Raw genomic sequence first — 72,089 nt, 5'->3', positions numbered from 1 at the left:
TTTTAGAAACAAGAAAGATGAATCGGGTAATATAGTGAGGAACAAGGCAAGACTTGTAGCTCAAGGTTATAATCAAGAAGAAGGCATTGATTATGAAGAAACCTTCTCTCCCTGATCGGTTGGTCAATTAAACATCAACCTTCGCAATAGCACGAATCATTGTAAAATAGGGTTATTGGTTGGGTAAGTCGAACCACTGGGACTGCGCTAGTCTAAGGCAACCTAAGTGTCTAGAGTCATTCTTAGGATGATGAAGGGGTGTTCATAGAGGTTTTGTTTGTTGTCACTTAAATTAGGAATTCAAAGTGCATAAAACACTAATTTGCAAGGAATTTAGGATGAAAAAAATTAAGAAGAGGAGACTAGGGAAGTGAATCCGCCTCCATCCCTATACATATGCTAGATTAGACCTAAATTGGGGGAAAAACAACATATGATGGTCAAGACTTACATAGCAACACATGGTTGCCATGTAAGTAATCAAGAGGTACATTAGGTCTCAAACAAGTATAATCCATCAAAAGATAAACATGCTTAGACTACCTAACTAAGGTGTAGCTTATACATATTTACTTAAATGAGAGACTATCAAGTTCTTGACAAAATGATAAAGCACATGGAGTTAGAGATTAAGCATACACCATCAAAGGATTTCCTAAGCAATGGTCTATCAAAGTCACCTATCAACATGCCATGAAACCATTTCATAACCTTGCTTCCACTCTCACCATGAAAACTCAAGCAACATGATTACTCTAAGACATCATCTAAAACAAGATAATCAACTTAAAAAAAATCATCCATACATGTATCAACATTCATTACAACAAATGAGGTGCTCTTGGTTATGAAAAGACCATAAAATATACATGGCAAATCCCCAAAATAGACTATCCTAGGACATGCTTACAAGGGAGGGACTTTATCACCTCCCTAGAGAAAGAGTTAGTTACCCATTGCTAAGCTAGAAGAAGGAAGAAGCTCCATCCAAGACTCCATTTTCGTGCACCTACTGTAGCACTCAAGAACACCCTCTTCCTTGCTCTCTTCTCTCTCCTCTATCTTGCTAGAATATAGGATAATGATTTTGTGTGGTCCTCCCTCTCTCTTATCAAGCTCAAGTCAAGGCTCTCTCTCCTCCAAGGAACACCTCCAACCACTTCATAAAGAAGGAAGATGGCATTGAGGAAACCAATGTGCAAGTGGCTGAAATTGAGCCATTTCCGAGTGCAATCTGCCTGAATTTCGAGCACTCGAAGGGTGGTCTCGAGCACTCTAAATTAGTGTAATGAGCAACATGCAATTCTTGCCCATCTCTGACCCACTGTGGAAGAATAAACATAAATTTGTGCTCCAAACTCCGAATGATGATCTGTTTGAAGATTTGAAGAGCTGATTCAGAGCTTTAAAAACTTCATTTTTTGATGAAGACCCAATTCTCAAGTCTGGTTGGTCGAAAATGGGGAGAAAGGCAGTACTTCAGTGCTGCCAGGCAGTTCTGCGTACCTCTGGTAACAAGGCCATAACTCTCTGCTCCGAGCTTCGAATGATGAACCGTTTGAAGATTTAGAAAGCTAATTCAGAGCACTAAATATTTCATGTTATGATGGAAGTCCAGTTCTTGAGTTTTCTAGGTCTAAAATGGCGACAAAAGTTAGGTTCTACTGCTGCCAGAATTTCAGAATTGGCACCCTTTTTGTTCAAAATTCCACAAGGCATCATTTTTGCTTCCTTTTTGCACTTTAACCTAAAAATGTACAAAAACATACAAATGGAGTTAATCTACATAAATTAACATACAACGGACTTTACTAATGCAATTTAGGGCGCTTGAATATACAATATTCGGCGCTTATCACTCCCATAATTAGGCTTGAAGCTATTAGAATGCTCCTTACATTTGCATCCTATAAGAACTTTAAGTTATTTCAAATGGATGTAAAAAGTGCATTCTTGAATGGCTTCATTGATGAAGAAGTGTTTGTCGAACAACCACCTGGATTTGAAAGCTTTGAGTGGCCTAATCATGTGTTTAAATTATCCAAAGCTCTCTATGGTTTGAAGCAAGCTCCAAGAGCTTGGTACGATAGACTTAGTGGTTTTTTACTTCAAAATGGTTTTGTTAGAGGTAAAATTGATAATACTCTTTTCACTAAAACCATTAAAAATAACTTGTTAATTGTTCAAATTTATGTTGATGATTTAATCTTTGGTTCATCTAATAGCTTGCTATGTGAAGAATTTGCGTCTATCATGTAAAATGAGTTTGAAATGAGCATAATGGGAGAACTTAACTTTTTCTTAGGGTTGCAAATCAAACAAACACTTGATGGCATTTTTATTTGTCAATCTAAGTACGTTAAAGATTTGCTAAAGAAATTTGGCTTAGGGGATGCCAAACATGCCAAAACTCCTATGAGTCCCTCCTTGAAAATTGATAAGGATGAGAAAGGCATAGAAGTGGATATCAAAAAGTATAGAGGAATGATTGGTAGCCTCTTATACTTAACGGCAAGTAGGCCGGACAATATGTTTTGTGTATGCTTGTGTGCTAGATTTCAATCATGTCCTAAGGAGTCTTATTTAAGTGCTGTAAAGCGCATTTTTAAATATCTATGTGGCACTATCAATCTTGGTTTATGGTATCCGAGACACACCTCATTTGAACTAGTAGGCTACTCCAATGCGGACTTTGCCAGGTGCAAAATTGATAGGAAAAACACCCGTGGAACTTGTCATCTTCTTAGTCAATCTCTTGTCTCTTGGTCATGTAAAAAGCAAAACTCAGTAGCTCTATCAACGGCAGAAACTGAATACGTGGCTGCGGGAAGCTGTTGTGCTCAAACCCTCTATATCAAGCAACAACTTAAGGATTTTGGGCTAATATATGATCATGTTCCCATCAAATGTGACAACACAAGTGCCATATGCATATCCAAAAATCCCATTCCGCACTCAAAGACCAAGCATATTGAAATTCGATACCATTTCCTTAGAGATCATGTATCTAAAGGCGATATCGAACTTGAATTCATTCCCACCGACAAACAAATCGCAGATATATTCACTAAACCTCTCCATGAAGATAGGTTTTGCACCCTTAGGAGAGAAATTGGGCTAACAAGTGAGGCTGCAGTGATCAAAACCCTTCCTTCTCAAAATTCAGTGCCTCAGTCCAACTCAGCCAACTTAGTTATTAACTAAGTTAACTCGATTCTAAACTAAGCCGACTCAGTTTAAAACTGAGCCGACTAAGTTTGTTTTTCACAAAAACCTGTCTCGATCTAACTCAGCCGACTGAGTTTTAAATTCAGCCGACTCGATTACTTCTTGAGCCGACTCAGTTGGTCACTGAGCCGACTCTGTTTAAAGGGTTAAAGCCTTTTGTTTAAGGTTTATTCCCCCCTCCTCATCATTCCTCTTCACCTTCTAAAGAAGATGCAACATAGGCGATTCTATTCCTCTTCTCTCCTTCGAATCAAGTAAGCTCTTTACACCTCTCTCGATTAATTCTTCCATTCTATTGCTCTATATATATATATATATATCTCGTCCCTACACCCCTCCCCTCACTTCATCCCATCTCCACATCCCAAACCCTAACTCACCATGCCTACCAACACTCTACCTCACTGAAACCCTAAGAGAACTAGGCACGCTCATGATGCTGAATCAGGCCCTAGCAATCCAATCCCTCCACAACCCATCGAAGCTCAAGCATGCGGTATGCCTATTCCTTACAGCCGTCTCTTTAGAGGGCCAAACTATAAGACCTCATTCGAAATAAATTTTGGAAAAAGGAAGGTTGCCAAGGGTAAATGTCTTACTAAGGAGATCTGTGATGAATTTCATCTCACTACCTTCAACCTCTTCAAAGAGATAGGTTTGGAACAGTCTGTGTAATTGGATATTCCCAATTACCCTCGCATTGTCAAAGTATTCTATACTCACCTTGAGCAAGCAGGTCGAACCCGTGATGTTCGCACCTTCCTTGGGTTTGCCACCCACACATTTGGGGTAGAAGAACTTGGGGCTGCTTTGCAAATTTTATGCGGAGGTATACAACATTATTCATCTCACAAATGGTATGAGGGGCCTTACTTTGACAAGCATGAGACTGTGCGTCAAATTAGGTATAACAAGACTCTCACCAACATCTCCTGCATCAAAGCCAACTAGCTCACTCTTGAAGCACGAGTTCTTCACAACATCATTACATACAACTTTCTCCCTAAGTCCGGGAGTCACTCGACTGTCTCTCGAATGGAGGTGTTTCTCATGTGGTGTGTCCTAAACGGCAAGGTGTTCGACTTTGCCTATGTTATGCTCCATCACATGCTCAAGTGCAAGGATAAACAATCTGGATTTCTCCATTATGCTATGCCGTTAACTCTTTTATTCTCAAAATGGAATTATCCTCTCGAATTTGAAGAATTCGAATCGCTTAGGCCCAAAGATAAATTTAGTCCCACTCAAATGAGACTTGTGGGGCTTGAACAAGATGAGCAGGGTACCTAGTTCTACCCTAGGCAGAAAAGGTGGGAAGACGCCATTGCCAGGGGAGAAGAACTAATTGATAAGGATAGTGACGCTGACGAGCCTCGAGGATCTGATGATGAGGATGATCTTGCACTTGCTACTGCTGTCGTCCCATCCGATGTGCCCTCCACACGAGATATCTTACTGGAGCAGCTCGCTATCTCACGTCGGATGGAATCAAAGATGGATGCTCTCACTAATCGTGTTGACACATTGGTTCTTCACTATAATGATTTGCAGGCAAATCTCGCTAAGATTCATGGCGCTTTGGACCTCTCTCCTTTTTTATGATGCCAAAGGGGGAGAAATGCGTGGTTGATGTGTTTAAGTCTTGTTTCAGGTCTAGCTTAGGATATCTTGATATTTTATGGATCTATCATTCTATTCTTCTTAAATGCTAGCTATTTTGTTTAAATGTCAATTATACACTGATTTCTACATTAAATGAATTGACATATTTTTGGAGATATAGGATTCTATGTGTTTCATTTCAATGTAGTCTATGTCTGCAAAATGACAGGGGGAGATTGAAAATCTCTTTAAATTTCAGCTTAATGATTATAATTCACAGTTTACCTTTGAAAGCATTTGTTGAACAATGAATTTAAATTAATGCATACTGATAAGGGGAGCACCTTTTTAATGTTTATAAAGAACACATCAATGTTTTGTCATCATCAAAAAGGGGGAGATTGTTGACCTTACGCATTTCTCCTAAGGGCAATCTGGTACTTTTGATGATAACAAACCATTAATGATGTTCAATGTACTAATGTTTACATTGAAGTTCAATTCTAGATCAAAAGCAACATTGTGAGGAAAGGAAGGAAGTTTCCAATTCATTGAAGCTGAAATCAAATTGGAACTTATCATCAAGGTAAAATACAACCAGCATAAGGAAGTCCATGCAACTTAAAATATCAGCAATTTAACTATGGGGTAGATAGGTTAGTGAGTGGCTTAGGATCAAAGTGTAAAGAATCTGTGAGATTATTTGAAGCTCACTCTAAGGTCATACATCATTTACACACTTCAAACCAAAGCATACACATTCTGAGGCATCACAAACTAACAAGAAAATAGGCTAAGACAACTCAGCCGACTCAATTTGAAATCCAGCTAACTAAGTTAGGCCGAGGCTCATCAAAATCAAAATTCAACTCAGCCGACTCATTTGATGATCCAGCCGACTCAATTTATAATTGAGCCGACTCCTTTCTCAACCTAGTCGACTCCTTTCTCAACCCAGCCGACTAAGTCAGACCGAGGCTCTTTTCTTTCAGAATCTTGAAGGTACTCAACTCAGCTAATTCACTTTTGAACCAAGCCGACTTCTTCTTGAACTGAGCCGACTCAGTTCTCAACTAAGTCGACTTCTTTGATTGGTCAAACAGATCTGATACATAAATCCTTCATCTTTCAACCCGTGACTCAGTTTATAACTCTGCAGTTTGATTCACATGTGTATACTGACATGTTGACTGTCTTCTAGTAGTGTTAATGTCCTTGTCTTGATGTCAACAGCTATAGTATCCATAAAAGAGCCATACACTGATTCCAAATCTGATATCTGCCCTATGCACTGAACACCTCCGTCAAACAAGGTATCTATCAAAAGAAGCTTCTCTGCCAAATGTTGCTATGAAATGTCTTAATCAAGAGAAGGGTTCTCAACGGCTAAGAGAAAGGGGTTACAATGGGTATTGATCATGGAAGAGCACTATATATAGATGTGTTAAGTTTGCTGTTGGGTGTGCATGAGCCTTAATTTACTACGAGTTATTCATACCATCTTACTAAGTAAAAAGTTTGGCTATTCTCCATTCACTGATTCTCTAAGCTAAATTTCAGATATTTCTTCTCTCTAATACACTTACATCATTTAGAGATAGTGAGCTTCATTTTTATCATTTGATTCTCTAGAAAGTGTGAACTGTAATCTCAAGTTGTGAGAGTTAGATCTTTGTAATACACTATCATATTTCATTGTAAGACTAAGAGAAGAGATTCTCTTAGCCAGGTTATTGAAAGGGCTGGTTTGGCCCTAAGTAAAGACTAAAAAAGGCTGTCTCTTAGCTAGGAGAAGGAAGGAATTGCTTCTTGTCAAGGTTTGCTCTCCACTCTTAAAGAGGAGCCATATTAGATTGGGAAGTCTCAAGAGGGGTCTTGAGCCGAGGAGTAGGAGCTTCCGAACCTCGCTAAAATTGAACTTCTAACACAATTGTATGGAGATATTCAGGTTCTCATTAAATCATGTAATAATTCATACCATAATGAGACTTCTTTTTTTTTTTTTTGTTGAAATGTATTTTTTGGTTACATATATTTATACCTAAAATAATTTATTTTTTTATTCTAAAAATGTAAAGAATTTTTTAAATTTCTAAACATTTTTCATATTTGTTAAATAAAATAATTTTGTTAAATGTATCTTTTTGGTTATATATCTATACCTAAAATAATATATTTTTTATTCTAAAAGTGTAAAGAATTTTTTGAATTTCTAAAATCTTTTCATATTTTTTAAAATTGAAAAAAAAAAAAAAAAAGGTTTTTGATTTGATTCAAAGTGTACCAAATATTTTTTAATACAATTTATTATTTGATTAAATATAGTTTTTAGTCATAATAATTGCAATTCAATTGCTCTTAATTATGATTTAACATTTGTGCCTTTTGAGATTTTTTTTTCATTGTTTTAACCGAAAAATGGTAATATACCATTTTCATTTCTCGCTTCATTTCCTGCACTGAACAAAAGAAGTTGTAAATAGTCTACTAGCTTGAATTGCACAAAATTGTTTCTGAATTTGAGAGATTCTCTGGAGTTGCATTAATAGAGAATTATCTATATCTTTTGATTGGCCGAAAAGGAAAGCAAAGCTTCTCTCTTTGATATTTTATTTGCTTCCCTCTTTGATGTTTTATAGTTATGGTGTTTTTATCTAATTGTTCATTACCAATTCTTTATTGTTGTGAGACTTGCATACCAATTCTTTATTGTTGTGTGTGACGACCCTGGTTTTTAGGCCAGCGTGTCCTATGATGAACCGAAGATTGACCCGATAACGGATTCGATATGCAGAAGCGAAAACAGAAAATATGACTCTAAGAAGTCAAAGTGACCTTCCATGAGGTCGTGAAACTCAACAAGAACTGATGCGGAAGCAAAAGATCGAAAATATAACAAATAAGCCCCCAGGGGCAAAATAGTCATTTCTGAAAACTGTAGATTCGGGTGCCACCTAGCACGCCGCTGGAAGGACAACGAAAAAATAATCAAGTTAGACTCAAGAATAACATGATTCGGAGTCCGGACGAAGGAGAAACGGCATGACGACGAATAACGGACACTTAAAGCTTTAAGGGCAAACTGGTAATTATCCAGAAATATCCGGGTGTAACCAAGCACACCGTTGGATCGGAGTCCATACGAAGGAGAAAAGTCCAAAAGAAGAATTGAGGTTGCGGCGGCCCGACGAGGGGCCATGATAGCCCCATGCGCACGCCCATGCGCGCGCCCATGCACGTCGCGCACCCGCTGGGTGCACCATGGCTGGAAGCAGCCCATAAAGCTGCTGTGTGGTTTTTTTTTCAGAAAATTCCATAACAGAGGCTGAATTTGGAGGCCTAGATGAATTTTTTTGCAAAAACACAAAAAATAAACCCCCCTCAAAATTGATTTTTCTACGTGACTCATGAGAGAATTCAAAAAAAAATCACTGCAAAATGGCCAAAATGCCCTCCCAAGAAATCTGGTCAAAAGAGCTAAAAAGCTACTAAAATGAAACTGGAAGCTGAAACTTTATGAGGGATTTCTGTTACCAAGACGATGTTTTCTGGAAAAACACAAAGAAGAAACCCCCCCTAAAATCATGTTTTCTAAGCGACCATGTCAAAAGAAGAAGATAAAACTGATGTACAAAGTCTATAATGCCCCTAGAATAGATTATGCAACAAAATTAAAAAATGGTTCCATAGGAGGCTCAAATCACAAAGGAAAGGGTTTTTCCCAGAAACGATCATGCACGTAGATGTAAATGGTGATTTTGAGTGCACGGGAATGCTCCACAGCTCCCAGAAATGGCCAAGTCAAAATCCGACCCCCTAACAGCCAAAAAAGCGAAAATGAACTCGAAATTGAAAATATGGAAACCAAAATTGACAAATGATTTCAAATTACCGTTTGGCCCTTGGCCACACTTCAAACATGATTAATAAGACCCTACGAAAGAATAAAAATGAAATTCCCACACCCGATGCAAAAGTTATGACACAATGTCTAAGCATTTTTCAACATTTTCATATTAAGCCTTGAAAACGAAAGTGCATAGAAAGCAAGATACATGTCATTGGCTTCCTGCCTCATCTCATACATGCCAAATATATTGTAAAGAGTGTACTTATTTACACATTACAAAAATATAATCAAATTTACACATTTTGACATATAACACTATAAATGGCATTTCAAGCCAACATTTACAAGAAATGAGAACTTCAAGTCTACAAATCATCCAAGCATGATGTGAATCCCAAATCTTGATCCCGGTACCTGAAAAATGTCCCCACTACATGGGCGAGTAACATAAAGCTACTCGTAGGAGATGAACATGCATCGACCTAGCATTTTACAATTCTATCACCTTACAAGTTGGTTTCATGCTTGATACAACTATGTGAATTAATCTTTCACAAAAAATAAATATTAAATAAGTTTTGCAATTCTTACTCAAATGCTCCAAATTTAATATATGTTACACAACTCACCAAGGCCTAATTTACTAGCGTGCCACAATTTAATTCTAAACTATATATCATTATTAGAATTAAATCCTAAACAAAGAAAATAAATAAATTAAATTCTAAAAACATGAACAAGGCATGCTCACAAGTTGTATATGCTTATAAAACAATCAATACAACAATAATATAAACCTAAGACATCCCCTACCTCAATTTGAGATGAAGATCTCAAAAGCCCACCGAAAAAAAAATGCTCTGAATCCGACGATAACGAAGGGTTTTGTCGGGGACAACTCGATCTACATGCACCTACAAGAAGCCCCATCAAAATCACAACTTGACTTCAAACCCGAACTCAAAATTTGGCAAAAAATGGGTTCTAATAAGGGTGAAAGAAGCGCGTAGTCAACACGAACACAAAACACAAAGGCCCTACTATGTTCTGACAAAGAAATGAAGTTCAAATGAGGAGAGAGAAGGTGGCAGCCTCCCTTGGGCTGCCATGGAAGCTTCAGGTCATGCAAGAGAGTGGGGAAGATGAAAAAATAAAATATCTCATCCCCCTTTTATAGAAATATCAAAAAGTGCCCCGAACAGGCACCGCCGGGTCCGGAAAAGTAAAATTTGAGCAGACGCACTCAAATGATGAAACTCTATGAACAAAAAAGATTCAAAATGATAAAATAAGAATAACGGAAGAAACGGCGTTAAAAACCGAGTCCCGAGCAGAAAGTTATGCCCCAAACAAGTTTGGCGCAAACCGGGGCCAGAAACCCTGAAACTAGAAAACATCGACCAGAAGAGACTTTTAAGAGTTTACGACTCGACGAAAAGTGAAAATGAATCTGTACGAGGATCCAGGCTCAAAACAAGATAATTTGCAACAACTTTCATTAATTATACAATGGCACCCACAAAAAGGGTTAACTACAAAACTGCCCCAGAATGAAAATATCTTATCTTCAAAAGATATTTACAAAAAACACCCCAAGAGAAGAAATTAATTTTAAAGAATTATGCATCCAATCCCCTATGGACACCGGGAGCAGCCAGAGTACTTTTCTGCAAAAGTAAAGATACGTATTTCGTGGAAACCACTCACGATAAAGATACGTGAAGTCAAAAACCAACTCCGAGCACAAGAAGTGAGGTTTTGCCAACAAAGTGACAAACGGGGAAAAGACGAGATAGGGAAAAGGACGAAATAGGAATAAGGACAAAAAAATAAATAGTGTCGAAAAATGAAAATTGTGGAAATGACTCGGTCCTTAAAGGAAGTTGTCAATCCAAAGGAAAGAGTCTCAGAAACCATTTTCGAGCACTCGAGATGACACTAAGCGACGAGAAACCAAACTTAGAAAAGGAATTTCAACGAAAAAAATTCATCCGTAAAATTCTAAGGAAAAAGGAAAGGAAGGAAATGACCGGGTCATTACAACCTACCCTCCTTAAAGAGATTTCATCCCCGAAATCAGGAACATTCTCAGAAGAACCGAAGAAGGACCGTACACAAGGTCACACCAAGGAATAGATCATAAAGTACCCAAGGACAACTCCAAAGGTCTCGAGATTAACGAAGAGATACGAAACCGTGAATAGTGAGACACATCTCCAACGAATTGACATACTAACCCAATGTCAACCACCCAAAGGAGATCAAGGAAACTACACATCGAAACAAGGAACACAATCAGAAGTAACATGGCAGCACGAATACTGACTAAAACCCGCCCACAACGTACCCAAGGTGTGGTAGCATCCACAGTGTCAAGTGCCTGCCCACACTCATATTACTAGCTAGGTAATGCAGGGTTGCATCGACGGTAACTAGTGCTCACCCACACATAACTTGTACGGTAACATGACAGTATAAAGCCCTAATTTGTCACCTGCCCCCAACAAGCTCACCCGTGAAACCAATCGATACAAATGACGTCAATGTCAAACAATCATTACTAAAAGCACCACGAAAACTAGGCATTCTGTGAGAGTTGCGATATGGTCCAAAATGTCCGGCCTGACCATTCTGGCCAATCCAAAACCCTGACAACAATGTCATATGCACCGCTACGCTTAAGGCCTTAAATCCCTAATACTGGAAAAACTGACAACCCCAAGTCTCAAAACACCGCTGTCAACAACACCAGTCACAAATCCAAAGCCTGACAAGTCTGTGCCCTCAAGCCAATTGATCGGACTTTACAAATCAAACAACATCATCATCGCCCTAGCCACAATGACTTCCAACCAGACAATGCACCCAAAATCCTCTACGTCATCCTAACACTGACCTACTACAAGGCTACGCCTAGGAATCAAGATCACACACACAATCCCGACAACCAAGGTCACACAACCCCAAGCAAAGTGCGGAATGATAAAGGAAATGAACTAATAAAGCATTTAGTCATGCAACATACATGTATATATACACAAGTATACATTCACAAGTATACTAAATAGTACTAAATCCATGGTGAACAAGTATACAGGCTCAAGTATACTAAATCAAAGTGAAATGAAATAAACAACGCGTAAGTATGCTAGGTACAAGTATACTAAACGTAAATGAAATTCTACGAATAATTTCACAAAAACAATATCGCACCATACAACTAAACACATAGTGTACAAAGGTAATCAAATATGCTACGTATCACATAAGGGTCAAGCATCAAAGACATACTACACATCACATATGATGCTAGCATGACAGACAAATATAGTAAATGGAAAACATACCATCTATACCAGCACATAGCCATTAAATAGTCACATCCCCTAACATGTTTCTAAGGCATGCTTAAAATGACAAGGCATATAAACATGTAAGAATGACTATGCAAATAACAATCCCACAAAATCAAAAGCAACAAGGGATGAAATGCCTCTCAGAAGGACAAACTCACTGAAAGTGAATCCCAAAAACCCGGATGAGTCTGATCTCTCTCCGTGAGGAAAGGAATCATCTCTTAGAATGAACACTAAGGTTCCCGAAACAAAGAGTCTACAAGTCTTTCCCAAGACTGGCCCAAACATAAGGTGGAATCCTAACGCCACACAAAACAAACAATGGTGTAATGGTTAGTCCCAATACTAACCATTACGAGACACCAACGAGAGAACTCAACTCAAGATGCCAATGAGTTCGATGAGAACTCTACAGGATCCTATCCATACAAAATCCCAAATCTCCAAGGACGAGGGAGAATAATTAATTGCACCAATGCAATTAATTACGCGTACCCACTCACACCCCAACCTTAGCTCATAAGAGCTGTCCAAGGCAAGATAAGAAGAATCCTAGGTCAACGCACCTATCAAATCTCCAACCATCACTCTAAGAAGAAGAAACGCGAGGACCTCGCCATTGAGGCTCACGAAAATGAATCTCCCAATCCCCAAGGAAGGACTCGAGTCAATCCGACTCGTCGTCCCGTGGCTTTAGAAACAAAACCCCAATGACGTTATCACATCAAGGTCACTATGAAACCCCAAGAGATGATGCCCTAGCATTAATCTCAACCAACCAAGCTGGAACAACCCACAATGCCTAAACAAGACATAAAAGTAAGCAGTTGACATGTAACAAAGCAATAGACTACATACTCACACAAGTAGTAAGGTCATATAAGGCATGTCAATGTATGCATCATATTATCATACTAAGAATAACAAGTGCATGCAATACGCTAAAGTAGACAAGCATAACCAACATGCTAAGTAGACAAGCGTAAGTCAATATGCTAAAACAAACAAGCATATACAATGTACAGAAGCTGACAAACATATACCGTATGCTAAGGCAAACAAGCACATACAACATGCTGAGATCTACAAGTATATACAATGTACTAAAGTAAACAAGCATATGTATCATGCTGTGATAGTTAAGGTAAACTTCTAAACACACGTCCACATAAGCACATAAACAAGTTATCAAGAAGCAACTAAACACATAGAGCATGGCAACACAAGCATGATATGCACTCAAAACCCGTCGTCCTAAGCTTTTTGAACCTAGGAGCTCTGATACCACCTGTGATAACCCTGATTTTTAGGCCAGCGTGTCCTGTGATGAACTGAAGATTGACCCGATAACGGATCCGATATGCCGAAGCGAAAACAAAAAATAAGACTCTAAGAAGTCAAAGTGACCTTCCATAAGGTCGTGGAACTCAACAAGAACTGATGCGGAAGCAAAAGATCGAAAATATGACAAATAAGGCCCCAAGGGCAAAATAGTCATTTTAAAAAATTGTAGATTCGGGTGCCACCGAACACATCGCTGGAAGAACAACGGAAAACTAATTAAGATGGACTCAAGAATCACATGATTCGGAGTCCGGACGAAGGAGAAACGACATGACGACGAAAAATAGACACTTAAAGCTTTAAGGGCAAACTGGTAATTATTCAGAAATATCTGGGTGTAATCGAGCACACCGTTGGATAGACGACGAAAAATTAATCAAGTTCAAAAAAAAATTCACTTGAATCAGAGTCCGAACGAAGGAGAAAAGCCCAAAAGAAGAATTGACGTCACGGCGGCCCGACGACGGGCCATAACAGCCCCATGCTCACACCCATGCGCTCACACCCATGCGCGCACCCATGCACGCCGCGCACGCGTTGGGTGCACCATGGCTGGCAGCAGCCCATAAAGCTGCTATGTGATTTTTTTTTCAGAAAATTCCAGAACAGAGGCTGAATTTGGAGGCCTAGATGAATTTTTTTGCAAAAACACAAAGAAGAAACACCACTCAAAATTGAGTTTTCTATGTGACACGCGAGAGAATTCAAAAAAAACTCACTATGAAATGGCCAAAATGCCCTCCCAAGAAATCTGGTCAAAAGAGCTAAAAAGTTGCTAAACTGAAACTGGAAACTGAAACTTAACGAGGGATTTCCGGTACCAAGACGATGTTTTCTGGAAAAAAAACGAAGAATAAACCCCCTCTAAAATCACGTTTTCTAGGCGACCATGTTGAAAGAAGAAAATAAAACTGATGTAAAAAGTCTATAATGCCCCTAGAACAGATTATACAACAAAATTGAAAAATGGTTCCATAAGAGGCTCAAATCACGAAGGAAAGGGTTTTTCCCGGAAACGATCATCCACGTAGACGTAAATGGTGATTTTGAGCGTGCGGGAATAGTCTGCAGCTCATGGAAATGGCCGAGTCAAAATCCGATCCCCCAACGGCCAAAAAGGCGAAAATGAACTTGAAATTGAAAATATGGAAACCAAAATTGACAAATGATTTCATATTACTGTTTGGCCCTTGGCCACACTTCAAACATGATTAATGAGACCCTACGAAAGAATAAAAATGAAATTCCCACACCCGATGCAAAAGTTATGACACAATGTCTAAGCATTTTTTAACATTTTCATATTAAGCCTTGAAAACGAAAGTGCATAGAAAGCAAGATACATGTCATTGGCTTCCTGCCTCATCTCATACATGTCAAATACATTGTAAAGAGTGTACTTATTTACACATTACAAAAATAGAATCAAATTTACACATTTTGACATATAACGCTATAAATGGCATTTCAAGCCAACATTTACAAGAAATGAGAACTTCAAGTCTACAAATCATCCAAGCATGATGTGAATCCCGAATCTTGATCCTGGTACCTGAAAAATGTCCCCACTATGTGGGTGAGTAACATAAAGCTACTCATAGGAGATGAACATGTATCGACCTAGCATTTTACAATTCTATCACCTTAAGGTGAAACATGTTAGAGGGGCTCATGCCACCTAACGTCTATATCAAAGTGAGACTCATGGATCATCCTAAGCTACTCATGCAATTGAAATAAACTACGGCATACAAGTATACATACTCAAGTATACTAAACCGCATTCAAACATGATACACGACATTCAAGTACACATGCTCACAAGTATACTAAATCATGTTAAACGGGATAAACAATATCTAGCATACATATACAAGTATAAGATATATGTATAGAGTACTCCTAAATCAAGTATACAAACACAAGTATACTAAGCTAAACACATACGCATAAGACAAGTATACATGGCACAAGTATACAAAAATGAAATCCGCACACACAAGACAAGCATACTAAGTGTAAATACACTAGATAGAGTTTAAATACACCAACAAGGATACAAGTTCAAGTATACAGTTTCAAGTATACTAAATGAGATCAAAATACATAGGCAAGCACCAATTCTCAAGTTACAAGTAATCCATGATTAACAACTTGAAATTAAATGCAAAATCAAAGTAGAAAGACTAGGACATGTGGTCACTAGACCAAGCAAGTGTTTCCAGGTAATTACGACCCACAAGGCACTACCTAGTGTACACATGCATAAGTTATTCCAGGCAATTACGACCCACAAGGTACTACCTAGTGCGCACTTATGACTTAGAAGACTCTTGTCTCCGCACTAGAGCCAAACCCTAGCCATTATGTGAAATATGTCCTTATAAGCTTTCCAAAATCAATAAGTCCAAAACTTATACAAAAATCAATAAGTTAGACCAAACTTATACCAAATCCACTAATGCATAAAACCATCTTCCATGCACAAATAAGGTTGAATGCACACAAACCGTGTCCTATAATTCAAGTCTAGATAACATATGACATTTCAAGCCTCAAATATGCAATTTATACACCAAAACAAGAATATTTTACAACAATTGAACCACATTACCACACTAAGCCACAAGTACTAAATAAGTTCCAATTTAGTAACTAGCTTCCAAGGTAAACAATTGTAATATTCTAACAAGCTATACACCTACACAAGATATATCTAAACAAGCTATGCAAGTCAATGATATTCTATATCATGCTAAGTCTAATTACCATTTCAAGAGGTCTCAAATACTAATTCTACATCAAATTAGTAACATGCTCACAAGGTGATTAAATAGACTACATTTCAAGGGATTATCAACCTATTACCTCCAATATCAATTTAAGTGACCAACACACTTAAAATAAAATTAATTAAGCTCATTAATTAATTTTTCTCTAAATTTCAAATATATCCAAATGTCCTCAATTTAATATATGTTAAAGAACTCACCAATGCCTACTTTAATATCACATTACAAGTTGGTTTCATACTTGATACAACTATGTGAATTAATCTTTCACAAAAGATAAATATTAAATAAGTTTTGCAATTCTTACTCAAATGCTCCAAATTTAATATATGTTACACAACTCACCAAGACCTAATTTACTAGCATGCCACAATTTAATTCTAAACTATATATCATCATTAGAATTAAATCCTAAACAAAGAAAATAAATAAATTAAATTCTAAAAACTTGAATAAGGCATGCTCACAAGTTATATATGCTTATAAAACAATCAATACAACAATAATATAAACCTAAGACATCCCCTACCTCAATTTGAGATGAAGATTTCAAAAGCCTACCGAAAAAAAAGTGCTCCGAATCCGACGATACCGAAGGGTTTTGTCGGGGACAACTCGATCTACATGTACCCACAAGAAGCCCCATCAAAATCACAACTTGACTTCAAAGCCAAACTCAAAATTTGGCCAAAAATGGGTTCTAATAAAGGTGAAAGCAGCGCATAGTCAACACGAACACAAAACGCAAAGGCCCTACTATATTCTGACAAAGAAATGAAGTTCAAATGAGGAGAGAGAAGGTGGCAGCCTCCCTTGGGCTGCCATGGAAGTTTTAGGTCGTGCAAGAGAGTGGGGAAGATGAAAAAATAAAATATCTCATCCCCCTTTTATAGAAATCTCAAAAAGTGCCCCGAACGGGCCCCGCCGAGTCCGGAAAAGTGAAATTTGAGCAGACACACTCAAATGATGAAACTTTATGAACAAAAAAGATTCAAAATGATAAAATAAGAATAAAGGAAGAAACGGCGTCAAAAACTGAATCCCGAGCTGAAAGTTATGCCCCAAATAAGTTTGGCGCAAACCGGGGCCAGAAACTCTGAAACTGAAAAACATCGACTAGAATGGACTTCTAAGAGTTTACGACTCGAAGAAAAGTGAAAATGAATCCCGTACGAGGATCTAGGCTCAAAACAAGATAATTTGCAACAACTTTCATTAATTATACAATGGCTCCCACAAAAAGGGTTAACTACAAAACTGTCTCAGAATGAAAATATCTTCCAAAAGATATTTTCTTAGATACCTCTGAAATAAAATATCTTCAAAAGATATTTACAAAAAATATCTCAAGAAAAGAAATTAATTTCAAAGAATTATGCATCCATGCCCCTATGGACACCGGGAACAACCAGGGTACTTTCCTGCAAAAGTAAAGATATGTATTTCGTGGAAACCACTCATGATAAAGATACGTGAAGTCAAAAACCAACTCCGAGCACAAGAAGCGGGGTTTTGCCAACAAAGTGACAAACGGGGAAAAGACAAAATAGGGAAAATGACGAAATAGGAATAAGGACAAAAAAATGAATAGTGTCGAAAAACGAAAATTATGGAAATGACTCGATCCTCAAAGGAAATTGTCAATCCAAAGGAAAGAGTCTCAGAAACCATTTCCAAGCACTCGAGATGACACTAAGTTATGAGAAACCGAACTTAGAAAAGAAATTTCAACGAAAAAAATTCATCCGTAAAATTCTAAGGAAAAAGGAAAGGAAGGAAATGACCAGGTCATTACATTGTGAGACTCGCATATTCTTTCTTATACATGGTAACAATATATTATAACATTTATGCCTTTAACTTTCAGGAGACATTGCTTCGACGAATGGATATGGACCTTGTTGACCAACCCTCAAAGTTTTGATTGGAATTTTGGAGGGGAAGTGGATAATGAGCATTAACGGTTAGTACATACTTTTTAATCATGACAAATTTATAATCAAATATTAGCATTTTAAGCTTTTTCCATGTAATTCTTTTAACTAATCTCTTGTTTGCACTTGACTATTTATTTATTTTCTTTTTTATTAGTCATTTTTTATGGTTTTGCATGAATTATGGCTTGCGCAAAAGCCATGGAACCTGTTGATGGAAGGGTTATGAATCTAATACATCCATGGGATCTGAATTGTCCTCCTCAACTTGGAAGATTGAAAATCTTAAACAAGGTCATTTCATATCTAGAATTTTAGTAAAAGATTAAAAAATTATAGAAACTAAATTTGACATTTGATTTATGATGTGTAATCTCCAGAGGAAATCCCATAATAATTACAATTGATGTTGTATAAGTTTTTAGGTATCTATATATATATATATATATATATATATATACATATACATATACACTATTTTAAAAGTGTAGAGAATTTCTTAACAAATTTTTTTTTTTTTTTTTTTTTTTGGTCTCATGAAAAAGTTCATTAAAGCATTATAATTCATATCTCATTAGTAGTATAGATTATAAATGAATATATTATATATGACCTAATATTTTATGTAAAAAGTTGAGGAAGGCCAAAAGAATATGTTTTTAATCCGATTAATTATACTATTTGATTGTTCAGATTCTTCAACTTTTTATATATATGTATATATTTAAACCATAATTTTTATATTAAAAGGATATTAATAATATTTTTAAATCAAATTAATTATACTTTTTATTATTCATATTCTCCAATATAAAAAAGGAAAAAAATATATATATATTCCAACAAAAAGATATGAAAAAGTTTAAAAATTCAAAAAATTCTTTACACTTTTATTTTAGAAATTCAAAAAATTCTTTACACTTTTAGAATAAAAAATATATTATTTTAGGTATAGATATATAACCCAAATATGAAAAACATTTAGAAATTCAAAAAATTCTTTACATTTTTAGAATAAAAAAATAAATTATTTTAGGTATAAATATATGTAACCAAAAAATGCATTTAAAAAAAAATATGAAAAAAAAAAAGTCTCATTATGGTGTGAATTATTACATAGTATGAAGATATTCAGGTTCTCCTATTGTATTAGAAGTTCAAGAATTGCAACAACTAAAAAAATGTATCATTATGGTATACATAATTACATAATTTAATGAGACATTTTTATGAAAAATAAATATAAAAAAATTAAGAAATAGAGAAAGTGCTTTACATATTAAAATTTGAAATTAAAAAATGTTAAGAAATTCTTTACACTTTTATTATTTTTTTCTTTTTTCTTTTTTAATATTGTGGATTAGGGCGTGGAATTTTTGGAGAAGGAAAATGGGTTGCTTTTTAAGAAGTGGGATGAAAAATATTTTTTTTTTCTTTTTTGCCCTTTTTCTGAATATTGATTCCGGGATGTATGTATTTAGTTATAAAAGGTACTTTTATTAACTCTTTATTTTAACCATTAAATAAATACTCTAATTTTATTTTTTTTTCCTAGTTGGTACTCACACACACATGCCTCCACTGAGGCTCGATCCTCTGACCTTTCTTTGAGAAGTAGGAGCTTGGTACCGCTAGACCACATGCCTGTTGGTAAATACTCTAATTCAAAATTGTTAAAAATGTATAGAAATAATAAAAATATATATGCACTCATTAATCATATGTGACTATTGGAATTATGAGATTAATCATATTTAAAAACAAACCCGTTCCTTCCCAAAAATTTCCTCCCAAAAAACTTTGTTTACAAAAATAAAAAAATAAAAATAAAATAAAATAAAAAATAAAAATAAAAAAAGAAGAAAAAGAAAAAGAAAAAGAAAACGTAAAAGGGAAAGGAAAAAATGTACCATTTTTTGTTTTTAAAACACATGTCTACCCAACTGCAGTCATTTTTCTCTATTTTCAAATATTTTTTGTTATTTTAAATTTAGAAATTTTATTAACGTATATATCAATTATATATAATGGTTTAAAATGCCTCCAAAAAGGTTAAAACAAAAAAAGTTAATTAAAGCATAATGAATCATGCCTCATTAATAATATAGATTATAAATATATATATTATATATAATCTAATATTTTATGAAAAAAAATTGAGAAAAACCAAAAGAACGTGTTTTTAATCCGATTAAAAGTGAAATGGTGCCTTTGGAGTTTTCAACCTTAAATTTTATTAAAATTGTATTATTTTTATTTTGATACTTAAAATCTCCAACCAATTATTTCTTAACCCTTTTTTTTTCACTTTAAATTAAATCCAAGTTCATTAAAAAGTATTAGTGGACTTTAATTACTTGAATTTCATTTCATTTTTTTAATGGTTGATAACCTTTGGGATTTTCAACCTAAAAAAATGTCATTAAAAGTGAACAACAAAATTTGTACAACCTCTTGGAATTTTTAACCTTAAATTTCATTAAAAGTTTATCATTTTTATGTTTAATGCAAAACTTTTGTAACTCTTGAAATTTCCAAACTTTAATAGTATTTGATGTCTCTTAAAATTTTGAACAATAACATAAAAGTCTATTATATAAATAGAGGTAAAAATTACAAGATCAAGCTCTAATATTGAGGGAGTAGCAAGATTAGATGTCAACAAGAGCATTATAAGTATGGATCACAACAAGAAGAAGTATCAAGGAGCATATTTCATCAATTAGCTTTGGTAATAAGGATGAGAATTCATGTGCGACAAACCAGGAACATAAATTAGCTTGGTTAAGTTATTTGCTTATTTTGAATCCTCTACTCAGTTTAACTCATAGTGATGAATTCATATTAAATTGTTTTCATATTAGGTGTAGTGATGATAAAATGATTATTAGGTTTCGTTCAACAAATTAACAATTATTGAGTTTTCTTGTACTCATGTTGAAGTATTTATTTGAATATGATTATTTTATTGTATTCTTCCTTTGGATTACATGTACCTTTTTTTCTTCCTAATGAGGACTTGATTTTGGTTGTTCATGTTATCCAAAGCCTTCAATTGTTTTGGTTTTCATTTGATTTGCATTTGTTAATTCAATTTTTAAAACATTTTTTGCTTAATCTTCCTTGGTCCCGTTTCTTGAAAAAAAAAATTAGATGGTGTTTGTATGTCAACTTGTTTCTGTGAGTTTTGGATTGCTATTTTTTCTTTTTCCTTTCTCCATTGTATTTATTTTTTTGAAAATTCATTTATCTCTAGAAACTTGAGTCCATGAAAGAAAAGTCTTAACAAAAATGTTATAATGTTATAGAAAGAAGAAGTGTCTTCTTTCTTAATGTTGGAAGGTTATTCCTTTTGTGCTTGATCCATATGAATTACAAAATGATAATTATATATATATATAAACAATTATATTTTAGTGATGATTAAAGGATTGTTAGTTTTCGTTTAACAAATTAACAATTATTGAGTTTTCTTGTACTCATGTTGAAGTACTTATTTGAATATGAGTATTTTGTTGTATTCTTCCTTTGGATTACATTTTTTTTTTTTTCTTTTTCCTTAATGAGGATTTGAGTTTGGTTGTTCATTTATCCAGAGCCTTCAATTGTTTTAGTTTTATTTGATTTGCACTTATTAATTCAATTTTTAAAACATTTTTGCTTAATTTAGATAATATTTGTATGTCAACATGTTTATGTGATTTTTGGATTGCTATTTTTTCTTTTTGTCTTTCTCCATTGTATTTATTTTTTGAAATTCCGTTCATCTCAAGAAACTTGAGTCCATGAGAGGAAGGCCTTAACAAAAATGTTATAATATTATAGAAAGAAGAAGTCTTCTTTCTTATAATGCAAAATGCTGGAAGGTTATTCCTTTTTTGCTTGATCCATGTGGATTACAAAATGATATATATATATATATATATATATATAATTGATTAGAATCTATATTTTAGAATATATCTTAATATACATGGTTTTGAGTTTAAAGCCCAAGAAGCGAAATAAGATATCTTTTGACTGTGAGATTTCTATGTAGAATGATTATAGATAGAAGTGTAATAAAACTAAAACAAAAAAAAATATTTAATACAAGTAACAAAAACACAAATTAAAAATTGAAGCTCGTTTGTGATATAAATAACATATGAAGATATATTTTCATATTCCTTACTTCACATTGAAAAGTATCAAATCAAATAAATTACAGTTTATCAACTTAATCATTGATCAAATAAATTTGTGTTGGATTTACACCACGTGCATCTATATATATATATATATATATATATATATATATATAATTGATCAGAATCTATATTTTAGAATATATCTTAATATACATGGTTTTGAGTTTAAAGCCCAAGAAGCGAAATAAGATATCTTTTGACTGTGAGATTTCTACGTAGAATGATTATAGATAGAAGTGTTATAAAACTAAAACAAAAAAAAAAAATTTAATACAAGTAACAAAAACACAAATTAAAAATTGAAGCTCGTTTGTGATATAAATAACATATGAAGATATATTTTCATATTCCTTACTTCACATTGAAAAGTATCAAATCAAATAAATTACAGATTATCAACTTAATCATTGATCAAATAAATTTGTGTTGGATTTACACCACGTGCATCTGCATGTGTTCTTTTGCTAGTCTATTCTAAAAGTGTAAGGAATTTCTTAACATTTTTTTTCACATAAAAAATCTCATTAAAGCAAAATAATTCATATTTCATTAATAATATAGATAATCTACATATACTATTCTAAAAGTGTAAGGAATTTCTTAACATTTTTTTTTCCACATAATCTATATATTATTCTAAAAGTGTAAGGAATTTATTAACATTTTTTTTTCACATAAAAAATCTTATTAAATCATAATAATTCATACTTCATTAATAATATAGATAATTTATACGATTCCAAAAGTGTAAAGAATTTCTTAACATATTTTTTTTCAAATAAAAAATCTCATTCAAGCATAATAATTCATACTTCATTAATAATATAGATAAGGATATATAAAAAATAAAAAAATCTATATGTATACTATCTAATATATTTTTTTACATATCTACATTGTATTTAGGATATATATATATATATATATATATATATATATCTCAACATTGTACATATATTTTATTTTTTTATGCTTAATAGTCGAATAAAAACATTTTCTTTAAATGTTATAAAAATAAATGTTATAACAAAAACCCATTGCATATATATACTATTATAAAAATGTAAAACGCTCTCCTAATTTCTTAACATTTTATATATATATATATATATATATATATATATGTGTGTGTGTGTGTGTGTGTGTGTGTGTGTGTGTGTGTGTTTTAAATACAATCTCATTAAAGCTTATTCAAACCTTATTAACATCTCATTATAAATCAGCTTAATAATTTTTTTTTTTTTTTTTAAAAAAAAAAAACCCCACTATTTAAAAAGGAGCCTCCCATGTTATCCATTATTTTTATATTTACTATTATTTATTTGAGGAGTTACAACTCTTGAGTTGTCCATTTCTCCCTTGTCCATTATTTTTATATTCACTATTATTTATTTTAAGAATTATAACTCTCAATTTGTCTTTTCCCCTTATTCTTATATTCACTTTCATTTGGTTGTGTATAGAAGATGAACACCTCTTCGGCAAGGCCATCCTCGAAAGTGAGAGTCGGATCATCCCAACCATCGGAAGCTTCATTAAAGCGCAATTGAGGAGTTTTTCATAAATATTTGCAACACATGATGTAAAGTTTTGGAGATAATCCCAATCCGCTTCTAGAAACTGTGGCATTTTTGGAGGACATTGTTGTGGAGTATGTCACATTTATGGTGCATAAAAGGCCGTTTTCGAGGAGAACCAAAAGGACGATTAGTTTCCATTCCCCTAACTGTTAAAAAATAAAAATTTGCTTTTTGTACTTTTCCTTTCTTTTTCATTCCATATTTATGGAAGGGGCATAGCTTTGATTTGCACCAAGGTTTCAGACAAAAATGAAATAAGATTTTTATCTAAATAGCATCTAATAACCAATTTTTCGGAAGGTTAATTGAACACTGTTATAGGTGCATTTAACATGCATAAATTTCAACATATTTCATCAAAAAGGGGAAAGCTTCTAACGGAGGACTTTTTGTTCTTAATCCGCAAGGACTTGCCGAAGCTTAATCGCTCTTCTGAACTGTTATCTATGGATGAGGAGCTGAAACAAGTGAGGAAGGCTTTTGAAGTCGATGAAGATAAGCCGGCAACAATTGAATAAATCATTTACCTTATCTTGCATGGTCTTGTGCTTCTCCAAGTATTTATGACAGATGATGGTTGCGTTGTAAGCCTAAATAGCAATTATTATTATTATTATTATTATTTTCATTTTTTATTTTTTTTAAACTTTTGTTTTTGTATCATTGGTATTTATTTCTGTTGGGATTTGTATACCCTTGCATAGCGAATTTTTATTTGGATTAAAGTGACATATCTTCCTGACATATCTAAAATATTTATGATTTATATAATTGATGAATTTAATGTATTATGTTTCGATTCATTATGGAATTGATAGTGTGCACTTGATTACAAGAGATATTTATATATGTATGTGATGACGATCAATAGATGCATATAAATAGTAATTATAAATAGTTCATAGTCAATAATTATGAATGGACTCATTATTAACTAAGAATTAAACTGGATCCGCGTTAGATTGAAATATATTGCGAGAGCCGTCATATGCAATTGCTCTCTATCACTGTCATGGCATTTGACTCTTAAGCATGAGAGAAGTATAGACTCTTTTATTAATTAGTAATTACTTTGATTTGTTCGGCAGAATCTTCAGAATCCATAGACCGACACTTTGGGTAATTATGTAATTAATAGTTAGAGGGTTATATTTCAATATTTGCATCATTGTTATTTGTGTTTATTTTGTATTGATTATGATTGATCACAAAGTAAATTCGAAGGTTCTCGTGTGTTTTTAAACAAAATAATTTTTTATATATTTATTTATTTAAAAAATTATTTTTATCAAACAAATGTTTTATTGTGATCAAGCCAAAAATAATCAAAAGTACCAAATAAATATATTAATTTAGTAGTCGAATTGATGGCCTTATTTATTCGATAACTAATTATGCAGAGGGGTCAAAATGCAATATTAACTTAGAGGTTATTTATTATTTAATTGGAGTTCAATTAATTTCTTTTAGTGGAGTAGAAATTAATTTATGAATTAATTGAATTAGGTCTATGGTATAATGGATTGGGCTAATTATTAATTCATTGTAACCAAGAAAATAATAAGTCCAAATGATTCTTACTCATAACCCAACTTGATATTGGAATCCCATTAGATTTGAGATACGTTACTTTTAGAGATTGAGAAAAATATAATATCTTTAATTATTATTTTTATATTGCCTATATATACATGGGGTCCATGTATATTTTAGGTTAGGCTTTTGTGCAATAATTTTTAAAAGATGAGAAAAGTTTTTGTCTCTCTAGAATTTTAGGGTTAGTATTCTCATATGATGAAGGCTCCATCAAGCTTAGCTCTCTAAGGTCATTCATGAAGGCTTATTGATGATTCCTAAAGATAATATCATTACTAAGAAGATGCAGATCCAAGGAGGAGGCATCTAGAAAAGAGATCTACAATAAATGAGAATATTCACATTAGAGGAAAAATCTAAGGTTTACTCAAACATTGATGTAAGTTTTATATTTCTAATTGAAAAATCATCATGTTCTTCATGCATAAAATTTGTCTCGAAAATCTTTATTCGAAAATCCCTAATAAAGTTTTAAAAACTTCCGTTTCCCCAATAATTTCAACCTTTACAACTCTTCGTTTGTACATCTCTCTAACTCTCTGATTCTAATATATATGTATTAAAGAACAGTAAGTATTGAACAAACTCTAGATGGTGGATTGTTTAATAAAAAAATGGCCAAGAGGATCGGGGGCTAGGCGAAAGAAAGCAATACAAACTTCACAGATCGAGATAAAATGATATGTTTAACATGTTCAGTATTGCTATTACAAAATGATAATTTTATTTGAAACGTTATATTCTTTTCTTTTCTTTTTAAATATCTTTCAAGGGTAGTATTCTAATCTTGGTTTTTAAGGATTGAAATGTTTGTGAAACAGAGTGGGAAACAGAGTGGAAGGTAGCAGGAGCTTTGGAATCAAAGAATAGAGGAAGGTGGAGCCAAGGATTCGAGGTCTCAGAATGGAGAAGAAAATGCAATACATAGTGTTGTTTTTATATTATAGCATGTGTTTATTTTATTCAAAATGATATATTTCTTTCAAAAATTTGTCACCAAAATTTTAGTAACTCAAGTTCTTTCTTTTTGTTTTTTATGTTGTTTTTATTGTATTTAATTAATTAAAAATTATATTTTTATGTTGTCTTTCATATGTATAAGTTATAAAAAGAACTTTCTTATAATAATAAGAATATCTATTTTTCTACAAAAATGAAAACCTTGATGACAAATTCTTGCAACTTTTCAATACGCTCTCCATTCCTCTTTTAATCTCCCCTGCATGCCAAAAGAATTCCAACCCAAATGGTATAACCTAACCTTCCCAAATGAAGGCTGAGGGTTTTGGTCCCAAGGACATGTAGGATATGGATGTGTGGTTTGCCAAAAAAAAATGTGTGAACAAATATGTTGTTTCTCCATTTTTTTTTTTCAGGAATATTACAATCTCAATTCCAATTTCAATAGTAGAAGTGTTTTATTCATGAAAAATGTGTTTCTTGTGCTCCTATAGTCATTGTGCTTCAATACAGAAAAGTAAGAATTTATTTTTATTTTTCCTTTATTTTTTCATTGAGGTAATTTTAGAAACAAAAATTGGTTAAAAAAAAGACCAAGAATAACTTTTGAATATAAATATAGATACATCTAGATTGTTTTATTTAATTATTTTTTATTGGCATGATTATGAAATCCATTACATACTAGCAAGTTTCCATAATTTATGTTATATCTATAATGTGAAATGCCAAAAATATGATTGAGTAGTATATTATGTTAGATGCTTGACATACTAGCAGAAAAATTCTATAATGGTAGGAAGTAAAAGCTGAAATTAGCCCTTTGTTCTCATAATCATTTCATTTTCAACAATTAAATTTAAAAAAGGCCATAGGTGTAATGTTGGTTTAGATTATGAATGATGAATGAGGTAAAATTGAGAGTAATAGAAAAATCAAGAGTTGTAACTATTAAAGTAATTAAAAGTGTATATTAAAAAAATAAAGAAAAAATATATGTATAAAATAAAATTTCTATATACTTTTAATAGCAAGTTATTCATTATCACTTAAACAGATTAACTAAGACATTTTGACTGCAGTAAAATTAAAACATTAAATTTTTTTTTTTTTAATTTTTGTACTTTAATATTCACTATAGATTTTTAATTTTAATACTTTAATATTCACTATAGATTTTTAATCACGTACACGTACTTTTCCCTAGTATATATAATTATATAAAATATTTCTTATGACTTAAAGAGAGAGACAAGAGAAAAAAATAAAAATACTCAACAATGACAACTTTATTAATGGATTGTTAACTAGTCTTCTTTTTATTTATTTTCTCATATCTTTTATAGATTTGTCCTAAAAAATGTACATTAAAAATGCACAGGGAAAATTATTTATTTATTTATTAAATTTAACTTTATATCGCTATTTCCCCTCCCAAAATTGAAAATTTCTGGCTCCGCCCTGGTGGCGGCGTGTCCTAAGTTTGTTTGTTATTTTATTATCATTGCATTTTTTATTTATTTTTTTTTTTTTGAGAAGTTTATGATGGTATATATATCAACAAAGTGCAGAAAATATTTCTATACTATGATATTAGTAGCATATACACCACCTTGAATATTTTCTAAAGAATAAAAAAGCAAAACGAATATTACAACACTAATTAATAACATATTTCTTACAAAACGGGTATTACAGCACTAATTAATGTCATATTTCTTATTGAGGGGTGTTTTCGTAAAATGTGAAAAGAATATGACCCTTTTTTACACTTTTTCAAATAGGAGATAAAAGTGATACGCTGTGTGTATACATTATGAGTGTTTTCTGCACAGCTTCTTTTAAAAATCACTTTCACACACCCTATTAAGGCCCATTATGAAAGTACAAAATTATATCTTCCATCTTTATTATGAAAGTACAAAATTATATCTTCCATCTTTGTCCAATCACAAACCCCCCCCCCCCCCCCCCCAAAAAAAAAAAAAAAAAAATTCTCCCTCTAAAATTTCTCTCTCTGGGTTAACTCTTTCATTTCTCTCCCAGTTTCTCTTCATATACGGTTAAATGAATCAGCGCCTCTTTCTAATGATGCAGAACACACACCACAAGAAGAATATAAAGATAACGCAATTCGAATGACACTTTATAAAGATAATGAATGCCACTTTATACCGGAACCTGATGAATTGAATACCACTATAACCTGATGAAAAATGGCACAACACCTAGCAATAACATTGAGCAAATCGAAACCACTAAGACGGATGAATTCGAATCATTAGTAGATTATCAAATTAAATATTTTAATCCATTGTCTACACCTACAAAATCTTCACAAATAAATTGCAAAAATGTTACACAAGACGATTCAACTTGAACACCAAAACTAAAAGAATTACTCCACTGGTATGTACCATTTTGCCGAAACAACTAAATTAAATTATATATAAATATTTATTTGAGCAAAAGGTCCACAAATAAGTTCCAGAAAAATAACTTGCACACCATTATGTAAATAATAAATGAACTAATCATATTTATACAGTTTTTTCACCCAACACAGCACTTCAAACAGAACACAACTTTCATGTACAAATATGCCAGTAAAAGAATGAAAAATCAGCTGACATAGGGATAGGGTCAACATAAGTGAATAACACCAACCAGGGAAAATCACATACCCAAATTATTATTAAAAAAGCGCTCACACGGTGCATAATTTGAATATCAAGGTTTTAAAAGAGAACACAAGGTGACTTCAACGATCATTATAGTCTGTGTGCATCAGTGGGCACTTACAAGGAATGGATGTTGGCAAACCCCACACTCTATGGTCTCAGAACCAGAGCTGGGAACTTGAACCTACAATCATTTCCAGCACACAACAAAAAGAAGAATAAAAGAGATTAGAAAATAAAGCAGCCAAAAAAAACAAAATTGCGGATGGTAAATATGCTAGGATCTCAAACCTGCAAATGAACCGTGCAAATAGGACAGGCAACTTCTTTCATCCGCCTACCAGATCCATCTGACTTGGAGTCTAATAACAGATTATTCAAATAAGTACAGGTGATAAGAACATACTCAACCGAGATGAAGTGATATTAACCCCAACCATACAGCTTCAAACATTAACAAACTAGATTAATACTAATGCTTAATTAGAAGGAAGAAAGGGGTGAAGATAGTAGAGGGTAAAGATGGGGCATGCTTAAATTGTTTGGTAGAAAACAGATGAAGAGGAAGTGGGGAGAATAAATGAAGTATTCTCCAGATCCACCAATCCGTTTCCATTCAATAATTACCCTAATAAAATTGTCGATTAATTCATACACAGAGTGATATAGTGATGAACTAAAATTGAAATTTCCTCTTCCTTTCCCTTCCCTCCTACCAAACAATTAAAGGCCATTCAACCATACAAAAGGAGAAAATATATATATTCCTCTTTCCAAAGACTCCTCTTTCATTCCTTCTCTTTTTCCCTTCCCTCCAACCATGGTATAAACCAAAAAGTCGGCACAGAGGAATTCATTCCAATGTCTAATGATTGTTTAAAATATATATCAAGAATATATCTGCTGTGTCTATTAATGTCACTAAATCAATTCAAATTCCCCACTTGTTACACTCGAATTAAATCATTCCATCCGCTGGCCAGTCTTTTAAAACGTTGTCAAACAATTAAAATTACCATATACATTACTATAAGAGGGTCATAAGGTGTGCCACATGCAACATGTGGATCCCAAAACCAGATGTGTGCACGTGCACACCCAAATACAAGTTTCAGCAGTACTAAGTACTAACTAACCTGATGATGCCTTCCGATTTTTTTCCATCTCCTCCTGTGACAAACAATCATTATCAGAGAATTAGAATTGGAGTGCATGCCATAAATCAATCTATTTTACTACTTCAAGGAATTAAAAATAAAAATAAAAATCTCAACCATAGAACCAAAATCATGGATTCAAACAAAATCTAAATTAAGTGTACAAAATTTAGAGTGCTTATTCTACCAAGTATGCTCAGTACTCACAATTAGTTATCATGTAAAAGATAAATCACTTATACAAAGATCTCAGTATTAAGCCAAAGAGACTTCACTTAGACAGAATGTTGAATATACTTGGTGAAACGTGGTTTTAAACTTCAACGCACCTCTACAAATTAATCCTTAAATCAGTTCTCCATATTCAGCTGCTTCAAGTATTCAGGAGTACCAAATTAGTATTAACCTTTTCAATACTAAAACTCTAATTTTGCCAAACAAGATCTTAGTTCATAGAAGAGTATCCAACTAAACTATAAGATTGTGTTATGATTATGAGTCATTTGTTGGAAAATTCCTAATCAATACATGGGTCGTAATCTAGGAAGCACGGACACTCCGTCAAAGGTGTCGGACATGCTGGAGATATGGCTGGACACATGTCAGATACAGCTTGAAGTGTCCACATCTTAAAATGATTAATTTTTTAGACAGATACGGCAAAGACATGGTCCGGATACACCAAGGACACAACCAGGACACAACAAGATCAATTTGTAAATATTTTTCTAAAACCATGGGGCTCAACTCGAATTTTAAAATCTAATGATGAAATATATAAATACAATAATTATGCTTAAAAGCCCAACAACACAAGGATATTCATGTCGTTTGCAGGTAATTGCATATATCCGTACTTTGCAAACCATCCAAGAATGGCTAAAAAAGTGACTAAGAAGTGGGTAAATTCTTCGTTACCAAAAAAAAGGATATTCACATTATCTGTTCTCATATCAAGATGTAAGTCAAAACAATGAGAGAGAGCTAGAAGAAAAGGAAGGAGGAGAAATAAAACAATAGAGGAAAAAGGGGAGACATCCCCTGGAATGTGTATGGTATTATTGAGAAATTGAAAAAAAATAATTTTTTGTATGATAATATATATATATATATACACACACACACACACATATATATACAGTGATGTATACTTTCCGTGTCCGTATCCTATTTTTTTTTAGATTTTTTGTATCGTCGTGTTCATATCCTATCGTACCCATGTCCGTGATTCTTAGGCTGTAATGTGTGTCAAAAGTGATTAGTCTTCGTCTACAACCATAAAAGATGAAGGAGATGAAGATGAGAGAAAAAAAGGCCACAAATTACTTTAGACTAAATCACATATCTTTGTTAAAGGTAAATAAGATCTTAGAGACCAAATGTGGTTTCGATCTTTATAAGGCTCAAAACAATGTTTTAAACATGTTTTTTTAAATTAGGTTATAATCTGAAGTTTTGATACTGACTTAAAATGAGTTTTCAAATTGGGTATTTTTATAAAAACAGCATAGCCGATCAATACCTTGATCAATAGATATGCTCTCAAAAAAATTTAATTGTAGTCCAGAAAACCTTTGATTGCAAACTCGGTCAATGGAACCCTGAAAACTCGGTCAATGGAACCCTGAACACTCTGTGTCGAATGATAGCTTGATAGAGAATTAATATTCTTAGAGAATAGAGAGAGAGCTTTGTTTTTAAATTTATGGTTTCCCAAAGATTATATGTGAGTGAGACATTCAGAGCAAGGGGCACATCAATCGGAGCAATTCTAACAAAAGAATAAATCAACTGGGGAAGACTTGATCCTGAAGGATTGGGCATACATAGAGAAGCAGATTGTGTGAGGAGCTGCTGGAAGGATTGAGGAGATCCTGCGTAAGTCTGAGTCAGGAAAGAGTATAGGTGATTGTTCGGTTGGAATCTGGGAACTTAGTTGTAAACTTCTATATCTTACAGTGTTCATCGTTGGATGAGATCCCATGGTTTTTTCTGTTTAAGATTTTTCTCATAAATACCTTTTGTCTCTATATTATTTACAAGTTTGTCTGCTTTTGTGAATCTGTGATTGCAAATGAGACACTTAAAAAACTAACTGCTTAACTGAAGACACTTGATCAACTAGATAACTGAATTTTTAATAAAAAAATAATAGAAATTCAAATTTTTAATTAGTTGCAAATAAATATCCATAAGACATATTCGGCCCCTCTCTAGGTCTTAGCCATGCGTACTTTTGCCAGATTAGAGATTTGGGTTGGGATCCTCAGATTTCACAGCTAGAATCCAATGCAAATATCTCTCATTAGGTTGCATCTCTCCCTCTTGCCCATTCACTCAAACATTCATTATCTCCTCCAATTAGCTCCCATTGCAATGGTTCCAAGCAGCAAGGAGAAGACCAAGGCTGACCATGACATATCCTTGGTTAAATAGACAGCACAGGTATAAAAACTGGAAAACTTTGAGAGACGGAGAACAGAAAAATAGCAACTACTGTAGTATTAGTGGATACAAAAATGACATTGGTTGACTAAATGGTAGCTAAAATACAGGCACAAACCAGGAATCTTATATCAATGCAAGGGACAAAGTAGTTCCTTGGTTTGAGGCAACATAAATGCTGAAGCATCCTCAAATGAAATATCAACTACCTATCTTCTTAAATGTAGCTAACTTGTTCAATACAGTACGATTGCTCTTACAGATCAACTGGAGAGTGTATCCAGAACTAGTGATTTTATTAAAATCGTTATCTAGAAATGCTCCTCAGCATGTGGAAAGTAAGGAACCCACTCCACAGTACTAGCATATTAAGCAAAAGTGCAAAACAAAGAATTTAAAAATATGGAAAAGAAAATGACCGTTGAGAACCACTGGAATCAAAATGACACAAAGCACCACAGATTAAATTTTAAATCATCAATCACCTGAAGCTTCTTGGCAAGATCCTCGTGAGTTTGCAATATAGCTGATTTGCTGGCCGATTCCTTAGCATTACTCAACCTCTGAGTAACTTCTGCCTGTAAAGAGAAACGATACAGTAAGATCTAGCTCAAGTGTCTTCAGGACATTTTCATGAAATGCTATGGAGGAGTCTGTCCCATTATCCCTTCTTTTCTGTTGCAGAAAACTAACAATTCAACAAAATGGATGACTGAACTTTTAGTGCTGAGCCAAACAATTGGACCAGATTCAGATTTATTTTCTGCATCTCCTGGTAATCAAGTTCTTTCAATCATCTTCTCGACCAAATATTACATGGTCAATTTAATTTTTTCAAGTCAGGATTGGTGTGGGAGGTACAAACATAGGGTGAGTTAAGCGGACCGTAAACAATCATGTGCACTCAAATTTGCACATCCGCATATAAAACGAGCAAAGCTTCACTAACAAATGTAAAACAATCCATGACACTTGGCAAACCAATAAATAACCCATCATTTATGGATCTATATGAAACCAAAGAATAAAAAATTCTCCAAATAACTGGGAGATGGATAAGAAAAATTATAGTAAGAAAGGAGAGCAAATTATTATTCCATACCATGCATCGATCACAAACACGAACTGGCTGAGCATTCTCATCAGCTGTAAGCGCAATTCTACCATGGGTACACTTGTCACAGAAAATATCTCCACAATTCCTGCAATGATGCTGAAAATGGAGGAAAATCATAAGGTTCACCCAAAGATACAAATGTCTTCCACTCCACGCATGCATCAAAATAAATTTATTATATCAATCATGAAAAATACGTGCCTTACGCACAAAAGCGCTAAAGTCTGTTGCACAAGCTGTGCATTTGGTAACCGCTTCATCAGGAACCTAAAGAAAGCAAGAGGAAACATATCATCAAACCAGAAACTCCAATCAAAATTATTATCCCAGTTAAAATTTGACAAGTAAACTTGAAGATCAGGAAAGCTTGCACAATACTGCTCAAATCAAATCAGATACAGGCTCACCTTCAATAATTAGCAAGAAGTATCAGTACCAAAGAAAACAAACAAGAAGTTAGAAAGTTTCCATAGAATTCATTACTAAAAAGGCCATTTACCAAGTGCCGCTCTGCCTATGCACAGTGCTGAAAGGGGTAGAGCAGAGAAATACTAACTAAATTTTAGTATCATTTTGCACAAGATTAGTGCTTGCAGGTTCGAAGCCCCATCCTCATGCTTGGAAGCCCAAGTTTACATATACCTCCGCTTTCTTCTTTACGCTTGCTCACTCTTTTTTCATTCATCAAAGAGAAAGAGTGGTTTATCCCAAGCAATCACTCCTTCAAATTCATTACAATGTAGATAGTTGATCGTGTAACCCGAACAGTGTTAAAGCCTCGTGACTTGAAGCACTCACTCCGTGATATAACAATAACATTAAACAACACTACAGTCCAGCAGAGTTCAATATCAAAAAATCTTTTGCTTTTTACAATCATAAGTTAAAGAAACCATTTTCCTAGAAATTAATTTATTACTGGGAATCCTGCTCGTTAGACCGCTGGGAATCACTCCAAGGAAGTTACATAAAACATCCCAATTAACCATGTAACAAGATAAACAAATATATCAATATATATATATTGTAAAGCCCCCCAGATAATTTCGGGAAATTCCCTTGTATACTTCAGACGTCTGCAAAATTCGGCCAACCTTATCTCAAAAGGAAATGATTGTATGATTCAACTCACAGCAATGTCATTTAGTTGCCACTTGGTAAAATAAAAAAATTTGTGTAGCGTTTCGAACTCCATACACAGAAAATCACAGTAAACACTATATTTACCCATACTAAAACCGGCCATGCAGTACGTGGCCCACTAATTCACTTTCTGTTAGCTTCACCAGTGCTACTAAAGGCCCAAGGCGCGCTAGAGGTCCTTTGGAGCCTAGTCATAAGGCGAGGTGAGCGTCTGAGTGAAACGCGGCGTACAATTGAAAAATTAAATTACTAGTTAAACATATTCATATTCCATATTAAAGGCACAAGTGTTGTCAAAGGCACACCTGGGCACACAGCGGGCGCAAGTGTTGTGCATGTATGAGCCTGGAGCCTAGGCCCGCGCCTTTGACAACACTGAGCTTCACAACAGTGAGTTTACTGATTTTCAGGACTTCAAAAGCAGCACCATATGACAGAAGCAAATCCTTATCTCTGTCATGGTTACTAGAGGATGTGTAGCTGGAAATAAAAATTTAAAATATATATATATATATATTTAAAAATGGGAACAAATGGGAGGTAATAGAATTATAGCCATCTAAAAGACATGTAAGATTTTAAAAGAAAAAGGCATATACATTTATTACTACAATTTAGGGGCAACCATACGCAAGCTTAGGCAAAATTCTAGGATTGAGGTGCAGTTAGCATTGATCTAATATTGCATTTGTCTGGGATTAAGGGTTCGAGATGTGGATTGTAGCATGATCCCAATATTAAATTAAAACTCCATCTTATTACCAAAAAGAATTAAATAGGATAATGTTTGATAGCTTTAGTACAAGATAGTAATAGAGGTATCGGTGGTTGCACCACTTTGGATTAGTGATAGTAATTATAGTATGCATTACAATTACTACCAGGGATCTTGATAAAGCATTACAAATATGTTTTACTCAAAACATAATGGGTAAATTACACATACACCCCTTGAGGTTAGGTCATATTTCACCTAGATGAAGATTTTGGTTTTAATTTTCACTTACACCCCAATTTACTTTTTGACCTCTGACACATGTGAATTGACCCTTTTACCCTCAAATTTTTAATACAAAGTATCTGTAATCTTACATGACAAAATGGCCCCTATATATATATATATATATATATATATATATATATATATATATATCGAGCACTGTTAGCCGGCAATTGCAGTGGCGACCACAACCCCTTCCACCGCCGACCAAGTCACCATCATCGTTGCTAGCGTGCCCAATGGCAAGCCCTCTCAGGGAATTGCATATTTCCTCCCCTATCCGAAATGTCAACGTGATATTTGGGACATCTCAATCACGACCGTCGTCGAAGAGAAGCAGTCATTGGTGATGGTCGACATCTGTCTGCTGCCATCGTCTATCCACGCAACTGGACCACCAACACAACAAAACCCACCTCTACAAGCAACAACTCAACAACTCGCGGTCGCCAGAATCCTATCTGGTTATTGCCATAGCAAGTAACAACTCTTCTTCGTAGGAGGCCGTGGAATAGAGCTCATCGCCTCCAAGAACTTCACCTCTTTCACCATCGACATTGAAGCCCTCGGCATCGCACTCACCAACAAGTACTCCAACGGCATGCCCAGCAACCATTCTAATATTCACCTCTTTCGCCATCGACATCAAAGCCCTCGGCATCAAGCTTGTGATTCGCCATTTTCAGATCTCACAAGTTCAAACCCACTACCTCTCGACCCATCAAAAACCCTAGCTTCTCAATCAATTCACGAGTGATTAACCCTAGCTTCTCAATCAACCCTATCTTCTTCCCTAACTTCATGATTTCAGAATCAACCTGCGAAATTTCCCAACCCTTAACGCGTTTTACTAGTGATCGAGAGAAGGAAGGAAGGTGGGGAGAAGGGATTGTTTCTAAAATTACATAAATGCCCACAATTTTGATGATGTGACAGTTTCTATTGCCCTTTTTTTCGTCCATTTATCAGTTATCCCATATATATATATATATATAGCTCAGTGATAGAAAAAGAGAGGGTTAAATTTGAGGACATTTTGGTCATTTATAATGGGTCTCTTGGGGTAGTTAAGTCTTTTCATATTTGAAACAAAGTCACCACAAAGTCAAAAGGGTACTATTGTCATTTTATATGTAAAAGTGCTCTGACACAACTAAAAAGTGACTTTTGGGGTCCAAGTGGAATCAAGTCTTCAAAATATGAGTGAAAGTTAAAACCAAAATGTTCATCTAGGTGAGATATGACCTAACCTAAGAGGGTGTCTGTGTAATTTACCCAAACATAATCTTTTTTTTTCTTTTCTTCTTCTTCTTTTTTTTTTTTTTTTTTTTTTTTTTTTTTTTTTTTTGATAAGTAAACTTCTCAAAACAAAAAAAATACGAATAAATATAATTTTGTTCTTAAATAAAAATTGTATTAGAAGAAAGAATTAAAGAACAAGAGAAGGAAGTGAGGACATACCCTCTCGCAGTACAAAGACGATGGAAAACCTCCACTTCCAAAACCCAGCACAAATGAATATAGAAATAAAAGGAAGAACCGAAGAACACCAGCAATTACCATAAGCCAAGAAATGTAGCGAATTTTTTTATAAAAAAACAAATCGAAGTGTGGTATTAAAGAGCGTGGTGAAAACGAGGTAATGGGACAAATTAGTAAATCAAAGAAAAAACTACTCTTTATCAAGGTTGTCAAAATTGGGAACCTATCTTGGATTGGTGGTAAAGTACTTAGGATTGGATTGAGATTTCATAAAAGGCGCTCAAGAGGGGAGCGCTCCCAAGAGAATACGCAAGGCGCCAAAGGCAACCACTATAATTTCAAGCTATCTAAAGTAGACAGTATATTGTATTTAAGAGACCAACTAGGAGTTTCCTCTCCATCGAAGGATTTCCAATTTCTCTCATGCCACAAACCCACCCCACAAACATAGCCCTCCAAACATCTCTGGCTCCGCTCTCCGCTATGTACTCACTATTGAGATTGTAAAACATGCAAAATGGGAAAGATAATATCTATGGAACTAAAGAGTACTTAAAAAGAACAATAAAGTGCAAAAAACCCTAACAACTCATGGAAAAATATAGCATGCAAACTTCCAAAGCCCTCCCTAACAATTATGGAGCATATTAACTCTCAAACATTTACAAATTTTATTAGCTAAAAAAATTACTATGCATGGTCACTTTAAGGGGAGTAGGAACACTTCCTTCATTGCAATTATCCCGAAAAGGGTGAGCCTATTGAAGCCAAGGACTCTAATCCCATAGCTTGCATTGGTGGGTAGTATCTACAAACTTATAGTGTCCTTGCATTGATGTAGGGGTGGCAAATGGACGGGTTGGGCCCGGTTTGGGTTGGGTTGAAAATGGGTGGGTCAAACATGGATCAAAACCCATATTCAACCCGTTCAGAACGGGTTGAAAATGGGAGGGTCAAAAATATATAGGGTCAACCCGTTATGAACCGTGGACCCATTAATTATTATTATCATTATTTTTAATTACTTTTTTTCCGGAAGGTTTTAAAATTTTATTTAATAACAAATAAAAAAAACAATCTCAAACTCAGCAATATTTATCGACTCGTTTTATAGAGAGAGAAGTGAAGGCAAGAGAAGAAATATTGATGTTTTAAAAATAAAATTTTCTTCAAAATTTTGATGTCTACAAACATGGAAAAAGAAGATGTAATTTGCATATTTGCAAAAAAAAAAAAAAAAAATTGACCGTGAAACTCAACCGACCCGCCCAAAATATTGATATTTAAAAAATAAATTTTCTTAAAAATTTTGATGTTTACAAACATGGAAAAGGAAAATATAATTTGTAAAAAAAAAAAAAAAAATTGTCCCGTGAAACCCGACCGACTTTGAAAAAAATAATAATAATAAATTTGACCCGTAAAACCCGACCGACCTGCCCAAAATATTGATGTTTTAAAAATAAATTTTTCTTAAAAACTTTGATGTTTACAAACATGGAAAAGGAAAATGTAATTTGCATATTTGAGGAAAAAATAAAAAAATAAAAAAAATGACCAATGAAACCAACCCAAAATGTTCGGGCTGGCCCAACCCAACCCATTTTCGGGTTGAGGTTGGGTTGGGACTGGGCTGGGTTGGGCCAGCCCAACTTGCAGCCCTAATCGTGAGTGAGTGAATTTTAGAGTGAGAAATAAGTTGAGTGCAATATAGAATAGATGTGTGTTGTGTGTCTATTATATGCTGGGTTAAATATGGGTTGAATATGGTTAACCATATTCAACCCATCTTGACCCTTAAATTAAGTGGTTAAAAATTACTCAACCCATTTTAAATATGGTTCATCCAAAACCATTAAAAAGCGGACGGATATGGGCGGGTTGATGGTTTCTGACCCATTTTGCCACCCCTACATTGAGGTTGGGTAGAGTTATCGATGGCATGATATCAGACTCTCAAAATGCCTTGGTAGGCAAGGTTCAGACTTTGAATTCCATGTTGATTACTAGTGCGTGTAAAGCCAAAGACAAATAAAAACAGGAATGACTATAATAATGAATATCATGTAAAATAAGCAATAAAAAGTCAAAAAAAAAACCAAACCAATAGCCCCTAGCCGTAAAGGTTTTAGATGCTCCTTACTTCATCAGCAATTTATGGTTATTTATCATGTAATCTGTCTAGATTCTGTTTTCTTCCTTCCGACATATGCTTCTCCCACCCCTAAGAGGAGCTTATATATAACCCATTGCTGGTCCCAGAGTAGGCAAGGAAGAGATAAACGAAATATTGACCTAACAATTGACAATATTTACACAAAGTGATTATCCTTATTCTCAAACCCCTGATCTCAGATTTTGATATGTGAATATACAAATTTAAATCTCCAACAATATGTTTCTATATTTCGTAATCATGTTTCCCATCCACAGCACCCAAAATCAACATGTTTGACTCTCAAAACATAAAATTTTGCAACACATACAACAAACATAGACCCAAAGAAAAGGGCAACAAAATCATAAAAAAATTATAAACATATTTGCCTCCAAGCCAATAAAGAAACTAGAAGTTCAATAAATTAAAAATCATGACCAAATATATATATAGCACTTAGAATTAAGCAAATTATGTAGTACTTGGAATCATGATGCAATATAGAAACCCTTGGAGACTCCAATCAAAAAACAAATATTGCATCCCCCCTCCCAGCCCTCCCCACCAAAAGTATAAGGGAAAAAAATAACTACTATGTTTGCTACTAGATTGGTATAAGAACTGTTCCAAAAGTGACAACAATCTAACATAGCATAGAAAATTCTTTTGTATGTATTCTTGCATAAGCATGAGAGCAGGAAACATATAAATCCAATTTTTAAGGTGCATGGGGGTTATAGCAACAAAGACGACAATGAATTATTATTTCAAAGAAGATGAGAAATATCTAGAAAACTGTAATGATACCCAATGATCTTTCTCCTCATTTCCAGGCTTCATCAAGTTCATCCAATCTGCAATACCCTTTTTCTTCTCTGTAGGTTGTTCTGTTGTCTTTAAGGAATCAGAAGGTTTGCTTCTTCCGCCCATCTCCTTAAGCTGCATCACAATTGAGAAAAGAATAAAATAAAATTTCATGCCTTTACCCAATAAAAAAATTAAAAAATTAAAAAATGAACAAAAACTTTGCCACTATCACCCGGGAAAAAAACAGAAAAAGAAAAAAAGGAACAGAATGAAAAGATGAAAACCTCATCAGAAAAAGCTTCCCATCCTTCCCTCTGTGCACACACACTTGATGTATGACATGCATAGAAGCCAACATAAGACTAGAAAGATGGACACACATTTGGTGTATGACATGCATAGAAGCCAACATACATAGGAGTGGAAGCCAACTTGGTAATTGATATGAAAGAATGTCAATTTAATATATAGATAGTAGGACACCCACATAAAATGCTTGATATGAAAGAGACACATAATCAGAAGGTGTAATGTTATGGCCCGAATTTTGTTTCGACTCGAGTTGCATTACAACCTGGTTTCGACCCGAAAAATGGGCTTTGTGTGGGGCGCCCCCAGTAAAAAAAAAAAATTTGACCCTTTCTTCTTGCATGTCATAAACCCTTTTTAGCACTCTCCTGTAGCCCAGTATATAAAGGCGTCTAAGGGTTGGAATGGGATAACGTGAGAACAATGAAAATTTCAAAAAAGAGAGTGAGAGTGAGGGCAAGAGCATGGGTTTGGGGGCTGAAACTTGTAGTCTCCTGTTTTTGCATAGTGAAATCTTTTGTCGGATCTTCACCGTGGACATAGGATTTGCCAAACAACGTAAATCTCTGTGTTCTTTGTGTTTAGCGTGTTTCTATCATGATTCTTGATAGTGTTTTGGTTCGCAGTGTTTGCTGTAACACACTGGTATCAGAGCTTTCAGTTCGAAGCTAGGATGGTGACCAAGCTTCTGGAAATCAAGAAACTTAACGGCATAAACAAATTTAAACTGTTGTAACAAATTGGTATAAGGCTCTGTTGGTTCACGATGGGTTATCCAAAGCGCTAAAGGGGAAGGAGGATACACTGCCAGAAAAGATTAAAAAACAAAGATGAGGTTATGGAGAAAGCACACAGTGTGATTATATTGTGCTTGAGTAACGAAGTTCTCCGAGAAGTTTCGGGAGAGACTTGGCCGGATAGGCTGTTGTACAAATTGGTAAAAGGCTTTGCTGCAAAAAAGTTTATTTCTAAAAGACCGTCTTGATGGGTAAGCAGTATCATCATAGACTTGCATAATATTGATGTTAAGATTGAGGAAGAGGATCAGACTATTACTTTGTTGTGTTCTCTACCACCCTCGTATGAGAACATGGTGAATTCGATGATGTATGGCAAAACTGTGTTGTCTAATGTGAAGTTAACTTTGAATTCTAAGAAGTTGCAGAGGAGGGCATTTGAGGGCAACACAGAAGGTTGGATAGAGAGGTTGGTTGTTAGAGGGAGAACGAGTCAAAAGGGAGGGTCTGGCAGCAGAGGTCATACCAAGTCGATGAACAAAATGAAGGTGCTGAGATGCTACACCTGTCACAAGGAAGGGCACTTAAAGAAACACTGTCTAGAGCATAAGCAAGGAAAGGGAAAATCCTCTGAAACCGCCGCTGATGTGATTGTTGCAGACGGTAATGATTCAGATGGTGGTAAAGTTCTCCCGATTTCTGTTGGCGACTCTGGTGATGAGTGGGTTCTTGATTCAAGTTGCTTGTATCACATTTGTCCGAACAGGGACTTGTTTACCTCTTATCATTCCATTGATGGAAGGGAAGTCCTAATGGGGAATAATGTGTCGTGTAAGGTTGTAGATATCGGTACAGTTCAAATCAAGAGGTATGACAGCATAGGATAACATGTCAGGCATATGCCAAAACTGAAGAAGAATTTGATTTCCCTGGGCATGCTGAATCCCATCGGGTGCAATTACAAGGTTGGAGGTGGAGTCACTCGGCTTTCAAAGAGTGCTCTTGCGGTGATGAGGGACTGAAGCAACATGGTTTATATTTGTTGCAGGGTAACACAGTCACATGTTCAAATGCAGTGGGAAGCTATATTTTTGTGAGCATTGTGTCTTCAAGAAGTGAAGTACAATACGGGAATCCATATGAGCAAGTGGAAGTTAATTATATCCATTCTAATCTTTGGGGCCTGTCCTAGGTTGCTTCACATGGTGGTAGTAGATATATAATGACGTTGATTGGTGTCTTTTTTCAAAAAAAAATTATTTATATTCTGAAGTACAAGATTAAGGTTTTTGCCATGTTGAAGTAGTGGAAGACCTTGGTTGAGAAGCAGACTGGAAAGCACGTCAAGCGCATAATGGCTTGAAATTTTGTGACGAAAAATGAATTCTGCAAGGATCGCGGGATTGTGAGACACTGCACAATGAGAAAAATTTCGCAAGTTGCAGAACGAACAAATAAAATACTATTGGATAGAGCGCGGTGTATGTTGTCCAAAGCTAGGTTAGGCAAAGTGTTCCGGACTGAAGCTATTTCTACAACTTGTTTCTTAGTGAACTGGTCTCAATCGAAAACTATTGGCTACAAGACTCTAGAGGAGATATGGTCTAGTTCGCCTGCTAGTTACAGCAATTTGAGAATATTTGGGTGTCCTATGTATACTCATATTAATGAGGGAAAGCTTGAACTGAGGACTAATAAATTTATATTTCTTGGTTATGATCCCAGTGTCCAAGGATACAGATTGTGGAGTCCAAATGCTTCGGGAAAGAAGTTACTTGTTAGCATGGATGTGACCTTTCATAAGTCTGCGATGCTTACTCCACATAAAGAGGTAGTTGATTCAGCAAGAGATCGAGGTATAAATGAGCAAGCAGAGAATGTAGAGGTTTAGTTAAAGTTAAAGGATATTCCTGATGGGTCGAATGATGAGCAGGTGCAGTTTCCGGTTAAGAAGGAAGATGCACAGTTGCAGGATCACAATGTGGATGTAGACAGGCCGAGGAGGGAGGCTAAGCCACCTCAGAAGTATAGGTTTTCACATGCTGATTCAATTGTTTTGCACTTAGTGTGGCAGAGAGTATTTATGAGCAAGTACCGCATACTTATCATGAGGCCATCTGATGGAGAACCGGGTCTGACCCGAGAGCTTGAAGACCACATGGCCCACACCTACTATTGGAGACGTGGGAAAGAAAGATAGAATTAGGGATTTTTGTTTATTTATTATTATTATGGGATATTTCAGCAATTTAGGGTTTTATTTATGATAATAGGTTGATTAGGGTTTTTCTTCGATGCCTATTTATATGTTGGTTTAGACATTGTGAAGGGCAGCTTTTGATGATTATTATTGATATTGAATTTTGAGATTATCATGATTTCTTCTCCCTCTGAATTCTTCTTCTCTTCTGATTCCTCTTCCCTCTACTCTTCTTCACTCTCTCTCAATCTCTTTCTGATTCTACTTGAATTCTGACGAATTACCCCCTACCTGCTGCAGCATCAATTGGTATCAGAGCAAAAGATTCAAAGTGTTCACAGCAATCAAACCAATCTACAGTTCATCCATCTGAAAACCACAGCCGCTGCATCAATTAGCAATCCAATCCATTTATCACTTTTCGGCCATCTGAAGATCCTAAGCCCCAACCGCCACCAATACAAACCGACACCCTAACAAAATTTACAGCCACTGCCTCTGTTGCAAAATCCAGAACCAAAGCACCGCTGCTTCACCATCACCAAAACCACACAAACCCTAGTTGTCATCTTCCTCGATCTTCGTTCACACTAATTTGTCAACGTGTGCCCAGATCTTTGCAATTGTTCACCGAAATTTCAGCATCCTCTTCTCAATTCTGGAAAATCAACTTTGGATTATTGCAATCTGCGCGACTGATTTTGGAAAGTCAACTTTGGGTTATTGCAATCTTTGCATTCCTTATCGTCACCAAAATTTTAGCGCTACTGATTTTGGAAAGTCAACTTTGGATTATCCCGTCTGGTTTGGAAAGTTCAGATTTGGGTTTGGAAAGGATATATTTTGTTTCCTTATAAACCAGATTTGACCAAACTCAAATTTAAAATAGTCAAATCCAGCCCATTTAAGTTGCAGATTGAGTTTTCAGGCCCAAGCTTAGCCGAGTTCAGAAGAGACCAAATTTCAGAGCCACATCAAAATAGTTCAGCCTGTTCAGTAGTAGACTGACACAAAAAAAAAAAACAGAACACAGAATTCCTACACCAGTTCCAGCAGCTATTTTGGGATAATCTTCAACACTTGGAGCATTCAATTGGGATCTACATTGGACTTTGGAAAAGGTACATATACTTCAATTAAAAATTGTTATTAGTACTTTTATCCATTTGATTAGTATAGAAATTTGCAAAAAGGTCCTAACTGAACCCATCTAAATTTTGAACCCCTTTGAATTGCCTCAGTCGCACATTTAAAAATAAAAAATAAAAATTTCTTTTCATTGTTTCCACTTTATTTTTACACCTAAATACCCACACCAGTGCATGACTTCTAGCATAATTAATTTCATTTGCATTCAGATTTCTTAGTTGTGTGCATTGTTCTATTTTATAATTTAGTTTACTTAATTCAATTTGAGTCCTATTTCGGCATTATTATCAAAACTTCTTATGTCTGCACCATTCTATTAAGGCATAACGATGTTAAAAGAGAACGTCATGTTATGTCCCCAATGGTTGTGCCAGTCAATCAAGACTAAGAGCGTTGAGCGTAGGCCAAGCTTTCTATCACACGAAAATAAAAATGCTTGGTGTGAAGATGAAAGGGAAACAAAAATAACCTTCAAAATAAATTTGGAACGACTACTTTTGAAAATTGGAAATATGCTTTTTCAACCTCCATCCTCAATCAATGAGCTCCTTTGGTTTCTTACCAAAACTGATCACTTGGTTTGCAAAGTCAACCAGGACCCATGTGCTTCAATGCAGAAACTAATTCAATCCATTATGTTAAACATTAGCCTTGAATTTAGGACTTGTTTAGCCCACTTTATGGCTGATTATACATATTTTTTGTGCCTGAATTATATAGCAAGCTGGTACTATACAATTCTGCCGCATGTGGGCTTCTGTATTATTCCAAGTGTCAGCTGAAATATTGCACACTTGTCATCTGACGCACAACACAAGTGCTGGGCTTTCAGTTACCTTCAGCAAATGCCATGTGTCACCGTATTATTGGACATTAATTTGGGCCACTTGTCTCTCTTTCATTTGTCCACATGGATTCCAAAGTGGCTGCCACGTAGGCTGCCATTTTTGTGTGTCAAGATTCACATTTTGCTTGTAGCCTAAGCAGGTATACTCCCCATTCCCCAAATATGGGAAGGTAACCTTACTTATCAAAAATATATATATATGGGAAGGTAACCTCCAGAAGGCTCTGATAGAATGTGTGAACCTCAAAAAACCCCTTCAAAGAGTCCATCCAAGTCATCTCATCTAGACCCTCCCCCTTCACTTTCTGTACAACAAGGCCAGGAAATCTGTGACCTCTTCCAGGTCCCAATCATGAAAATCTGTCTCAAACTGCATGCCCCAAGTCGTCCTCCCACTATCAAGCTTATAACAGTCTACAATCAAGACCTGCCTGTCCATAGCAATACTGAAGAGACGCGAAAACGTGCGAGCCAGGGAGCTATCTCCACACCAATGATCCACCCAAAACTGAACAAACATACCACCACATCTTACCCGGAAACGAACACATTTGGACTTTGGAGAACTCATTTCACCCCTTCCAAATGAGCTTCCAAACCCCAACCCGATTGATGACCTCACCTCCTTTGAGGTCCACCCTCCACTATCCTCCCCAGCCTTGCACGAAATTGGCCACTCATTAGCACTATTGAAAAGCTAAATGCTTTTTTCACATCCCAGATCTAGTGTGTCTTCGCTGTCCTCTTCAGCCTTCCTCTTATCCTCCCGAGTTTAAGTTGAGCAAGCCAATGACCACATATCACCAAGTTATCTCCATCTGTCATAAACTCCAAATCTTATTTTTCTAATAACTTTTTTGCCCACCAAGATGTAGTTATCCTCAATATGCTAAATTAAAGAATCAAACCCCATTTACCCAATACTACTACCCCTCAAACTGCATCTAACCACAAGTGGAGGAGACCACCTACACAAAAAAAAAAATTGGCTAATTGGCAGCTCAGTTCCATTTAGGCTAGATCTACAACTATTGAAAAGTTTTTTTTACTTCATGTCATCTCCAGCCTTCCATTAAACTTCATGACTACAAGTAAAAGAAGTTAATGAATGCATACCATTAATTTCTCTTCGAGATTATGTCTTTTTTTTCTTGTTTTTTGTTTTTTGATTAGCAAGTTTCTCTTTGAGATTATGGATAAATTGCTATTTGAATATTATGTAATCGAGAATAAAAGCTAGTTCAAACAATCGACCTGAATCAACAACTCAAACAATTCTGTTGAGCTTCTTCACCATGATACTTCATAATCAATATGTGCAACAAGATACATAACCTGTTCCATCTTTTTGTATGTGACTGTGCATCAAACTTTTTGAAATCATATGGTATGCATAACTAACAAACTAAGCACATTTTAAAAGGTGCAATCACAATGATTACAATAACAGCTGAAAAATGAAACACCTTTAATCTGCATCTATGCTAAAAGAAGTGAAAAAGAATATCTACTGGAAGTATAAAATGTTTTTTTTTTTTTTGATAAATATTTTTATAAAAGTTAATTAAATGAAAAAATGAAGAAAGACTGAGATTCTTCATCATAATGCACTTTAAAGTGAAAAACGTCTGTCAATGGCATGTATTCTATTATTTGCAATATTCCTCGCCACAACCCATTCTCTCACTTTTTGGCAACAAAGTCCATTCATTTCATGGGCTTCAATGCCATAACCTATCTAAGCCCAAGAAAAAGAACATTCACAAAAAGTATCAGTATGGTCCCAAACCTGTACAGTTGCAGCTGTCACTATGTCCAGAATGGTGTTGGTTGTATAACTATTTGACTGGAGTCTTATACGTCTTGGTTCAATGTCAACAGAACTTTTGGACCAAAACGTGAAGGTGGAAGAATCAGTCACCTAAATGAGATGAAAATATATGTTATTGAGGCTCTGCAAGAAATTAGAAGTGGTAGACTGAATCCAAGATTTAAAAGGAAAAGAAAAAAAAAGAAACATACTTCACATCTTGTTAGCGTCTCAAGTGGATATATTCTTAATGTCCGACTGGTACTGGGATCAAGCATACGAATCCCGTCCAAACCAATCTGAAAGAGAGATGATCAATCAAATGTCAAGTTCAAAGACAAACAAAAAGATGAAACATAAAGAGAAAATGGAACTAAGGAACATTTGGTACCAAGATACAAGGTGATGACAAACCAGAATGCTAAAAACTTCAGAACAAATAATGTTCCTTTTATAAAGAAGCATCTGCGCTAAAACAGAAGCACAAATATACTTTAACCAAAATGAAAATAATGACTGTTAGATGAGGGTATGTCCTCATCTCCTCCAATATACTGAATGTTGATCTTTTGTGGAATGAAACCATCTCATTTGAGAAATAATAATAATAATAATTACACCTCAAAAGGGCATTTATTATTTCAAAACACGTATATATATGTTAAAAAATAAAAAATAAATACAAAACCTGCGCAGTTATGACAGAAGACAAACAATTGAAGTGGCATTATCAGTTATGTTAGTTATGCCTTTTGCAGATAAAACAGATGAGACCTTCCCCATATTTTCTCCAAATGGTCCTTGACCCTCAGAATTTGGAGATTTTTAGCCTCTAAATGCTCCTTATAATAGCTGTCTCAGTGGATTGCATCACACCATGGAATGCTGCCCAACTTAGGGACAAAGGCTATTCAACTGTAGTAATGGAACTGGTTTTAACAGCTTCCATCTACACGATATGGAGAAAAAAGAAACTATAGATTGTATTACAACAGTTATAGCAATGTCAAATATGTTGAGAGTCGATTTAGTTAGATAAAGTTTACAGCCTTTTAAAGGGTCTCAAATTCCCAGGCCCATTGTGGCTCCTATCATACACTTTTCTAAGTCTATAAAAGCCATATGCAAATTTTGTTGCTTACTCCTACATTCTTCAACTAATCCAAGGAAGTATATAGCTTATTTGGTCCTTGTTCTATTACCATTTCCTATATTTTCATTGTACGACTCATTAGTTGCCACAATTTTGTATGTCCCCTTTATTTTTGTAAATTGGTACCATCATACTTTTCCTCCATTCATTTGACCGGATGCCTTGTTTTAGAATGTTGTTAAACAACTTTGGTTTTTTTTTTTTTTTGATAAATATTACTATTTTTTTATTTTTATAAGTGATTAATAATATTTCTTTTGAGGTTGTTAAAGAACTTTGTTAGCCACTCAATTCCTACGTTACCTAACATTCGCCAAGCCTCCATGGGTATATTATCCGGGCCTACTGCTTTATTGCTCCCCATCTTCTTAAGTGTATCCTCTACCTCCTTGTTGGTGATTAAATTTATCATTCCCAAGTTAAATTCATTTTCACTAAAAAAATAAATAAATAAAAATAATTTAACTTCATTTTCTTCTAATTCTTCTTTTAGGGTATTCCTCATTTAATAGATTTTTTTTTTATTTTAATATATTTTTATAAATAAAAATATATTAGAAAAATGTTCAAAAGGGGAGCGCGTCCCTAATACAAGGAGAAAAAAGATCTAAGGACCAATAGAATCCAAGAGATCAAAGAAATCATCAATCGAGGAGCATGCATTTCCTCTTACATAACAGAACAAAGAACGAAGAATATGAATTTTTAAATTAACTAGAGACGATTCTTTTCCTTCAAAGGGTCTGTTATTTCTCTCACGCCACAAACACCACCAAACACAATGTGGAACAATCCTCCAATAATCACGAGCTTGTTCTTTAATAGGACACCTTCTCCAAGCGTTAATCAATTGTGAGGAGTGCTTAGGCATTACCCAAAAAACGCCAAACATGCAAAAAATAAAGCTCCAACAATCATACGCCACAGGACAATGCAAAAAAACATGATCCACGAATTCACTATCAGCTTTATATAAACAACACCAATTAACAACGATGTTGCCTCTCTTTCTGTCCAATGTCAAAATCTTTCCCAATGTGGCAGTCCAAACGAAGAATGCGATTTGAAGAGGAGCTTTAGAACGCCAAATGGACTTCCAAGGGAACTCGTGACCAATGAAATTGGACAAACACAAGAACATGGATCGGACACCAAAGCTACCATGAGCTAAAGGAACCCACAAAATATCATCACACCCTCTGCCAATATCCTTCTGCCTATACAACGTATCCAAAAAAATACAAGCTTCCTCCATTTCCCAATCCTGAAAGGGGCGCCTAAACCGCACATCCCACGTAACTCCATTGTTATCAAGTTGATAACAATCAATCACGTAAACATGTTTATTGGCTGCAATACTGTAAATTCTAGGAAAGGAGTGAGACAGCAACTGATCTCCGCACCAAAGGTCCTCCCAAAAACGGACATGTCTGCCATCACGAACTTTGAATCTAATGTGTGTGGAGAAAACATCCCAGCCCTTCCGAATGAATTTCCACACACCAATGCCTCCCGTAATAGTGACTGGAAGAGATGACCAGCCCCCACTCTCCTCACCAAAACGACACGAGACAACTCTTCTCCACTAACGATGGCGTTCCCTTTCAAATCTCCATAACCACTTTCCCAAGAGAGCACGATTACAAGGAACGATTTTTCGAATGCCTAACCCGCTAAACCTCAACGGTTGGCAGACTTGATCCCATTTAACAAGATGATACTTAAACTGCTCTCCCCTTCCACCCTAGAGAAATCCCTCTAAATTTTTTCAATCCTTTCAACAACAGAGCATGGAATTTGAAACAAAGATAAAATATAGGTAGGAAGGGATGAGAGAGTACTCTTAATGAATGTGACTCCTCCCCCCCCCCCCCCCCCCCTAGATAGATACTGCTTTTTCCATCCTGCTAATCTTTTCTCATATCTATTAATCACTGGATCCCAATTCCCAATTCGTGTAGAAGAAACTCCCAAAGGCAATCCTAAGTAAGGAAGAGGAAAAGCACCAACTCCACACCATAGGACAGCAGCTAAGGAGGAAATATCTGAAACATCCCCCACTGGGACAAGCACACTCTTTCCGACATTAATCTTTAACCCAGAAACCGCTTGGAAGCAAACAAGAATGCACCTCAAATATCTGAATTGAGAAACTTCAGCATCACAAAATACCAAAGTATCATCCGCGAACAACAAATGGGAGATCTGCATCTGACGTTCAACATCTCTACCAACTCTGAACCCCCTGATGTAACCCAAATCTTCCGTTTTTCTCATTAATCTGCTCAGACCTTCCATGACAATAAAGAAAAGAAAAGACGATAATGGGTCTCCTTGTTGCAGACCACGCGAGCTCGCAAAAAAACCCGCAGGTGAACCATTCACAAGCAAAGAAAACATAACTGATGAGATACAAGCTTCAATCCATTTAATCCACCTATCACCAAACCCCATCCTCCGAAGAAGATACAGAACAAACTTCCAATTAACATGATCATAAGCTTTCTCAATATCAAGCTTACACAAAACGCCAGGAACCCCACTTTTTAATCTAGAGTCAACGCATTCCCCTACAATAAGAACAGAATCCAAAATCTGCCTCCCACCAACAAAAGCACTCGGTGATTCTGAAATGAGACCATCCAAAACATTACTCATCCCGGAGACAAGAACCTTGGCAATAAGCTTATACAAACATCCAATTAAGCTAATTGGCCGAAAGTCCTTAATATCAGAGACACCGCCCTTTTTGGGAATGAGAGCAATAAAAGATGCGTTTAGAGATTTCTCAAATAAGCCATGAGAATAAAAATCCTGAAAGGTGCCTATCACCTCAACTCGCACCACCTCCCAACTCTCCTTAAGAAACCGTATAGTAAACCCATCTGGCCCTGGAGCTTTGTCCCCGTTACAACTAGAAAGTGCCTTAAGTACTTCCTCCTCCGTGAATGGAATCTCAATCCTATCACTATCCAACGCAGAAATAGAATTAAAAAGAAGACCATCAAGAGTAGGTCTCCAATCCAAAGTCTCAGTGTAAAGCTGCTGATAAAAAGAAACGATTCCCCCGCGCACCTCGTCCTCCCTCCACAATTCAGAACCATTGACTACGCCCGATGTGATTACATCTTCTGTGGGCATTGGCAAGTCTACGAAAAAATTTTGTATTACTATCCCCATCTTTTAACCACAAAGCCCGAGACTTCTGGCACCACGAAATCTCCTCCATAAGAGCAATCTCAACAAAAGCCGCTTGGCAAGAGGCTCTTTTAGAGCGTAATGATTCCCCATTCTGTCCCACCTCATCAAGACGATCGAGCTCAGCAATATCAGCAAGAACTCTATTCTTCTTCCATTCAAGATTCTCAAACACTTCTTTATTCCACCTCTTTAACTCAATGTTAAGAAACTGAAACTTTCTAGCTACCACATAACTGGCAGAGCCAGTGAAATTCGCTTCCTCTCACCAAGACTGAACCTTCCCTTGAAAGTCCTCAGATCTAAGCCACATTGTTTTCAAAGCGGAAAGGAGTGCGTCTAGAACTCAAACCACCACAATCAAGAACTAAAGGCACATGATCAGATGTGACTCCAACCAACACAGCCTAAGAGACATCCGGGAAATGCTCTTCCCACGCCCCAGAAATCAGAAATCTATCTAACCGGGAAAAAGTAACTGGTTCCCTACCATTAGACCAAGTAAAGGCCGCTCCTTCCAATGGTAGGTCAATGAGGAAATTACTATCAATGAATTATGAAAACATGGTCATTTCTGAAGACCACCTACCCCCTATGGACCTCTCAAATTAGGACCTAACCGAATTAAAATCCCCACCTAAACACCAAGGCAATGACCATAAATCCTTAACATAGAAAAGCTCTTCCCATAGGACTGGTCTATCGCTATCAGTAACAGGCCCATAAACACTTGAAAACACCCACCTGAAATTGTCTTCCTCCATCTGAAACAAACAAGACACAGAGAAAATACCCTTCCAACAATTCAAACTTAACAACCACCTTCGATCCCACATGAGAAGAATACCACCTAAAGTGCCTGTTGCGTTCAACACTTCCCATTCCACAAACCTACCTCCCCACAGACTCCTGACAATCTCAACGGTGATAGTAGCCATCTTAGTTTCCTGTAAACAAACGACATGAGCAATCCACTTCCTCAAAGCTACCTTGACAACTCTTCTTCTTTTTAGATCATTTAGACCACGAACATTCCATGTTATAAGTCGTAGCTTCATGTAGAACCAAAAACGATCAATTCTCCTCCTCCCCGTTTACCACTTCTGGTTCTTCCCCTTTCTTTGGTCGTCCCATTCTTCCCGTCATAATTAACACAAGAAATCAGGTTCTTCACTTCCTATTTGCCTTTCCGATGTGAATTTCTGACTTTGACTTCTTTTGTGCCACAATTATGTTCAGTACTACCATTTCCTACAACAATTTCGTGAAGAATAGACAAGGTTTGTTCCTCATAACCTTCTGCAGAGACACCCAAAGCTTCACTTACTGCTTCAATATTCTCAATAACCCATTCCATACCCAGATCACTGGTCGTCTCCAAACAATCTGGCCGCACAACTGCTAGAGGTTCCATTAAACCCACTTCAGATTGATCAAAATCCGTCCCGGAAAAAGAATCTTTAGAACAGTGCTGCTGAGTAGGAGCATCAACCACTCCTAACTGCATATTCCCCTCCGTTTCCAAAGCATCATGTTCAGTTGACAAAATCACCTCATTCTCAGATGATTGACTATTCAAACCTTCAACCGCAACAAAGAGCCGAAGCTCTTTAAGCAGAGCTACAGCTGAGTCATTATTCAATTTGAAATGCAGATCTTTCCCAATGCAAACTATCACTCCATTGAAAATACCCACACTCCCAGTTATGACTTTTGAGACATCCAACTCGAACCCATCACACCGTGAACCTGAAGACCCAATAAGACTCCTCTGTTGATTCGAAACATCCTCCACAACATCCCTATTACTTACCACTCCACCTAAAGAAGAAGAAGTAGAAGTAGAGAGAGCATTTTGAGAATCATCAGAGCTCAAACCTGGAAAAGAAGTGTGAGATCCTGCAACCCATTTCTGTTTTTCAGTTCGAGTCCACCGAGATCCATGGCGACCGACATCCATCATCCTCCGCTCGGGTTTCAGCAAATGAGTCGAAGGCTTAGCATAGGCTTGTACTTCTTTAAAAGGCTTAGGGCCAGGTTTGGTGTTTGGGAAAAAGATAAATAAAGAGTTTGGCCCTTTTCGCACCCTTCTATTAGGCCCAGATCTAATAGGCCCAACCTGCATCCGCCCACTTGGCCCGAATCTAAGCGGCCCTTTATGTACCCGTCGAAATGGCCCAGAACCAAAATTCACTCTGTTGGGTTTAGGCTGAGTGAGCCCAAGATTAAGACCAGGCCCAGTCCTCCTGGCCTGTCTTGGCATCTTCTGGCCCATCACACCGTCATCCTCAGCCCAAAAAGACAAATCCTCCCCTACCTTATCATCAAGAGATAAGACCGAATCTGAAGGAGCACCTCGTCGATCTCCACGTGTACTCCTTCTCTGCTCATCGACGACGCGTTTGGCCGGTGCGTGAAGATCACTTCGTCGTCAACCTCCTATGAACTTCACTGCTTACTAAATTTCGCGATCCTTCAGCCACTGCTGAATTTCGAGAACCCCCTCTTTTCCTTTACTGAGAATCTCATTCCATTTCTCTTCCGACATAAGATGAGATCCGTCACTACCTTCAAGACTCTCATTTAATAGATTTTAAAAATAATTCTTCCATCTATTTAATATATCCCTTTCTTTGACTAAGACTATATCCTTAATACATCTAATCTAATTTAGGTCTTTAGCTGATCTATCCCGATTCTTTGCTAATTTATAAATATGTTTTTCGCCTTCTTTTGTGCCTAGTTTTTTATATACAACGTTAGGTAAACTAAGTTTAGCTTTGCTTACTATATTCTTTACTTCAAATTTGAACTTATTGTTAAGACGAACGCAACAAACCCAAGATAAAACCAAGAATCACGACAGAAAGGTAAACACACCACACAAAGAACACAAAGATTTATACGTGGTTCGGCAATAGCTTACGTCCACGATTGAGATCCAACGAAAGTCTTCACTATGTGTAAAATCAGAAATTACAAGTTTTCAGCCCCTCACTCTGTTTCTGTACAAATTTCAGAGTCTCACTCTTACACCACTCCTAACCCTAAGCGCCCTTATATATCGGGCTACAAGAGACCAATTAGGGTCCATGACCCATGAGCAAAAAACGGTTCAAAAATTTTCCTCCGGGTCATAAACACCAAATTCAGGCCACAACATCACATTTATTATATTTGTCTAAGTCTTCTTGTAGCTTACTTTTTTGTCACGCTTTAAAGCTTTTTCTCTAATTATTTGTTGCACTTCCTCACTCCACCACCATCTCTCTTTCTTAATGAACTTCTCACCTTTAGTTTCACCCCCAAAAAAAATTTCGCCTTAATACTAGTAGTAGCCATTTTGAGCCACGAGTTATCTATATCATTATGCCAATCCCATTTTGAGCCACGAGTTCTTTCCTTTAATAATTGTTCTTTCAACTTGGTCGTTTTACTACCCTTTAATTCTTTCCATTTACACCTAATTTGGTACGTAAGAATGAATGCCCAACAATTCTCTTGTTTGGTATGACATTTAAAATGGGAATAATCGTTCCCTTGGAATGATAATCCACGGAATGAAAATCCATTTCACATCCAAACTGATGGAATGAAATTCTTGGCCACCGCCACCGCCACCGCCTTCTGCCACAATCACCGCCGCAACTGCCTTCCACCGCCACCACCGCCGCCAACGCCTTCGTTGCCACCACCGCCGCCAACGCTACCTTCTGCCACCGCTGCCACCACCATCCGCCGCCGCCGCCGTCACCGTCACCGTCACCGCCTTCCGCCACCACCATTTTCCACCATCACTACCGCCTTCCACCACTTCCAACGCCGTCGGCTTCCACCACCACCTGATTTATCATTTCATTCCTACATCATTTCATATTTGCAACCAAACAATACAATGAGAATGACCATACCATTCCCGTACCAAACTAGGCTCCCTTTTTCGCTTTTTGTACTTAAACTGTTCGATTAATATATCTAAAATTAGTATGCAATGTCTTTAACCCAATTACTGATTAGAAAATTTAACTTGTCTGAGTTGTTATTAATTTGATACCAATAATGGTCTCGTGACGTTTCATTGTTGGACAATGTCCCACTACCCAGGAATTGATCTATAGGGAAAAGTACAAAAGCACCCTCGTCATATTCATATTGTGCATATAACACTCCAGTATGGCAGTACTACGTTTTGTGTATACAAGTCCTTACAATATTTCAAATTATTGCAGAGAAGGACCTGCAGCCAACCAGCCATTGTAATTTGACCGTTAGTGAATCACATGAGGAGCACGTGTTATTTAAGACACAAAAATCCTAAAATACCATTTTCTCTTTTAAAAAAAAAAGGTGCCCCTTACCATATATTTGCACATACTCTCTCTCAATCTCTTTGTTTTCTCTTGTTGCTCTCTATCTCTCTATACTTTCTCCTTATTCATCACCAAAACCAACTCTTCCACAAATTGATTATCCCCTACCTTCCCATAAATACTACCTGTCTGCCAAACCTCACATGCAATATATATATATCGCAATCTACGCACTTGATGGATTATTTGGGTTGTTTTTGTCGCCATTGATGGATGATTAGGGTGGCTTTCTTTCGTGCGATTTGGATGTGGGAATGAAATGGGTGGTTGAAATGGATTTTTGAGTTTAGGGATGAAGAGATAGAGTGTTGAAGGTGGGGATATGGAAGAGGCGACTGAAGTAGCAGTTGAAATGCTGCATGGCCAAATTCTTCAAATCATTCTCACAACCTGAATGTGGTGACACGACACGACTCGTGTAGCGAGGGGCTTTCCGCAATGAAACCTGTCCAGTTTAATCTATGAATCCACAAGTGGACTTTTGGGTCAAAGCCTAGAGGCCCTAGACCAAAGCTGCCCAATAACGTAGCCTTCAATTCTCTAATAAAGGAACAAAAGTCACATCACAAAAATTGCTAGGGGGAATTCACTATCAGCAATGATGATAAAAACGACTCTATATAATTATGATCATTTTTCCTGTATGTGTTACATGATTAATTGATTCTTGGTCATGATTTCATTAATAATGAGACTTGTTTGTCAATATTGCCTGGTTAGACCCCAATGTAACTAACCAACACAACCAACAGAATGAAAACCAAGATAATGTATACCTATCTATCTATCTATCTATATATATATACATATATAAGAGCATACAAGAGAGGAAGTCTTGCACACATAAAGAATGAAGACGATAACCAATTCCTTCGAACTCAAAAACCACATTGAGGAACGAATTAATAAAGTAGATGCATGAAATAATCAAATTATGTCCAACTTTTTCAGAGCACACACTAAGAAGAAGGGTTTTCCTGTAAACCTGGCAAAGCACATCCGTGGTGCCCTGGCTTCCACCATCTGGCAACAGCTTAACTCTATACTTCTGCACCCCACCCTTCACGTCTTGTTGGGTATCAGCCTTTGGAATTGCCCTCACGATAGGAGAGGAACCCGTTTGATCTTTTCGAGGAGGGAAACTTATGGGCCTTCCAAAATCATCAAACCCTGACCACGTCGACGACTTGGGTTCAGTGCCCCGAGCACCATAGGGCTCCACCTTACTCCCTTGATAGGCATACACGCCGTCACTGTAACCAAACCCATCATCGCGATATGCACTTGAATCAAACCGAGAAGTCCCACTATCTGATCGCTTTCCGTATAAATCTGATCCCACATCGGACCTGCTGCTTCGACCATAGCCCGCATACCCACCCGAAGATTCATCAAAATAACCCCAACCCTGATCCAATTTGACATTACTCTCATATGAATTCGCACGCACCGGTGGAACCGAAGAGCCTATATGACCGTAAGGGGAAGGGTACACCGCAGAACACGGTGGATTCAAGTTGGTGGTAGGGCTAGGGTTAGGGTTTGTAGGAATTGAAGAGTAATTGGGGGCAGTCTGTTGCGGATCGTAGGGTGGATAATACGAAGAGTGTTGTTGGTGTGGTGGTGGTGGTGGTGGTGGTGGCTGGTAAGGCCCCTGCGGATCATAGGAAGAAGAAGGCGCAGAGATAGATGGATTGAGAGATTGCAAAGTAGGGTTTGTTGGGGCGTATGAAGGAGCAGTCGGAGAGGGAGGAAGAGGAAGATCGGGGTTTTGAGGATAAGGAGTGTTGGGAGGATATGTAATTGCAGAGGGATAAGCAGAGTAATCGGACGGAGAGTAATTGGTGGTGAAAGGCGGTGCAGAGGCGTACGTAGTCGCCGACGAAGGGTTCGGATGGTTGTGTTGATCGATTGGATTTGGATTTGGATTTTGAGGGTAGTAGTAAGAAACGGAGCTGTAATAATCACCCTGTTGCATTGTTAGCTTATTAGCAGAAATGAGAGAGAGAGAGTGGCGAGCAGGAGGGGGGAGAGAGAGTTGTTTTGTGTGTGTTCTGTTAATTTCGTTTTTCTTGAAACGATCGGAATTTGATTGGATTAATTGAGAGAGGTCGTCGTAGTTCTTACGCTCTACTCGTACATTTCTTCAACACGATGACGTTTTAAGATACTTTAAATCAGACCATGTTTGATACGCGGGAAATTCTATTGCACCCTTCTACTTCCCTTTCATAACGAGTGCTTATTAATTTGGGGTAAGTGCAGAAAATACTCCTCAAATATACATTTTGTAACATTTTTATCCCTTATTTAAAAAGGTATGTATAAAACACCCATATTCTTTTCAATTTGTGCGAAAACACTCCTCAATTAATATAATGTATATTTTACCCCTTTACTCTTCCAAAAATACTCTTACTGTTGATCTCATGTTTGATCAGGTGTTTTGCACTTTCAATATCATATATTAGAGAGTATTACAGTCCTTACCTTACCATGTGGTTGGTGAGATTATACTACATTCTCAAGAAGACCATTTCAGAGGGCTGCCAAGGGTTATTAGAGGTTTAGCACTCATGTTTTTGTTCCTCACAGTCACAGGGGCACTTCTGTCTTTCTACATGTGTGTGTGACATTATCTCATTTGCTGGGAATAGTACATTGCACCCCAGGCCATATTGTCATAAGTTACATATACATATATATGCTGATATGTCAATTGTTGATGTGTGTGACCTATATACCACATAGGGGTATTTCAGTAATTGTGTCCATTGTCTCAAGGTTATCTTAGTCATTCCAATTTATTGAGACAATTTGGAATCTTGTGGTGAAGGTGCATTGCAAAAATAGCCTTTATACTCATGCTGAAAGTTATCTTTTTATTACATTCAGCAAGGGGCATTTGTGGACGGCTTGTGTACAAAGTATGCTGTGAATGTGCTTAGAATACACCACTGCCACGTGGCATAGTGGTCTTGCGGAGAGAGAGCTGTATGCTGAATTTATTGGCTAATGGTGAGTAATTCTTATCCACACTAGGGTTTTCAATGAAGCATATAAAAGGGCTGTTATATCATTCAGCAGTGTGTGCCTCTTTTATGAAATATAAACTGAGTATAGCAGTTGTGTGAGGTTCTCTCGAGGGTTAACATGAAGAACATATTTCAGTGAGTTTAATTGATGAATTGAGCTTGAATGAAGCACTGAAATCAACCAACAGAAGCACAGAAGCTGTGAGGTTTATGGAGGTTTTGTAAAGGCTGTTTTCTGGTGCAAATAAAGGCTAAGGTGGTTCAAAATTGCTATGGTCACTACTGGAGCCTGAACAATGTGTGAGCAACAATATAATGGTGATTTAGAGTTGTTGAAGGTGCCTAAAACTACACAGTGAGGCTGGTATTGAATTTCAAATCTCAAACCTCCAATTTAGTCTATTTTCTGGTTTTTACTTCTCAACTGAGCTTATTATATGTTATACTCTTGCTATGCTATGACTGTCAATCATCTAAGCATGCTTATGTTCATGAATCAAAGTTGTTCAATCTAAACTAAACCATAGAAAAGTGACCTTAGGGTTTTTGAAGTGTCAAACCTGTGTTGTTAAGGGGTTTTCAGCTGAAAGGTGTATAAACTGAGAAGAAAACTTGTTTAAGGATGCTAGCACTGCTGTGATAATTATCTGAGCATCAATATATAGTTGAAACATGACTGAGGGTGTTGAATTCAAGACCATGTAATTGTGAAATTCCATTTCTGTCCCTGAAATCAGTGCTGCAACAGAAAACTGTTATTAAGCTTAATTTGATCTGTGATTTGGTATTTACCTGCAGTAAAATGGAAAATGGCAATTGGAGCATGCTTTATATGTTGATTGAATGTTGTGAGAACTGAAATCTAGGAGGGCCATTCACGGATTTACAGAATTACCCCTTAAAACAGAAAGTTGCAGGTGCTGAAAATACACCTTTTGTGAGCTACTAGTTTGTTGATGTTTGAGATGCAGAGTTGAATCCTTGAGTATATAACTTGTCTCAGCTATATAACAAGTGTTATTCATCTATTTAATGCTGTGGGAGCCTTTGGTTGAAGTGTTTTTGAATTATCTTAAGAAGGTGTTTGGCTAAAACTGAAACTTAGTTTTTAAACCATGAAGGTTCTGCTGTGAACATATAAATTGTTATACCTTGCTTATTAATTTGTTCTAAACATCTAAGCAAATGTATATTTTATATTGAAGACTGGGGGAGTGAAGCTTGAGCCCTAATTAAAGCTACATTGCAGAATCACCCTTGAAAGCTAGTAAGCTATTGTGTTATTATATTGTGTTACCTTGCTAATTAAATTGTTCTAATCAATTGAGCAAGTGTAATTTGGTGATACAAGACTATGGAAGCAATTTACAAGCCTAAACAAAAGCTACATTGTAAAGAGACCATTATACCCTTGAGATTGTGGTTTAAGCCTTTGTGAAGTGACATTGTTATACCTTGCTCCAATCATTGTGAATATTGTTGAGCAAAGTTTAATAAAGATATCAAGACTGTGAGTGACAAGTGCAGGTCAATTCTGAAGCCACATTGTGAAGTTACAGGTTTACCCTTGGTTTTAGGGTTTTATTCTATTGAGTATCAAATCTATTTTACCTTGCTGTGATTATTGAGGAAGACATTTGTGCAAGTGTATATTATCTATACAGAGCTGTTGAAGTTCATTGCAAGGTATTCTTGGAGCTGCATGGTGAAGTTAAAGGTTTACCTTTGGTATTAGGGTTTTAGCCTTTTGGGAGCTGTTATTGTTCTACATTATTTATCTACTTGTGTTTATTATTCAAGCAAGTGTATGTGACTATTTCGAGGCTGTGGGAAACTAGTTTGATCATCAAGTGAAGCTGTATTGTGTTTTGACAGTTATTTCCACCTTGTTGCAGAGAATTGAAGCTAGGGTTTCTTACATTTGATACTTAGAGCTGAGTATTCATTCTTATCTTGTGTTGCAGCTTACATATATTGTACCTGGTGTGTTGACACCTTTATTACATTGTTGATTAAGCTATTAAGAGTTATAAGTGTCCAAGTAAAGGGGCTGTGGACTTGGGGAGTGCCTGTGTGCACATTGTTGATCTTGTATGTGTGTAGAGGCTGTGAAAGTCAGTGTCCTAGTGAGTACAAGGTGGTTGGAAAATAGGGCAGCTAAGTAAGTAACTACTTGCATGCAGCAAGTGAAGATGGTGAGCTAGTGTGTGTGGATTGGTTGTGAAAACTAGTATCTATTCTTGTACAAGGGTGTGTGTAGTAGTGAGATAGCTGAGTGTGTAACAAGATTCATACAACTAGTGGAGGCAATGTGTTTTGTTTAATTGCATTGGTTTTTATCTTCTATGTTATGTATGTTTGTACTCAAGTAAAAAAGGAAGAAATTACCTTGGACCAATTCAACACCCCCTTCTTGGTCCAACACCTACCAAACCTTACTCTCCACCCCAAAATGGTAGCCCCATCCTTGCATCACCGCCTCATCTACCACCACATTTTTTACCCACCCATATTTAACATCCCTCCACACACAATCCTCCAACCTCCGCCCCCCTCTCTCTTTCTACCCCCACAACCACCACCCACCATTGGATGCACAACCTACCAAAATAAGTACACAACTCAAACCTCCCATCATCATCTTCAAACCTCCACCCCACAACCATCAAAGGCAATAAAAGAGGCAAAACATAATAAACTTATCTTTGTTGCAAATTGGTGTGGATTGGACCGTAGCCTCAAAATGATGTAAAAAGTGTCAGTGTGAGAAGTGGCCACCACATTTAGAATTTATAAAAACCACTTAACACTATATTATGTAGTATGAGTGAAAAGGGATCGTCCCAAGGGATTTGCAAGAACTAAGGAATCAAAATTGGATTAGTAGGTCGAATGATCAAAGAGAGTGGTTTGTTGGTTGAATTATGCTATGATTAATTAAAAACAATGCAATGTAAAACAAGCTAAAGTAAATGAGGTGTAGAGAATGAGAGAGGATTCTTGGGACATAGAGTTCACCACTAGGCTTTACTTCACTAAACATTTAGTATTTGTTAAATTAGGGGGATTTCATGCTGTAAAACAAGTGTGTGTGCCATTAATTGAAATACTAAGCATAGATGACAAATTAAACATAAATTATCCAATCAATATAGTGAGTAGCACAACTTATCAAATTAAGCCATTAATCATTCAATAAACCCACAATCAATACAAACACAAAAATCTAGAGAAATATACTACTTGCACTTATAAGCATGGACTATCAAACAACAAGAATTGATTGTCTACTTATCTAAGAATTATACTACTACTACACTAATGACAAGGAAATTAAACTAATTAAACTAATGAGGTAGTACAACCCATCAAGAAATAAGTATAGCCCTTCAAATAAAATACAAGAGTCATCAATTAAGCACCATGCATGCATTGACCAATACTAGATTCATTATTTTAATACACATAGATATGCACCAAATGTAAAGAATCAAGTGTGAGCTCATAATCATCCATTCCATCACACATAGACATATGAATAGAATTGAAAGATTAATTGAAAATATTAAATGTAATAACCCGGCCATTTTCCTTCCTTTCTTTTTTTCCGTAATTTTTTTTTTATTCGTCTTTTTCCTATTTCGTCTTTTTTTCATTTATCGTTTTCCTTTACATAATCTCATTTTTTGTGCTCAGATTCGATTCCAACTTTGCATGCATCCATAATATTTAATTTCCAAAATATTTGTATTTTTACTTTCGTACAAAAGCATGCTAATTGCTTACTTTTTCGTAAAGGGCATGGATGCATAGTTTCTTCGGAAATATTCTTGATTTTTGGGGTTTTAGTGTAATTAAATAAAGTAATTATTTTTCATCTTAGGGATCTTTTTGCAATTTAATTTGGAAGATACTTTGGAAAATGACCTTTTTATAATTTTTGGAAAAGTGTGACAAGTGTCACACTCTCATGGAGCCACTTGTTGGCATTGGGATGGAGTTACTTGGAAGCCTAATCTTATGACATGTGGAGTGTAGAGATTCACCCACTTATTGGCCTAGGATAGGTGCACTTGTTGGCTTAGATAGTTGACAAGTGTAGACTTAAGATTAAGCCTTGGATGGTCACTTAGGATGGTGATAAGTGTAGGCTCTATATTTAGTCTTACACTTAGTGTGTGTGAAGACCATGGTGTAGGAACACATAGTGAATAGAGGAATACTAAATCCTTCACTCACCTTATTTGATTTCATCTTTCTCACTCCCTTTACTCTCAAAACCCTAACCTAGCCACCATTGAAGCAAAGCTTGGCTTAGAGCTTTAACCTTCATTTTGGTCTCCTTTCACTCACCTTAGACTTTTAACCTTGGGAAGTAAAAGTTTCCTCTCACTCTCCTCTACAAAACCCTAGTTTAGTTTTCCATTTTAAAGCTTGGTTGCTTTGGATTATAGAGATTCAATTCTCTATTAAGGTAGGGGTGGTTGTATGTTTATCCTCTTTGGGTTTTATATATATTGGAGCTTGATATATATTGATTACATGCCTTTTCAATTCTTGTATTTGTATATAAGTAGAGATATATGATGCTTAACTTAGGAATTGTGATTGAAGCATGTATGATTAATTACATTGAATAAGTAAATTATTGTTTAATGACTTGCCTAATACTTGAGATTTCATTGAGGGTTTATTATGAATATCTTGGGGGTTGTACTTATATTGTTAAGTAATAGAAATTTCATTGAAAGTTTAGTATGAAAATCTTGTATATGGCACTTGTATTTACTTGTAGGTAAATTACTATATTGCATGATTAGTAATTGTTGCCTACATTGATAGTAAATTGATTTAGTGTAATGTGTAGTGTAATTAACATGCCACTTTAGACATATAACAATAGGGTATGGTTTGTGTGGTCTCACCCTACTTGTGCTTGGTAGATAGTTTCAAGCATTGTAAGTATATAAATGTCATGTACTTGATTGTTTTTGGAGGCTTGGAAGGATATGAGATGTTTGATGGCTAGGGTTTGGCTCTAGTACAAGGGATAAGAATTCTCCTAAGTCATAGTGTGCACTAGGTAGTACCTTGCGGGTAGTAATTACCTGGAATAACTTGTATGGTCTCGTGGCCATATATCCTAGTCTTTCCATTATTTGATTTCGTATTAAATTCCAAATTGTAAATCATGGATTTCTTGAAATTTTGAATTTATGCTTAAGTTTCTATATGGTTAATGTACTTGTGTATGCACACTTGGATGCCATGCGTTTATCATTTCAAATATTTGTATAGCTTGAGATGATCCTTTAAAGTACCTTGAAAACTTAAACGTTAGGTGGAATGCACCCTTGTGAAGATCTATATCTGGTTTGCATTATACTTGAAACTATAGGGTATGCGCATGCACCACATTTTACGAGTAACTTGATTACTCACCCTAGTTGTTTGGGTTGTTTTTCAGGTAAAGAAGTATTTTTCTTGGATGGTTAATATATTTAGCTTATTTTGGATGGTGTGTTACAGTCACACTCTTTTGGTTATCATGCAAAATGTTTAGCATGTGTTTTGTATTTTTGGTATCTATGGACTTATGAATTATGTTTTAAGACAATTGATATGTAATGAGGCTTTAAGCCATTATAACATAATTTAATATGATATTTATGTTTGTTGATAAACTCATATGTTCATTCATTCTTAGAAATCAATTTTTGACTCATGTATGAGGGTAGAATGAATCCTATAGGTTCCATGGTAAATTCATGTTTAGCAAAGTTTCAGTAGGTTTTCGAGGTGTTTCGGCCGACCGAAATGGTATTTCGATCGATCGATGCCTTTTTGGATTTAATTGAACAATAAAAATCCAATTCTAGTAGCTTAACTTACAGTTTGGGGCACAACCGGTCGACCGGTTCTCTATTTCGGCCGATCGAAATAACTTCTAGATTTTTGGTGAGTCAGGGTTCATTCCGGCCGACCGAAATACCCCTTCGGCAAACCAAAATGCCACAGTCACACTTACTTTGTAGCTTGTTTAACAACCTTATTTTCCCCAACTTCAAACGAGTATAACTCCTTCGTTTCTAATCCAAATGGGGTGATTCTTGAGCCTAAACTTAAGGATTTTGAGTCAGCTTCCTAATGATACCAATTCCATTCTTAGTAACCATAGTGAAGGTTATTCATGTTTTAGTGAGATAGTGTCAGATTTTACTTGAACCGGAAATGAGGACTTTATGGGATTCTTGGCCAATCTTCTTTGCACCTCTTGCAATGTCATATGATTAGGTTTGGTTAGGTAGACCTCATTTGACTTACTTAAAGTCAAATCTCCTTTTTTAATTGTAACTTAACCATTTTACCCTTGGTTTAAGGATTTGTTCATTTTGGATCCTTGTTTCTTCTTTTATTCTCTTTGAGTTCCGTGACTTCAAGGGAGGTCACTTGGGCATCTTAAGGATGATGTACATCCCTAGAGATATTATTTTTATCTTTTGCTTCTGCATTTCGGATCCGTTACCGGGTTAACTTTCGGGTCATCATTGACACACTAGTTTGTAAAACTAGGGTCGTCACAGTGGTATAAGAGCTCCTAAGTTTGAAAACCTTAGGACGATGGGTTTTGGGTGCATATCATGCTTTTGTTGACTTGCTTTGATATGTTTGTGTAATATCCCTAATTTCAAAAGGATAGTCCTGGTATTTACTTTATTGTTTAAATTGCATTTTTAGTTACTGAAGTGTTTATGTGTTAATTTATTGATTTAATGGTAGTTAGTTATTTAATTAATTTCAAAAGGATAGGTATTTACTTTATTGTTTAAATTGCATTTTTAGTTGCTGAAGTGCTTATGTGTTAATTTAATTGATTTAATGGTGGTTAGTGATTTAATTGTTTTCATTGTTTTTGATTTAATTGAATTTAATTATTTAATTGTTTTAATGTAATTGATTTAATTGTAGTTAGTTATTTAATTGTTGTATGCATTGAATTTAGTTAAGATTTTAGTTATTGGAATTTAGTTAATTAAATTTAATTAGTTTTTAACGTGACTGTAGGGTTGGTTGCACATATAGTATACACGGTTCATAGCCGACATAGTTTTAACTTAGGTTGTTCTATGGACCGAGTAAATCAGATTAGGGTTTAATTGAGCCTAGGATTAGTGTGGCCTATAAATATTCACCTAAGGTGTCTGCCTAGGGTTTTAGAATCATATTACGACATAGTAAGACAGAGAACAGTTTGGAGATATCTGGGAAGCAATAAAGGGAAGAAACAGAGAGTTGGTCGGAGACTTTAGGACGACGTCGATGTAAGGCAAGTTCTATTCCTAACTCTATCCCTTGGACTTGTGTTTTTTGCATCTCTAATACAATTCCAGGAGTAAATAAATGTTAAGATTAAACTGGTTCGCATTTCTGAATTGTTCTAAGCAGTATATTTGTATGAACTGTTAGTTTCTTGTGTTAATGTTTCTTGCAGTCTTCTTGTTCTAATTGAAGTTAATTATTGAGGAATGGTTTTAAGACTCTCTAGAACACTAGAACCTAATTTTAAATCAGTAGAAACCTGGACAATGGAGGACGGAAGTGATGGAAACCGCCGGAGATCAAACTGTTGAAGGAAGAAGAGAGAACTGGGCAAACTGGAGGTGGAGGCGGCTCCCTACAAGGGTGGAGCCGGGTCCAAGGGCTGTGGAGGCAGCTCCACATGGGGTGGAGGTGGCTCCACACAAGGGGGAGACAGCTCCCCATGTGGGGGAGGCGGCTCCACCCTCTTTTGATGCTAGCTCGGTGTATTTTTGCTTCTAGGTTCAGTTTTTGAACTTTCTAGACTATTTAGAGACTGTACATGAGAGATTAAATGAGTTCTGTGATCATATTAAGGCTCCAGAGGGTGTGGGAATGGATAATAAACCACTTAGGGTTTATAGGTTGAACAGTACACAATTCTTAACAAAGTTGCAAACTGTTAGCGGAATGCGAATCATTTAAATTGCTTAGGTTGTTCTAGCAATTTTCTGTAAATGATTATCAGATTCTAATCATATATTAGTGGTATAAAATAAGCATTGTTAAAATCTATATATTTTTACTATGCTTGTTAAGGGATTATTGATGTTTAGATTTCGGCAGTTATCAAATCAAGTGTTGAACTGGAAATATAAGTGTGATAGTTGGCCAAGGTTTATTATGCTTGCTGTGGAGTTAATTGATGTAGAATTTTTATCATGTTCTCTCAATTATATGGATTCTGGGGATAAGTTAATATCTGCATATATTGTTGTATTGTCAATTGCAGGATTGTTGGTTGGGTAGTGTAAAATCAGCATGTTAAAAGATGTTAATATGCTCACTTATGGAACAATTAATGTTTAAATTTAATGTTTTTATTCTCAATTGTTGGATTTATGGATTTGGATGATATTTACGTGCTTGTTCTGTATTATCATTCTCTGGATGGACGGATTGTATGCATCGGTATGGGACGGTGACATACTAGGGGGATTAGCTAAAAAATCGCTAAGTCTTACCTACTCTGAAAATTAATGAATGGATTTAACTAAAAATAAATCCTATTAATTTGTAGTGTTAAGGCAACACACAGTTGAGCGGCACTACTATGGATTCTGGATGGATTTTAAATATATTGTTATGGTACCTCGATATGAGCTTGAGTCTCAGGATCGACGGTTAGGGTACGTATATGCATTGGGATGCATAGCTGGCTATGACGGTTGAAGGTGTACCCTGTTTAGGCTTAGGTACACATGCCCACCTCGTGTGCGTTTTGCATGTTGCCTCTATTTAGGTTGAGACCGGCCTGTAGTCCAGTGAGAGTCCTTTAGTGTGAATATATATATATATATATATATATATATATATATATTTACGGACTATATAGTTATTGTTAAGTTGGTTAGGATGTACATGCGTATCGAGTCTCTGCTTGGATTGTAGTAGGATAGAACTTGTTCGTGGGCCTGACCTACTTCTATTTTTCAGGTACTCGTCAGTTCCAGACTTAGACCTGATCGTGATGAGTAGAGATTACTACTCACTCTTCCGACGACATAGGACTTCTCTCTATGGTTTACTTTGGATGTTCTTTTAGTAGTTTCATTCCAGTTTGGATTTTTATTAGGGGTCCACTAGAGATGAATTCCCGAGTTGTTTAATCTATTGGAGGTTTTGGATTTCTGGATTTTCTACGCATTAAAGTTTAAAGGATTTTATTTTTAGAATTCATTCAGCTTTTATTTATTTCTTATTTCGTTTTGTATTCCGTGTTCATTTTAAAATATTAATTGTTTGATATTCCCTCGGGTTTGGGCCTGGGCCTGATCAACCCGTGTCTCAGATCCAAGGGGTATCACAGCGTGTTACTTGATAACATGTCTTGATTTGATAATATATTTATTTGCTTACGTGACAGTATGTTTAGGAGTCTACCATAACTGTTTTAACATGTTGTATATGCTTGTATGCCTTAGCATGTGTATATGCTTGTCTAACGTTAGCATGTTGTATATGCTTGTATATTTTAGCATGACTGTATGTTGTATACATTTCTTGTTTCTGTTATGTGCTACTTTTTTCATGCATTCATGGCATGAGTTACATTAGGTCTTAACGACTTGCGCTATTGTTGACCTTGTCCCTTATATGTGTAGCAACGTGGTTTTAACTCACGGAGAGTCTTCTTGTCACCATAGAGTGGATGAGCAGATTGAGGACACAGGGCTTGTTAGGGATTTTCCTAGTAGGGTCAGGGCTCCAACTCAGGGTGTAGATGCTAATCCACCTCGAGTATATGCTACTGGGGAATAGGTTGCAAACACTGGGCTTACACGGGGTCCAGGGAGGCCCAGGACCTGACCTTGTGGTGTAGATCCTAACCCACCACGAGCACTGACTTATGAGGAGCAGATTGCATAGGGAGTGGCTCTGGTGATGTTAGAGTCCATTCAGTAGATGTTTCGTCAGCATATTACAGGGATGCAGATTCCGGTACTGGCACCAGAACTGACACCAATTGCTAATGAGGCATTAAACCATTTTATGAAGTTACAATGGGTTAAGATCGACTAAATTGTGGGGAGTATGGATCCGCTTGCTTTAGAAGCATGGCTTGATCTAATGGTACTCAAGCTTGATAGCATGGAAGTACCTACAGACCAATTAAGTATCTCCTTGACTGCCTTTATGTTTATGGGAGATGCCAATATCTAGTGGAGGACTATGACCAATATCCACGATGTGGAGGTGATGACTTGGGAGGAGTTTAGGACATTGTTTTTCGACCGTTTCTTTCCGAGGCTATGAGGCAGGACATAAGAATATAGTTCACAGGTCTCTATCAAGGTATGATGAGTTTTCATTGAGCATGAGACACGTTTTACCTCTCTTTCCCGCTATGCACCGAAGATAGTAGCTACCGATGAACTTAGGGCAAGGAAGTTTCAGGATGGGTTGTATCTTAATATTAGGCCACGGGTTTCACTACTTGATTTGAGGACCTATGAAGAAGTCGTTCAGAGGGCTATGATTGTTAAGGTAGATGACCGAGATAAGCATAGGATTAGGGGTTCATATAAGCAATCTCGTGGAGAAGCTTCATCAGTATCTGTTGGGGGTCAGTGGAAAAAGGTTAAGGTCGGGGACAACTCACGTGCTCAAGGACAGTCACAGCAGGTTTGGTCTGCACCTGTAGTTCCAGTATCTTTGGGGTCAGCCTGAGTGATTTGTCACCACTGTCAGTAGCCGGGGTATATCAGGCCTCGCTGCCCACAACTCCATCCACAGGCCAGTCAGTCACAAGCTAGTAAGCATAAAAGCTTCACCGAAGGGAGTTCTCGGAGCTTGTCATTACTACAAGCAGCTAGTTCACTTCAGGAAGGAATGTTCGAAGTTGCATGGCGGGACACAAAGTGGCACAGGTTCATAGGTCACACCAGCACCATTAGTAGTTGTTCAGTCAGGATCTAGGGTGCCTTAGGTACCACAGCTAGTGGCACCATCAGTCGGTTCATATCCGGTCAAGGGCTCTATGCCTACTGCTTCCGGACATCGGTCGGGTCACTAGGGTAGTTCTCAGTAGTCAGGGGCTCAGGGATGAGTCTACGCATTACCACAGGTCGATACCTCTGCAAAAACTTCTACAGTTCAAGGTATCTTTGCAGTTTTCAATTATTGGGCTAGAGTTCTTTTTGGCACAGGTGCATTGTATTCATTCATTTCTACATCATTTATACATTCCTTGGGGCTAGAAGTCACACTAAGGGATGGTTTCCTTTGTGTGGACACCCCAGTAGGGGTCCAGTGTTTTGAACCGTGTTTGTCGGGATTGTACTATCAAGATAGCTGAGCGAACCTTAGAGTTTGATTTTGTTGTTTTTGACATGACGGGCTTTGACGTCATTCTTGGGATGGGCTGGTTGTCCTTCTTTCGTGCTACGATCGACTGCTTCCGTGGGAGGGTGAACGTTTGTACTCCCGAGGGAGACTGTTTTCACTTCGTGGGAGATCGGAGCGATTCCCACTCGGCGATTGTTTTTAGTATTGGTGACTGGAGTCACTACAAGTCTTACTTAGCTAGCCTATTGGTTGAGGAACACAGCAGCTTGGGCCATGTTTTTCCGGCAGTTGTAAATGAGTTTTTGGATGTCTTTCTAGAGGAATTGACGGAGCTTCCACCTCTTTGGGAAGTTATCTTTTCCATTGATGTCATTCCCAGTACTACACCCATCTCTTAGGCATTGACAAAGCTTGATGAGCTGAAAGCTCAATTGGATGATTTGAAAGCTAAGGGCTTTATTCGTCTTAGTATTTCGCCTTGGGGAGCACCGGTTCTTTTTGCGAAGAAGAAGGATGGGTCTTTGAGACTTTGCATCGATTATCGCAAACTAACCACACTATGATCAAGAATATGTATCCTTTGCATAGGATTGATGACTTGTTTAATCAGTTGAAGGGAGCCACCTATTTTTCAAAGATTGATTTGAAGTCAGGTTACTATCAGTTAAGGGTTAAGGATGAGGATATATCCAAGACCGCTTTCCGCACACAATATGGCCATTATGAGTTTCTGGTAATGCCATTTGGTCTGTCCAATGCTTCAGTAGCTTTTATAGACTTGATGAACCGTGTATTTAGTGACCATCTTGATCAGTTCATTGTGGTTTTCGGCGATGACATTCTGGTATACTCATCCTCGGTAAAAGAGCATAAGTATCATTTGAGGACAGTATTACAAATCCTTAGGGATAATCGGTTGTACGCCAAGTTTGAGAAATGCGAGTTTTGGCTACCAAAAGTGAAGTTCCTTGGAAATATTGTGTTAAGGGGATATATTGCAGTGGATCCGTCGAAGATTGATTCTGTGATGGATTGGGAGCGTCCGAAGACAGTGTTTAAGATTCAGAGTTTCCTTGGCCTAGCCGGCTACTACCGGAGATTTGTTCAGGATTTCTTTCATTTAGTGGCACCTATGACTCGACTTACCTGCAAGGGGGTCAAGTTTGTATGGAATGAGGCCTGTGAGTTTGGTTTTCAGGAGTTGAAGGTCAAGTTGACATCGGCTCCAGTTTTGATCATACCTGAACGTGGTTTGGGTTACGTGATCTTTTGTGATGCTTTGCGGGAAGGTTTGGGTTGTGTCTTGATGCAAACAGAGCGGGTGGTTGCTTATGCATCTCGACAGTTGAAAACTCACGAGTTGAACTATCCGACACATGATCTGGAGTTGGCAGCAGTTATCTTTTCCCTGAAAGGGTGGAGACACTATTTGTACGGAGAGAAGTTTGAGGTTTTCTCCGATCACAAGAGTCTCAAGTATCTCTTCTCTCAG

General features: G+C 36.2%; 1 protein-coding gene across 1 annotated transcript; it reads right to left on the bottom strand.

The window, feature by feature from the left end:
* Nucleotides 1-28,917: 28,917 nt before the first annotated feature.
* On the bottom strand, nucleotides 28,918-58,295 carry LOC132279997 (protein FREE1). The gene is made up of 10 exons (XM_059782088.1): nucleotides 57,181-58,295; nucleotides 47,687-47,773; nucleotides 47,454-47,585; nucleotides 40,423-40,554; nucleotides 34,034-34,099; nucleotides 33,818-33,928; nucleotides 33,201-33,293; nucleotides 30,250-30,283; nucleotides 29,405-29,475; nucleotides 28,918-29,297 (listed from the first exon to the last, which is right to left on the bottom strand). Exons 1-10 carry the CDS (start codon nucleotides 58,171-58,173, stop codon nucleotides 29,220-29,222), a joined length of 1,797 nt encoding a protein of 598 aa, XP_059638071.1. The 5' UTR covers nucleotides 58,174-58,295; the 3' UTR covers nucleotides 28,918-29,219.
* Nucleotides 58,296-72,089: the final 13,794 nt, after the last annotated feature.

This window comes from Cornus florida, unplaced genomic scaffold, assembly GCF_030987335.1.
Source record: "Cornus florida cultivar Cherokee Brave unplaced genomic scaffold, ASM3098733v1 CherokeeBrave_3.0.0_Hap2_Chr10, whole genome shotgun sequence".
Lineage (NCBI taxonomy): Eukaryota > Viridiplantae > Streptophyta > Magnoliopsida > Cornales > Cornaceae > Cornus > Cornus florida.
Note: the sequence above shows the minus strand (reverse complement) of the source record. Positions and strands in the feature narration are given on the sequence as shown.

Excerpts from the sequence above, each read along its gene's own strand:
- LOC132279997 (XM_059782088.1), bottom strand. The coding sequence starts at position 58,173 with ATGCAACAGGGTGATTATTACAGCTCCGTTTCTTACTACTACCCTCAA. Across the intron at positions 40,555-47,453 it reads TGACAGCTGCAACTGTACAG|CTTAAGGAGATGGGCGGAAG; the intron begins GTTTGGGACCAT and ends ATTGTGATGCAG. Across the intron at positions 29,476-30,249 it reads AAATCGGAAGGCATCATCAG|ACTCCAAGTCAGATGGATCT; the intron begins GTTAGTTAGTAC and ends ATCTGTTATTAG.